Genomic DNA, 72,089 nt, shown 5'->3' on the forward strand with positions numbered 1-72,089 from the left:
TACAACAAAATTGCATTCTTAATAATGTATGGAGGAAAGCTTCTTTCCAGTGAAAGATGCATGATGTGAAAAGGCTGCTGTTTGAAACTCGTGGTTAACAGTGTGAATTGAAACCAAACTACCTGGTTAGGTTTAGAAAAAAAATGATATTGTGGGTTAAAATAATGAATGTATTATTTAGGTATGTAATTTAAGTTATGTACGTAAGTTAAAGCCTTGGTGCGTAACTTTTTGATATTAATGAACGTCCGTTACATTCAAGCCGTTGCCAAATCGAGTGAAGATAATGACCTCTTCTGAAAAGTCCATCATGTTTTTCTTTAATCCTCCGTGTCCTACTAGCAACTGTATGGAGGAGGGGGGTGGGGGTGGTGGTGCGCGATCACGGAAGGCTTGTATCATGTGGATGCGGCGACAGAACTGTTGTCATTACTTGGAATTCCTCATGGGGGGGAGACAGAAACTACGCACTATAGCTTTAAGTACGTTACATAAACAAGTCAATGTGGACTTTTGGTTTTACCCCCCCCCCCACCCACACACACACACACACACACACACACACACACACACATTTTGTTGCAATAGTTATTTTATTTGCCCCATTTGACAAGACACTGACGACGTTTTCGCTGATACAAGCTGATTTTGTGTTTCATAATGTCACCATCTTAGCTTTAGAACTATCATGTCACCTAACAATTACGTAAGTGTTGCCAGACATGATATGAAAACAATGTCTCAGAGGACTTCACAGAAAAGGAGCAAAGTAAAATTACAACGAGCCTATGAACCTTTTTGTGGTCACATGGGAGTTACAGTAAAACTCCCAACCTCACCTCAACCAGAAAGTGCACAGTATTGTTTTCTGGTGAATAACGCTGAAACATTTTGGCTTCTCTGCAGCATGGCACATCAACAGTCACTGAAGAAAACTGCATTTAAAAACCATTGTAAAAAGCACTAAAAAGTGACAATGCTTTATTAGAAGTGTTTTTAAACCAGGTGTTCATTGTTACAGGATGAAGGACTAATAGCCGGTACACACCAACCAGACGAATACGATCTCATATTGTACTAAAATAGTTCACTGAAACGTGTTTCTGAGAACATTTTAAGCGAGAAATAGGCCGTGCAGTTGCTGAATCTGTCTTCATTTTAGCTCGACAAAGGTCAGTTTAAAAGATTTTCGTCAGATTTTGAGAGACTCTAGTCACACTCATCCTGCTTGCCATTTCCGGGTGAGTCCCGACTGCCCTGCCTCCGACTGAACATGTCAGGTCGGCCAAAATGAACGCCCCCCAGACTGACGACGGCACGGGACACACCGAACAGATTCGAGTCACTGACCTCGCCAGACTGTCCAACGGCCGATTTTCGGCCCTGTGTGTCCCGGCCTTAAGACATACTTATGGGTTTTTGCATATGCGTAGCTAGTGATTTTCCCAACATCCAATGAGGAGCAGAGCCTGTAACTTAAACTTTTTAACTGGAAGCATCTGGGCCTGCTTGAGCCAGACATGAGCATGTGTACAAATTATGCAATACAATCTATATTTACTATGATTTTAGAAGAGTCACTTTTGATTTTGGTATCACTCTCATGACAGTGTTTCCCTGGGGGGTTTGGTGCGTCGGGGTATCATGGATGACAGGCGGCCTCCCGGGGTTTTGCTGTTGGACCTAGCCATGCCTCGGGGTTGGGGGTTGTGTTTACCTCATAACAAAAAGCAACATGGTTTTGATGCTCTGCCAGTGTGCTGCTGTGTAAACTGTAAACAACACACGCACACGCACACACACACACACACACACACCGCTGCAGTGTCTGCAGCCACTTCACTTCCTGTTCCCTCTCTCTGTAACTCTTTCTCTGAGTATAATTTACACACACACACACACACGTTACTCGGTTAGGTTTAGAAAAAGATCATGGTGTGGGTTTAAATAAGTAAGTTTGTTATGTAATTTAAGTTATGTACGTAAGTACATAACCCCACCCCACCCCATTTTGTTGTGATGGTTATTTTATTTGCTCGCTGAGATGAGCTGATTTTGTGTTCCATAATGTCAACCTGTTAGCTTTAGAACTATCATGTCAGCTAACTCATAGGAACCGGGAGAGACTAATTATGTTTCATCCCGTTTAAATTGAGCCAACAATTACACATATGTTTGTCAATTTAAAAGATAATTTTGCAGCTGAAGCTGTCGTAGGTTTGTCGTTGTACCACTTGAACCACACTGAACGACAACTCTCGTCTTGCACAATATAAGCACAAAAAGTAAGAAAATTTGTGTTTGGTAGATTATTTCTCTGTGGTAACAATGCTTTTTGGCAATAAATCTTATACCGTTGGAAAGCCTGTTTAGCATTTATGGGATGAGCAAAATTTGTCAAATCTTCTCTGCCATTGCCAAACAGGTTATTTTGCTGTTGCTATTGACACTTGTTTTGAGGCTTGTCATCATTTGAGGCAATCTCAATGCAGAGAGATATAGAGATGAGATTCTGCAACCAGTGGCAATCCCATATCTCCACAGTCTGGGACCGAACTCTATCCTCCAAGATGACAATGCTCGCCCCCCACAGGGCGGGGTTTATCAGAGACTACCTCCAGAATGTGGGAGTGGAGAGGATGGGATGGCCTGCCAGCAGTTCTGACCTCAACCCCATTAAACACTTGTGGGATCAGCTTGGGCGTGCTGTTCGTGCCAGAGTGACCAACACAACCACGTTGGCTGACTTGCGACAAATGCTGGTTGAAGAATGGGATGCCATCCGTCACAGTGTGTGACCAGGCTGGTGACCAGCATGAGGAGGAGGTGCCAGGCTGTCGTGGCTGTGTATGCTTCTTCCACACGCTACTGAGGCTCCTGTTTGTGAAATGAATACATTGTTAAATTGCCAATATGTCTTGTTTCCATCATCCAATCCACCAAACGAGTCAATGGCAGAATAAGCTGTTTGGCATTGGCAGAGAAGATTTGGCAAATTTTTCACGGACGCAACCCACATACTCAGCGCTGCTGCTCATCCCACAAATGCATGTTCCAAATGGGGCACCATTTGAAAGGGAACTAAACAGGCTTTCCAACGGTATAAGATTTATTGCCTAAAAAAAGCATTGTTACCACAGAGAAATAATCCACAAAACACAAATTTCCTTACTTTTTGTGCTAAGTTTACATGTAGTGTACGTCATCTTGCTTGGTTTTCAGCTTGCTCGCTAGCTAGCTTAGCTATGCTCCACGACACATGTAACGTTATCTTACCTGATAGTTATATCCAGTGTCTTTTTTGTCAGACTAGGCGAAAGAACGAGCAAGATCAGTGAGTAACTCTACATCCCGGTACCAAACACAGAAGCACCGTAGCTTCAGCGAGATGTCTCTTATGCGACCAATTCCGTATTTTTTAAAGTCTAATACTTCAACAGTTATACCACAAACTGTGACTTTCTTGACGTTTAAAATTATCTTTTGAACTGACGAACATCATATGTGTAATTCATGAAATTCAAACGGGGATCAAAAATGATTTGTCTTTCCCCGTTCACTACCTACATATTTTATTTCGAAATAAGGTCCCATGGTGGTCCAACAGAAGGGGAAGGACTTGACCTCTCTATTGTGGTACCTTTCAGGCACTTAACCTCTGGTTGCCCCAGTCTGTACTGGGCAGCTTCCAGATTGGAATGGTTTAACCCTTGTGTTGTCCTCCCGCCCACTATGCAACTTTTTGATTTTCTCGGTCAAAAAAATGAACAAAAACTTTTTCTGTCACTTTTTTCGACGTTTTTGTCAGTCTTTTTTGTTACTTTTTTCCAAGTTTTTTTTCCCCTTTTCCCGATGTTTTTGTCACTTTTTCTCTGCACTTTTTTGACATTTTTGTTGTTGTTTTCCCTGACGTTTTTTAAGCTTTTTCTGTCATTTTTGTCACTTTTTCAACGTTCTTTTATTATTATTTTTTTCAAATGCTGTAAAATTGCATAAAACACCCAAATTCAAAGAAAGTAGTGCACTGATCATTTATTTTACTTGTAACAAGCGTCATATGGAACCATCCACGTACATTTTGGTTGATAGAAACCCAAATTTCTGATGAAAATGGGTCAAAATCGACCCGAGGACAACAGGAGGGTTAAAAGAGATTTCCTGCCTTCTAGTTGGCCATTGGCTTCAGTTCATTTCATTACGGCAGGACAGTCAACTTGCAGAAACTTCATTGATACTGCCTGGTATGGTGTTATCCATATCTAAGGATTCAGATGGATCATCTATCTCTCCAATACCTATATTTGAAAGCCTGGAGATGGATTTAAAGTCTCAGGGAAACAATGAGTTGTACTGTAACATGTAACAATTTGTAGGATTAAACATGCAAAACCACAAGCTGCTCTTTTTTATCCTAAAATGGCCAAGTAACGGTTGGCAGGACCTCTCAGGTTTTAAAATCCTTAGCCAAGACGTTTCACCAGACTCAATCAGCTTTACTCATCTCTTTATAAGCCGCTGTGGGTAAGGTTCTCACATACAGCAGGAATCAAATTGACTACTTTGTTTACCTCATTCAGTCAAGGGTTCAGCGTTTCTTGGACCAACTTCAAATTGTTATCTAGTTGTTACTTCAGGCGGGTTCCTCGTTGTCGTCCTTCCCTCCAGAATCTGTGACCTCAGTCAGCCGCCGTGACCAGGAGCTGACCAGCAGCCCGGCTGTGACCTCGGAGCACACACTCGGGGCACTGAACCCAGACTAATGTGGCCCAGGAACCACTGAACCACTGAACAACACACGGACACACTCATGCACGTGCATGCGCGCACACACACACACACACACACACACACACACACACACACACACACACACACACACACAGGCACCCCACAATTGTGCTTCCTCAAAACCATCATGAATGATGACGCTCTCTCTCAACCCCCCCCACACCTCCTCAGCCCTTACTCTGCCATGGAGGCTGATTCCGCCCTCTGGATGAACCTTTACCCAGGACCCCGAGCTCAGAGGGGGCTGGATTAGAGCGTGGAGGCAGAAAGGCTGTGTGTGTGTAAGTGGAGAGGGGGGTTACAATAGATAGATAGATAGATAGATAGATAGATGAAATATGGTTGAGATTGATGATTCACATTCATATGTTTGTAGATATTTCAAAAGTCTGCATAAAATCCGCTTGAAATTTTTCTTTACTAATTACGACCACTAGTAAAAGAAGTGGGACCTTTGGTTTTCATGTATGACAAACATTTCTTTGAAGAACTTGAGTGTCCAGTTCAAGTTGTGGAAGTAAAGACCCCCTACCCCACAACCCACGCTCGCGCCCACGCACGCACACACACGCACGCACGCACACACACACACACACACACACACACACACACCAATCCATTCCTACCCCATCGTGCACCTGTTCACAGCTCTGTCCCGGCCTGCCCTCCTTCCCCTGCAGCATTCCTCCAAACACACATTAACAGACTCTGACGTCTTTGATATCCCCAAACAAAACCCTGTAAAAGAAAAAGCCTTCACTATTTTGGGTTTCCAGCAGGGTAATTCAGCACTGTTCCTAACAACCGACATCCTCACATTTGATTTATGTGCCTGTGCACCAATCCTGCCGCACCAGCAGAAGTTCACAATCTCTTCCTGGTGATGAATACGAAGATTGATACTCGGCGATGAGCGTGAAGTCTGTACATCCCCAACATCAAAAACTGGCTCTGTGTCCCCACCCCCCCACCCCTCCCTGCCAAGGCTGTGTGCAAGTATTAGCTCCTCAGACAGGCTGCAGCGCCAAGGCCTTGTCTAACCCCTTAATTGTCTGCCTGGAGGTGTCGGGACTTGTTCTGGAGATGTAACGCGGTTTACAAAAGGAACCCTCCACAGTCCCATCTTGCACAGCAAAGCTGCACTCACATGAACAGTTTGTTTAAAGGTCTTCAGGAGAAATAAACACTGCAGCATTTTATCATGCGCAAATATGTGAAAACAATGCAGTACAGTATTGTGAGATGCTCTCCTTTATTAGTTTCATGGGTTCCTAAAAAAATGCAGATATAGGTTACTAAATAAATTACTAAATACCTCCCCTGACATGAAGGCTTTGCAGTAAACAATGCTTTAATACTGGAAAGGCTATCAAGGTTTCAGGTCGGCAATCTTTTTATTTATTTTTTTTCACAATTTTTGACAGAAGAAAAATAAAACCAGGTGATACTCATCAAGTAGACACATCAAACAAACCGAAGTCAAGACAATATCAAATTCTATCATGCTCTTAGGTTAACTGCAAGTCAAGTGGGAGAGACTTGTGTGGTTCATGTCTAAAGATTCTGGCACCAAAGGCAAAGTTGAACTTGCTTCGTGATAAATCCAATCATCCAGTGTGGCTTGTTTTTGTTGCAAATTTCCCCCAGAATTGTTAATAGTAAGCTCAAAGCACCGATGTGTCTAGGCACAGCCTCGCAGAGCCTCGTGCATGGCCGTAGACTCATTCTTGTTTTTAGGTGTCCGTCGAATGACATTTTTACAATGTTGTGTCTGTTGTGTGCTTTCTTAGTTGTTAATCCTACAATAAGTAACTGTACAGTAAAGAGTCTTCTTAGTGATCTAAAATAACAGAAAAATTCATTTCTTTAATTATGTGAGCAAACATGCATTCTTACATAACAGAATCTTAATGTGGCTCTGAAACACTTGTAAACAGTTCATCTACATGTCTAACTTGAGAAACATTTCTCTGTGTGTAACGTACGTTAAAAGGCGAGTTGTATGGTTAATTGCGGCCGTAGTGTCGGCTGACGGGGGGACGGGAAGGGGGGCGTCTAATTTTCTAACAGGTGCTCCATTGTTTGGGGGACGCGGCAGAAAGTCATATTTTTGCCAAAGCAAGATGGCTCTACCAAAGGTGTTACAGTTTGTTTTTGTTGTGTCCCAGGGGCCAGTGAGAGCGAGTTCACCTCTCCTTGATCTCCCCCCCTCTCTCTCTGTTTTACGTCCTACCCTCCTCACCCTCTCGGCCCAGTGTGGGCCAGGGGCGTGGGCGTCCGGGGCTCAGAGGTCCGGGCAGTAACAAAAGCTGGGACTGTGCTGTCCTGAGTCCCCAGTCCCACACAATGACCATGTCCATGTCGATTAGCGTGGCGTGGCGGCCGAGCCCGGTCCGGCCGGGGCTAATAGCTTATTACGCGTATAAAGTGACAGTGTGATCTGGAGAAGTGCCAGGAAACGGGCCCAATTAGAGGCGAAAAGAGAGGAGGAGGGGGTGTGTGTGTGTGTGTGTACGTGTGTGGAGGGCATGGAGGGTGGGCGGGGGAGTGAGGGGGTGAGGACGAGGGCAGCAACATGCATTCCTCTGAGCTTTGGTCTAATTCGCCCATGACGAGTTCCCTGGGGACTGACACCCTCCTTCGCCGAAAATATTTGAGTATCCTCTTGCTCTGTTGTTCCAAAACATCCGAAACAAACCCCAAACACACTCGCATGCTACGTTACCGCCGCACAGTTATGGGTAAACAGCGCTGTTTACTTGTTGATACAGTTGGAGGGAAACGGTACGATGAGAATATGGAATATTCTCAGCTACACCGATACAGCTCGGTATCAGCAGCACATGCAGAATGGCAGCGTTAGTAAATGGCATTTAAGTTTAAGCCGACATGATCGGCTGATGCGCTTACCCAGAGCAGATTACACTGAGTGATAAAGCAAAATAAGATTAAAGAGCCATGCTGCTGTATTTCAGTCTATCGGCCACATTTCTTAAGTGATTTTCCAGGCAGCCACTGGTTTGTTGGAGTAAAAGCGCCGACGCATATACCGTATGACATATTTTGTCAAGTCACATATGCACATCAGATTATGGGCAGCTCGCCTCTGATTCTCCCAACGTTGTGACTGCTCTAATGAATTATTCGACAAGTCCTCCAAACCGTACGACGATGTAGGTTGTTTATTCCTACCCTCTGATACGACGCACAGGAGCGTTTCGTAAAGTAGCGCCCCAGAGAGGAGGCAGGAAATACGACCCAGAGGAGCGTTTTCCGTACGCGTATCTAAACCAGAGAACGTAACCGTCGCAGGTTTAAAAACGCTGTTAACGTTGTGAAACGGCTGCAGTTTGGTCATGTTTTGGCACCAAAACTACTACTACTAAGTTTTGAAAAAGATTGTGGTTTGGGTTCAAATTAGACGTTACGTTACTCAACTTCCATTTTTTTACGGGAATCAAACCTTGGTCTCCTGGGTGAAAGTCCTGTGTTGTTAGGTGCTATTATACTACATCACCTTACTTCCTGCTTTGCTCCCATAATAACTATGGGAGCCGCCACTATAAACGTAAATATGAGTCGTAATAGCTGCTTAAGGAAATTACTTCTGGGAGCATTTTTCGGCAGAGGATAGTCTGTAATTATTGTAAAGCAAACTTAAAAGTCCCCATAGCTCTCAGGCCTTCTTAGACCCAACAAACAGTGGACTAAGGGGCATATAAATCATCATCAGTGACAAAAATTACTAGAGGTGTTTCTTCAAATATTGCACTGGCAAAATCGTATTTTCACTTCATTGACTTTTGTAAAATTGTGTTGTGTTTTAAAGTCAGTGGAGCTACAGATCTAAATATTGCAAACCAACGAATGTGCCAGCATAGCAGCGCAGCAGTGGCACGTGTGAGGATTAAAACTGAAGTGGATTTAGGCATAGCGTGGGTTGACAAACATGGAACATACTAATGGACAATGGAGAATGGGTGGGCTGCAGAAGTCTTGATGTTTTTTTTCCTCCATGAAAACTTGCCCTCGTTGCTCAGGGGTTAAGGCGTCGAACATGAACAGCAACGTCCCCGGTTTGCGTTCAGCTGCGGACCGTTTTTGCATGTCATTCCCCATCTCTCTCTCTTTTCATTTCCCAACATCTCTACGTTGTTGTCTATCCATAAAAACGGCTTTAAATGTCCAAAACACAATTGTAACCAACGACTTTTCATTTCCGGGATTGTTCAGGTGCCGCCGGATGTCCATTACCTTCCTCTTTCTTTGTGTTGACGTTCTAAACTCTGGTGGATTAGTGAGGACTATGGTTAACTGCTCCTCAGATCTCTGCAGGGTAAATCCAGACAGCTAGCTAGACTATCTGTTGCACGACTGAAACAACTTTAAACGTACACACGTTCCACCAAAACTTTCCTGAGGCTATTTTGCAGAGGCACCGTTGCTCTGCTCTGACAATTGTGATTGGTTTAAAGAAATGCCAATGTGCAAATGCACGTTTTTTCTCCCATCCCGGAATGCTGTGTGGACTAGCCAGACCTTCCTCCACAGCGCTGTAGAGGAAGGTCTGGCGATGCGAGACTAACTTAAGGTGACCACTGCCTACGTTGTCCATACACCCAAATGACAATCCTTACAGACACTTTTCAAGTTAACAAGACTGTTTACTGTGTACTCAGACAAAAGATTTTGGGATGGAGTGTCACTTTAAGATCCTATGGTGGCCGGACACATGACTCATTTATTGAATGACTCCACCCTCACACACTCAGACATGTTATTAAACTCTAAAGCAGCCTTTGACAGATTCTTAAGTTTAGTTTTCGTTGTCCTTACCTTCATTCTTTTAGGTAAAAGAAAACTAAGTTGATTCTAGCCTTAAGTACTGTTCTTACTCACTTGGTGGAGTTGAGGGTTGATCAAGGGTGGCTCAAAGTACAGACAACAATAGGCCTACTGTACGTACCGTTAGTACTACCTGCCAGCCAAAGTTTCTGCGCAACTTTACAACGCTCCACCAAGTCATCACACGGTTTAACAGTGGAGAGACAAGACTTCCCCAGTGGTGGATAAACCAGAAGCTAGCTGTTGTAACAAAGTGTTACCAGGATTTCTTCCCAATGGGATGTGGAGTCTGTCAGTTCGATGTTTAAGCTCCGGGAGGAAGAACAACAGAAGGGGTTAATGTAATCCATTTCATTGGTGGGAGGACTCTAATAACTGGTCTCTCCCTGCGTCTCCATTGGCCCGCGGAGTTTCCATTGTGCCGGCCGGTGCAGGTGTGGGACATGCTTTGTTGATCATAATCCCCCAGGCAAGGGGAGAGGCTTTGAGTGTGTTTGACGTACCCCACCGGCAGGCCCTTTGCTCCCCGGCCGCCGAGCAGCCACCGTCTCCAGCGGCCGCTCATGGGATCCGACAGGCGGAAAAATAATGAACAACACCTCAACCCGGAGCTGACCTGGCTCCAATTCACCAGCTCCACACGAGGGGTAAAGCAACCACTTAATTGAGCCTTCCAGGATCAAATCATACTAATGCCAGCCCACGATCCACCCCTCCACCACCACAACCTCCATCCCGGACACAACCCATCAAGATGTTTTCCTACACACACACACACCCCCACTCTCATCTTCCACTTCTTTGCTGTTTCCCCTTTGTTTTAACAGTGTATGCACATCTAACAGAGGCTGGTAAACTGAAAAACACAGGTACATGAACTCTTTACACCTAATACATTTTGGAAACATATATTCTACATACAATACTTTTGCTTTTAACATGTGAAATACTTTTTGGGAATTTTTTTTATTTGTTTTTTAAACATAACATTCACTGACATTTGAAAAAAATCTAATAGAAAAAGTAAAGAATTAATAGAAAAATATATATAAAATAAATAAAAAAATATATAGAGTAAAATACAATATGATTGTGATACACACACACACACATACATATATATATATATAGCCTGTAGTACATAGTCAGGTATACATATGTACATTTAATTAATAGAAATACATAAATAACTAATAAATTAAATAAAGCAAAACAAGTTTTTACCTAAATGTTGGCATTTGCAGTAGAGCAGGTTCATTTAGAAACATATGAACTTTTTTCATGAATTTTATAATCTGATATGTTACAACAAGCCTTTGCAGCCTATTAGACACCCAGATATTGTGTGACACATGTCCATCTTTGCATCAAAGTGTCTTTCAGTACCGTCATTTGTTCCATTATACCAACTCTTTTCAGTGTCTGTGTCCAGTGGGTTACCTTTGGTGGTTTCGGCTCGTGAACCTGAGCCAGGCCATACAACAAAGATAGTAATCATATCACATCCATACAGTGATAGCAGCACACAGCTGTTAAAACATAATACAATATATGACACACTGTTATCGGATCACTACTCGGTATCGGCCAATACCCAAATTCACATATCGGTATCGGGAAGCAAAAAATGGTATGGAACCATCTCTACTTATTACATAAGTAAGCTGAAGCAGTGTTTCCCAAAGTGGGGTCCGGGGACCCCAAGGGGGCCATGAGTTGGTTCCAAGGGGTCCCTTGCAAAAAGGTGGATTAATCCATTTTTACTATAATTCCATCCAAGTGACACAATGACAGAATGTATGACTAGTTTAGTCATGGGTTTTAATACACTTTCTGTAATAAGACATCTAAAAGCAAAAGTTATATCAGAGGGGGGACCCTGGGACAAAATCTTATCAAATGGAGGTCCGTGCATGGTCTAGTTTGTGTCCTTGACGTACAACGGTTTGGAAACCACTGGGCTGAAGGAACTTAATGCTACCTCCACCACTGTTCAAAACTTACTGTTGAAGTACATGTAGTACAATGTATGTATTTTATCTCATGTATTTTCATTGCTTTTGGACATTGAGCTAATGTACAAAGTTGCTTCAAAATGTAAGGTCTTGATAAGGTATTTAAAACTTGAATAAATAATTCATAATGTATTACAATATGACAGTATAGAAAGAGAAATGGGGGTGATGACATGCAACAAAGGTTCTGCACTGGAATCCAGTCGAAAATGTTGCAGTTACATGGTAATGTTTTATTTATTTTGAGTCTGCATAGACACATTTTTAATTCTAGTTTTAATTCTCGTTTTCAAATGAATTTGAAAAAGATGCTAACAGGAGCTCATCTAAGAATTCTATTGTTTTTGTAACTGCCAAAGAGTTGCAGCAAAGTAGATTTAAAAAAAAAAATAAAGAAATAAAGAAAAATCTGAGGCTAAATCACAAATGAAGGCTGCAGCAGTCAGGTGAGACACCTGGGAGTCAGTCAGGGTCACTTGTCCTCCGACAGGATGTGACAAAACAAAGTTAACAGTGAACCTTAAACTGTTTCTGGAACAGCATTGAACTGTTTGTCTCTTTTGTTAGATATTTTACATGCCATTCCAAAAAAACATCGCAGACTGGCTTTTGAGGCGATCATGAGTGTGCTGTGTGCAAATGAAAGCCAACAAGCTATAGGGTTTGAGGGAAGTGAAGTTCAAACAGTTACGTCTTGCCCCAAGAAAGACGTGATACTCACTAGTATCTCTTTATGTATAAGGCTCTTATTGGAAAACTGCCATCTTACCTTACACAACTTCTCTGTTACTCAGAGGGACTTTATCAGACTGGCTCTGCTGACTGGCTTTGACTTCATGTTCCACGAGTTCGCTCCGATCTTGGAAAAACTGCTTTTAGCTTTAGTGCACCCGACTCCTGGAACAAATTACAACACTTTCTGAAAATCAACTCAATTGTGCCTCTTGGACAATTTAGAAATCTGGTTTTAAACCTGCAAACTTCTACTTGTAACTGATTTGCATTATTGTATTTTCTTTTGCATCCCTATTATCCTAATTTATCTATCAAATCATTTTCCAATTCAGAATGTTCTATTGTCTTTCTATATTTCTTATGATTGAACTTTCTGTGTTGTTGTTCTGTTTTTGTCTTCGTAATCTGACTCAATGGCATTAAAACATGAGGGTCGTTCCTTTCTTTTTGGTAGTTCAAAATGCGAATTTTACTACAAGACTTTAAGATGCTATTTTAGGAGCGTTTGTTCAGTATATTCTGCATAAACTGGATGCAATAACCTGTAAACGACAAAACCTTTCAAACGTTCTAGTTTGTCCTGGTTTGACTGATGCCCGTGTCCTGAAATGAGCCGCTCCTCCACTGTCCTTAGTTAACATCATAGAGGTCAGAGATCCATGATGAAGTTGATCCCCAGCCCTTCATGTAAAAACATGCTGACAAGACCCAACAGTTGCTTTCTGTGCTCCCTTTTACAGTGTTTCTCATTAGCGAGGCGTCTTCTGTTCCCTGTCCTTTATCAAAGGAACAATTTGGGTTAGGGGTCCTGTGGGGTCTTTTCAGGACATGAACCTACGCCATACAGTCAGCCCCTCGAAATGGCACCCACGGTGCCATGTTCAACCTGATTCCCAGACGGAACAACAATGGCGCTTTTCAAATATCACCCGATATAGAACCGTGCGGGTGCCAAATTGGGACGGGGTGCCTGATGTTCCAGGCGCAAAAAGAAGGTGATCAAACAGAGCCTGGGTCAGTGGATCCCCTCTAATTGAGAAGTTCACACTTGGAAGGGGGTTCCCATTCACCGGACAGCACTGGCGCCGTCTGCCAAAGTGGAAAAGTTTCGGAGCGCATGTGCAATGCATAGAGCCGAGTTGGACCCCTAAATTCAGATCTGGGTTCATCAGATTGAGTCGAGGTGGCACTGCAGAGCAGACTAGTGCCTCACAGACAAGGAAAACTCATATTTAGGGACAGAAAACTGGCCATTTTCTGAGCAGTGGATCGGGGTGCTTCTACACATTAGATCACAACAGTTTTTGGCTCTGAAGTTGGGTTTATGAAGAGACCTTAATTAGTAAGTTAAAGTATGATGAGGCCACACAAGTGAATGACTTTGGTTTTATCATTATCATATCACAATTATGTTTTTACCCTCTAGTTCAAGGATCTTCAAAAGGGGGTCCGCGACCCCTAGGGGGTCCTTCAGAGTCAGTGCTTGGGGGGGCCTCCAAATTATTGTTAATTTTTGAAAGTTTAAAAAAAAAAATGAAAAAGTCTTAACATATAAACATATTAGCAAACATAAATCCCCACTGATGACAGGCTTACTATCCTAGGTAAGGTAGTCACTAAGGCCATCCACAGATACAGTCAATGATTCAGTGAGCCACATGTACTGTATGTTTTCACATTAAAACATGATTTATGAAATCATTCCAACAATAATTAGGCTACTTTAATAGCTTAGTATTCTATGCCAAAAAAAAGGTATGTATAAAGGCTTTAGGCCACCCTATAAGGCCCAGTTTAATATGCAACTTCATTGTATACAATATACAGTATGTAGTAGGGGGTCCCTGCTCCATCTCTCTTTCAGTTAAGGGGTCCTTGAACATTGAAGACCCCTACTTTAGTAAATAAAAGTGACAAGTGATACAAGACATGAACAAAGCTGCTTTCCACATTTAACAATTAACAACTTTTTGGTTTTGCAGTTATTTCCATAATGATGCACAACTAAAATTCACTGAGGGCCCAAACTCAGTACTATAACATCAATTTCACGCCACAACACTGTTAAGTACCATAAACTGTGAAATCTAAATAAACGGTCAAATCGTTGTTCCTGATCTGCAGGATGGGTGGCAAAATATTTGCGTTGGGAATTTCTTGATGCGTCGTTTCTTGGCAGGAACAAAGCAAAAATGGCCTCCTCTCAATTTGGGGCAAACGCTGGCGGAGAATGGAGACAAAAGAGACGCTTAAACCCTGTCGCTCTAAGGGGGATATCTTCACCTCTCTTCAGAGAGTCCCTAATTGATACATGGGGATTGGCGTGAAGGACCAGGGGACAATAGCTCTATTGTTTCCCTGGTTTCTGAATCAAGACATCTGTCAACTGCGGTGGCTTTGCAGGGAGCTCATCTCGCCTCCAAACTTCAACTTTTCCCTCTTGAGTTTTGCCGACGTCTCTCCCAGTATAGCCAAAGTGTCCGCCTGTGGCACTGGAGGACATGTTGGAGGACATCAGCTTGTGATATTTGTTCAGAATATAATTCGATACATTATCCGCGGAAGGGATTAATTGTCTCAAAGGAGCATGCAGGACGGAGTGTGATTTAAAAGCATAACATCTACTATTTGAGGGTATAATCTGTATTTTTTAATAAAACTTAGAATTTCGAATTTTTTTTATCTCATTGTAATGCTGCACAAAAAATCCTGATCAGTAAATACAAGATGAATAAATCAAATTATTTCACAACTTTGGGGAACAAAGACATCTTAATTGTAGAAGAAAAAAAATGGAAATTTCCATGAAAATAAAGCTCAATTCAATCACGTAAATATGAATTTATTATTCCATTCCTTATTCTCAGAATGTGTAATTGTATGCTTTAAAAAAAATAAAAAAATCACATTTCTGCAGGTTATGCTGACCACCTGTGCACTTAATAAAATGCAATTAATTGGGATGAATTGATTGATAGTGTACCAACTGAACACTGGTTTCCCAGATTTGTGCTAAAACAATTTCTAAGGAAATTACCGACCTTTTTAATAAATCATTACAGTGAACACTTTTCGGCTTTCTAACATTTTTTTTTTCAGTGATATACATTTTTTTTTTTTCGACCGGTGGAAGTGGAGACAACGTTCCCACTTCCTGGCAGCAGAAAACAAAGTTGTCTTGTAAATGACTATGTTTTTGCAGCATCAAGATTGTCTCCTGAGAGTCCCATCATTCCTCAAACACGAATCACTGATCCGTCAGGAAGAGAAGCAGACTTACCGGAACAAAAGATTAATGAAAGATCAACGCTGTTTAAGTTGGACGTGAGCTCGGTCTTATCTCATCGTCATAAAAAGTACAATCGGTGTTTGACAGTGTGAGAAACACAAACCCTAATGAAGAATGTGTCAGACTGGATTAGGAAGCAGGAAGGACCTCTGAGATTTAAATTCAGCAGCCTGGCTTCACGATAAAACCACTCACACTTGATTTCTCTAGCACGAAAGAGGATTAGGGCCACGTGTGAAAAATGTATTTTACTTCAGAGTTTAAAGTCAGACTTCTGAGAATAAAGTCAGATTTCTGTATTTAAAATCAGAATTTTGAAAAAATGAAGAGTTCTGACTTCAAACTTCTGACTTCAAACTTCAGATTTTCTTTTTTGTCTTTTTAAGTCTGAATTCTTTAAACTCAGAAGTCAAAACACATTTCTTTTCACATCTTATCCTCTTATCCCCGGCGTCACTAAGTTTACAAAAGTAAAACTGGCAGTAAAGAAGGCCGGCAGGAACACATAACTATCTCACGCATGTTTTGTTGTTTTTAATACAGACGGTAGGAGGCTGCATTGAGCTGAAATGGAGTAGAAGTAATGAAATAGGAGATTAAAGTAAATGTATGGGTATGCATTCAAATGATAATGAAGCCCTGAATACGCTGATGCCTTATTTGAAAATGATGCATGACAATACAATAGAGACCACATGACATTTATTAATAGTCACAGTTAAAACTGCCTGGAAGCTGAACGTAAAGATAACAAATAGAACATAATAGATACAAAAGCCATTCAATGATTGTCACACTGAATCCTGAGAGAAACCATGATATAGCATATAGTTTTTAATATATATATTTATGACATCTGGGTTTTAGTGATACTGTTTTCGGCGCATTTTGTAAGCTAATGTCATTCACTTCTGCTTTAATCAAACTATGTTCGGACAACAGTAGAAAAACAATGCCTGCTAGCATAAATAGCATAAATAGTCACAAACTATTTGTTTTTATAATTTACAAAAATACACATTTATAAAGTCCACGTCTGTACAGGAGCCTTAGTGCTGTGGTTTCAGTCAACATGGAGGATATAAAAAAAAATAAGGCAAGCCCCGTCTCGGATCATATTTCTATTCAATCAATCGAAACTAAATAGACGGATAAACCCTTCATAGCAGGGCACTTTCATCTCATAGGATTGTTGATTTGAGGTAATGGCGGTCTCACGAAGGCAACTTTGGCAGATTTGAGTTGATTAGGAATACGAAAATAAACAGTTTCAACACATGTAATCAACTGGAAGAATTTGGCCGCTCCAAAGAAATACGGGCTGGATTTGGCAAAACTGGCAAAAAAAAAAAAAAAAATCAAACGTATACATTTACATTTTTAAACACGAAACAGTGGCTTTGACTACAACAATAGAGAAACTTTCTGTTGAAACTGACCCCCCCCAAAAAAATGTAAAATAGATGTTTTAAAATATAACAAAAGGCATAAGTGTTTAGTGGTTGTCTTACTTTGCAAGTATATTTTAGCATTAAGAACAAAGTAGGAGCTTTGATATAATATAAAAAAAAAAAAAAAAAAAAAAGAGTAAAAACATAAGTGCTCATATTTTGCTGGACTTTCCGGCTGGCGTTTCCACCGTCTTGAGTGCATGTCAAGTTAAATCAAGTTCACCTAAAATACTCTAGTTCTCTAATCTCTCTGTGAACCGATGAGTGGAAGCGAGTGCTGGGTTCATGAAGCCTCTACCCAGCATGCACTCTGACCTCTCTGCTGAAACGCATGGGCGTTTACAGCATGTGTGTGTGTGTGTGTGTGTGTGTGTGTTTCAGAGCAGGATTCACTGAGCAGCCAGTCCCTTAAAACCAGTGGGGAGTGGTGTCTGAATGGCCTCCTATAGCTCGGTCCCTTCTCTGGGATAGATCAGGCTGTTGACACTGAAGCTGTTGTAGAAGTGACTGTTGAACTGTCCGCTCTGCCCGCCGCCAAACGTGTTGTAGTACACTCCCCGGTTGAAATGCAAGCCGTCGGCGTGCTCCGACGGGCCCGTGTCCTGCCCGCCGTGGTTCAGGTGGTACGGGCTCAGGGCCGTTATGTTCCTATTGGACAGCTCGTTGACCAGTCCCAGGGACCCCTGGCGGCCGGGGGCCCCCGAGCTGAGCGTCGACATGCTGCTGTAAAAGTTATTAAAACAAGGAGCGGCTGAGGCCAGTCCGGGCGGCGAAGACGACGACGGCGAACCCTTGTGGCCCTCGCTCATGGTGTCCATCTCCGGCGAGGGCGGCCCCAGCAGCGGAGGGCTGTCTGAAGGCTTCAGCGGGGCCCCCGCCGCGGGCCGGCCGTCCTCCACTTTGGTGGCTGCCGCCGCCGCCGCCGCCGCCGCCGCCGCCGGCGCCCCGCCGCTGCTCGGATCTGAACGTCTTTTCCTTTTCCGGCGGAAGTTTCCGTTGTCAAACATCTTCTCGCAGTTTGGGTCCAACGTCCAGTAGTTTCCTTTTCCTGGAATTGAAGATGAGACACGTTATATCCTCTCTGCATCTCACCTATTTATCACACTGTGAAGCTCTTTACTGTGCAATGCCTTCCCACTGTATGTGTATTTTTATCCGTTTTATGCGTTTGTGTTGTATTGTATTGTGACTGTAACGTATAAAGTATTAATAGCATTGCATTGTGACTGTTTATAAGGTACGTGGCTGCGAAGACACCTTAATTTCCCCCGCTGGGGATTAATAAAGTCATCTATCTATCTATCTATCTATCTATCTATCTATCTATCTATCTATCTATCTATCTATCTATCAATCAATCAATATATCAATCAATCATAGGCCTGTAACAATTAAATAAGTGTCTATATTGCAATTTCTTTTCTACATAATTGCCATTTCTTTATTATTATTTACTTATTTTGTTAGTAAGGGATTAATTTAGGAACCTTGCTGTGATGTATGTATGTATGTATGTATGTATGTATGTAATGGTAATTGGAAAACTAATTGCCCCTCTGGGACAAATAAAAGGTCTTGATATCAGCAGCATGGGGGTTGGCCCGAGCAAAATGTCCCACATAGTGGAAAAATTAAGTTCATCTTATCTTTGTTTAATTAATTGCCGACATTAGCGATAGGGTCCTGAGATGTGTTGAGGGTTATTGTCCATTTTACGTGAATTTAAGAAAACAAAATCTATGTTTTTATGATAATAAAGAGGCGCGGTTTACTTCACCGGCTGTGTATTTGTGTTATTACATTATCTGGGTCACGTAACAATGATGTAACCACAACATGTAGCCTGGCGTTCATTCAAAAACTGTATACAAAACTTCACTTGTTGTTTGAAAAAGTTGTGGAGAAAGTAAAATATCATTAACATATTTTTTTTTATTTGACTGAAAGAGACAATTATATTGTTAATCGCAATTATTTCTAAGACATTTGGGATTGTAACATTTCTAGACACATAACATGCCATTAGAAGTGAATGATCAGTTTGGGCTGATGGCAGGACTAATTTGTCTAATTTACTGTATATGATTTAAATAAAATACAACATTTATTTTTTATAATGTCTTACCCCTTTTCGGCATTTTGCTGTTAGGATATGACTCGCTCAACACAAGACAATTCCAGCTATCCTTCATAGCAAACTTCTAACATATATTTATTTATGATTTGTAATTATTTCTTATATCATCTCATAATTCCGTTTGTTTCCTGGAAGCCAGTTTTGAACATTTTCGGAAATGCTGGACTCTTTAAACAATAATAATCAATCATAATCAATCAACACCTTCCCTGAGCTCACTGTCATCCCAGTCTAGACTCAAGAACTGGTTCAAAACCACATTCCAGTCATGTTCAAGTACAACACACACACTATTTTGTGTAACAAATAATACTGTAATATTCCAAGGAAAGCTAAATAAATGTACACTACTTACTATGGAGCCTTTAATTGTCTTTATTTGGAATTCCTATAAATCTTTTAGAAGTTCTATGACAACTAATGTAGCATGACTTTGTTTTTTCATAGTTCAGCCACTAGTGTCATATTTAATAAATTGTAAATATATAATATATATGTTATATAAAATAAATTAGAAGCATCAGTTAAAATTCTTGAGAGATATTTATTTGGAGTTGAGTTGTGCTATAAGACTTATTGGACCACAAATACAGTAATTGATTAGGCTCTATATCACACGTGTCAAACTCAAGGCCCGCGGACCAAATCCGGCCCCTCGCAAGTTTTGATCCGGCCGGCATATCAGTTTAGATTCACAACAGATTTTGGCCCGCCTAGTTGTGCGCAGAAACCAAAAAGACGGAAAACTCTTTTCGAACTGTAATTATGTGACACTCAAAGCTGAATTTGGCAGATTTGCCGACTTTGAGACTCAGGAATTCCCACAGAAGCAGAGAGTTCTCATATTTAGGCTGTGAAACAGGTTGCTGTAAATATATATAAATAATTTGCAAAACTCTATGATGGCTAAGGAACTTTTTTTTAAGCTGTAAGTGACACAGCTATATGACACATGCAATAATACAGTCAAATATGTTTGACTTTGATTAAATAAAAGCATGTCAATAAACTCTACATGTCTGGCCCCTGATGTGATTCTTATTTCCAAGTGTGGCCCTTAGTGAAATTGAGTTTGACACCCCTGCTCTATATGATTTTTTATTTTTTTATTTTTTTACCACATTTATAGGATTCAACTAACAATGTCAGTTTAATTCGTTCTCACCTAGTTTTCCCATTTAATTTCCCCACCCTGAGACCTGTCTGTAATCCTAAATGCAACATATTTAGTTTAGAATCAAACATTTTCCCCCTTGGTGCGTTCACTGTACCTGGGTCGTCCTCGTCCCTCGGCACTTTCTTGAAGCAGTCGTTCAGAGACAGGTTGTGCCGGATCGAGTTCTGCCAGCCGGCCTTGCTCTTCTTATAAAACGGGAAGTTGTCGGCGACGTACTGATAGATCTGGCTCAGGGTCAGCTTCTTCTCGTGCGCGTTCTGGATGGCCATGGCTATGAGCGCCGAGTAGGAGTAGGGCGGCCGCACCAGCTTCAGCAGCTCCTCCTGGCTGGCGATGGACAGCCAGCCCAGGTCGGGCCCGCCGAAGCCAGGTGAGTTGGTGAGGAACTGCCGCTGCGAGCCGTAGGAGGGCGGGATGAACGACGCCGGGTTGTTGCCGTGCAGGTAAGACGCGGACGAGTTGACGCCCGGCCCGTTGAGCCACAGGTACGGGTTCGGAGACGACGCGTAATCTCCGAGGCCGTAGCCGGCGGGTCTCTGTGCGCCCTGCAGGCTCTGCTGGTGGTACATGCTGCTCAGGTTGTCGCAGTAGACGGCGGCCATGTCCGGGGCCTCCTGGGCGCCTTTGGGTGGGAGAGAGCCGACGGTAGGGGAGGTGTGTTGCTGCTGCTGGTGATTGTGATGGTGCTGGTGCTGGGACTGAGGGTCGATGGAGTTCATCACTCACCCGCGGGAAATCCCTAAGGAATGGCTGAAGTGGTTCAGGACAGGTGGCCTGTCCCGGCGGTGCGCAGGCAGGCAGGCAGGCAGGCAGGCAGGCAGACAGACAGACAGGCAGCAACAAGTGTCAGGGAGGATGGAGGAGTTTGGGGAGTTTTAATAGAATAAAGCCTTGACAGCAGCCACATCCAGGCTCCAGATCATTTCCAACAGCCAATGGACACACACTGAGTAACAGGAGGTGTGGTCATGCTTCTACCCAGCTCATTCAGCGGCACAGAGTGGGGCATTGGTTCCAGAAATGTCCCCCCCCCTCCCTCCTCCCTGTCAAATCCTCCATGGAGAGACACACAGCAGAGAGTCCTGCTGGCTTCTCTCAGGGTGCTATCATTAAACCTCCGTCAACAACCAACCAACCTGACTCACACTGCAATATCAACCCTTACACAAGGGGTTTGGTTTCAACATTGGTGTGTGTGTGTGTGTGTGTGTGTGTGTGTGTGTGTGTGTGTGTGTGTGTGTGTCACACACATTGCAACCGGGGGTCATACAATTTAGAGCGTCAATCACTTAATTTCCTGCATACTGGTGATTTTTTATGCTACAATTTGAGCCTTTTCTGCATCTTTTTATGGTGCAATGCCTTTAATTATTGAATCTTTCAAAACTTTGTGTATATATATATATATATATATATATATATATATATATATATATATATATATATACACATACATAGGGCTGCTCTCTCTTAGTCGATTAGTCAACTAATCGGTCTTAGTAAACTTAGATTTCTTTAGTCTATTAGTCATGTTTGATGCTTTTTTTCATGCTGAATGACTTATTTCCAAGAAACGTACGAGCACATCTCTGGTAAACACAAGAATTAAAGTGGTACTTTTGCATGACTCTTTGCGGAGAAACTCAGATTTACAGATCTGTCGATTAAATCAACTAATCGATACAATCGAATGAGTGTTAATCAACTAAGAATTTCTTTAATCGAGCACAGCCCTACACATACATACACACACGTTTTGAGCCCCATATCTCCTGCATCCCCCCTGAAATCTACGCTTATGCTTTTAAATCATCAGTTTTTTTTGCTCCTCTGACTATAGTAATCTGCACTTTTTACAACTTTGCCATGTATTACCCTCTGTCATCCAAAGCAAAAATAAAATGGTAGAAAATGCTTTATGTATTTGGGTAACATTAAATATTTAACATCATATTGTACAGTTTACTGTGGCTCTTGTTTACAGTGGGCTAAATCAGGGATGAAAAGCAATACTTACTAAAATATCTCTCAGAAATTAGACCAAGTAAACTGTTGTTTATTGAATAAATAAACAACTGAATTGAATTTAGGGAATAATAAAAACCCTCAAACACACATTGGATTACAACATTTAGTGATTTAGCATATTACTGATCAAAATACATTATCATGATCCTTCTAACAATGACTTTGTATCAATAATGTAGATTACAACTTTCATAAAAAGGCAAAATAGCTGCTATGTTTTTTTCCATAATGGTTCCCAGCCTGAGTTCAAGCAGGAAACTAACAACCAGGGGCTTAACGAGGAATTAGGTGCCACAGTATTAAAAAAAAGGATGATGACACTACTATCATCCACATTATGTTAACTGTTCAATTACTAAACACATAACTCAATTGGTTGATGGATTTTATTTTATTTGACAAATAAAAAAACACATGTAACACTGCACAGCAGCCATACATAGATTAAAAATCACAGAGGATAAAAAACTAAATAAAGTCCTCAGGCTTATTTCCATTTTGGTTAGGTGATTTTAACTAACCAATCTCTACCAAACAAACAGTCTGTCATTCCAAATTTGAATAGAGAAGAAAATGTTTGATTTAATTTGCATTGGGTTCAGTGTTTTCGCAGCGAAGAACCAACAAAACAATAAAGAAGCACTGGGCAGTCAGTGGGCTCAAACTGAGGACACTATATTGTCACTTTTTTTCATCTTCATTCTATTCTATAGTCTAGTCAAAAATGTGAAAAAAAAACTAGCTTTAGGAAGGCAAAAAAAATATATCATATTGTAATACTTAAAGGTATAATATGTAACATTTCTGCTTTAAAATGTCTAAAAATGACCATACCTATGTTATATATTTTTATGAGTTGTGTTCTTACACTATCCCAAATGTTTCCACCAAATGTCAAACCCAGTAAAATCTGTTATTTTATTTTCAGACACGGCACGTTTCCTTTAGTCGCCCGTCAATGGCGTCATATAACCTTTCACCCTCCAGTTACTCTAACTTCCGTCAGAACACTGGCACCAAGATGATACGTTCAGGAGTAATTGTAAATCATACAATGTCACAGAAAAAAAATACTTGTAACCGTAATACTGCTTTTTTTTTGCCATACAGCATCATTTTGTGATTAATTACATCCCACTTTTTAATCACCGTAATACAACAGAGAGACCTTAACTATTTTGAAAGTTCAATATCGATACCGGCTTGACGTTACTACAATGTGCTAACGTTGATGCTAATGCTTTGTGGGTAACATTATGAGGTTACAACATCGTTCAACACGCTAATAAAGTTATTTTTATATGACTGTTTCGACCACAGCTAACAGGACTGAGCTAACCCACTTCACTAGTAACGTTAACGTTAGCTGTATAGATAGACGATTAATCTAATGCTAATTTAGCCAAAGTAGCACACCCCGGTCTGTCTGCCTCACTCCCCCGGCGCAGAGAGACTCAGTCGGGATGACAGCTGACAACAGCCCCAGGACATATAGCTACCGTTAGCCCCCAGTCGACTATCAGCCAGCTACTTTCATTACAGCAACCCCCCGGCCGGAACTTATCTCCAGTGCCTGGTGCTTACGACGCTAACGGCAGTTTAATTAAACGTCGGGAAACAGACTATATCAGACCCAGCACCGAGTCACAACAGCGGCAACATCCATAGCGGTAGCTATAGCTACATCTCCGTAGCGCTACCGGTGTAGCTATGTGCCGAAAATCTCCTCCCTGCCGAATTTCTCCCCCCTTCGCGTTTAGCTGTCTTTACGGTTAGCTAAATTAACCCGACAAAAGGTGGGTTAAGCATCAAAACGAAAAGTTAAGATTACTGAAAAGTGAAGGGGAGATAATTCCGGGCAGCTGGGAGATGTTCTGCTGCTGCACAACAGGCATCGAACGTCCTGGCTCGCTATCGCGGAGATTTCCCCGACAATCCCCACGCACACCCGTCTCTCAGCCTCGTTTAGTAGCTAGCTAGCGTTACAACAAACCCCGTCCACCCCGGTGTTGAAACCATCCAAAAGGTGACATTGATATGTGAAATATTTTGTGTTTTAGCTGCTGGCTACGGTTAGCTTGCTGGCTCACTAGTTAACTGGTCAGCTACAAATAAAAATCTAATCAAGAAAAACGTAATTATGTTGGGGAAACTGCAGCTATTTAATTACAATAACATGAATAAACGTTACTAAACGTAACGTGAATACACTTGAATGGGTAAACTCGTCCGTGAACTGATGCATTCTAACCAGCAGCGAAGGTGTTTAACACAAAAAACTCCCATAATTCCACGCAACTTCCCAACGTCATCAAAAGTCCAGTTTTACCGTCCATTGTTTTGGTTGAGAGACCCATAGCGGCAGAAAGTTACATATTGTACGTTTAAAAGGTGCAGTAGGTAAGCCTTATAAAACTAACTTTCTGCCATATTTGCTGAAACTGATAAATCCAGCTCCTCTGGCACCACCTACAGCCTGTAGTAAGTTCATTTACACTAATCAGGGCTGGGGGGGGGTCTAACTGCATGTCAATCATTTCTCATGCACACACATTCATTCTCCTTTGTGGGGGGAGGGGCTTAGGAGACTATTTGGGCTTCAACAGAAAGGGGGGAGGGACTGAGTAGTTGTCAATGTTAAAATGTTTTGGCTAAGTCCTGGATCATCACAATCCTACCTACAGCACCTTTAACAATTTATTTGTCACAGAGTGTGTAAAAAAAGTTATCATTCATAATACTGTATATTCTCACATTGTCATACTGCAATGTGGCAACCTTACAGTGATCAATGACTTTCGATTTCTATTTTCATGCACATTTAATTGATCACCATATGAAGTATGTAAGCCTTTCGTCAGCTATACATTACAGTTTTTTATCCAATTGCTAAAACACAATTTTGCAAACTAGGCTGGCTTTATCAAAAATACTTCACACAATTCACAAAACCACACCCCCAAACTGCAAAATACCTCACATATCCTTCATATAGCATTATCAAAATCAAACGTTTGCACCAAATGGCACACACTTCATTCATATTACCATATTTTTGCTTAACCAACTACACACTGTTGGGCATAATGAAAAGCACTTTCATTGTTAGTGTGCTTTGCCCATAATACTAAAATAGTTCAAATTGTAGAAAATTCTTCAGATTGTTCACATGCACAGAAATATTTGCAGATACACGCACATGCTGTTGAATTTTTTTTATTTTTCACCAAACAAGTCAGTGCAGCATATGCACAGCAGATATATTTACAGTGGACTGAACAAAAATATGCTCCCAAAAAACAGTAGACGGAAAAAGAAATCGGCAGAAAGAGGCATCATAGTGCTTACTTCCTGATTGAAGTGGTGACAATGAACCGTTGAGGTGTTTGACATACAGTATATTGGCCAATTAGCTCACGTAGCGTCATTTGGAATGGCAGTGTTTTGAAATGGCAAACATGTGACTCAGATTGTTGTGGCTTATGCAGAGAACCGTGTTCAGTGCATTTAAAAAAGTGCCATTTTGAATTGCAAAATGTGTGTAAAGCAGAAAATGTGTTTAGACTTTTGGAGACTTGAGAAGAGGTTTTGCTCTCTGTGTGTCAGTTTAAATAATTGTGCTATGCATGTCATTTTAGTGTGTTAGCAATTGGAAAAAAAACTGCAATGGGTGTGTGGGTCTCACAGGGGTGAACTCAGGCAACAAGGGAAGGACCCAAACGCAGACAAAAGCAGGCCCACAGGATCAGTTCAGGGATATTATGGGAATGTTGCAAAAACTTCCCTCTGAAACCCTTCTGAAGCGAGTCACCCAATGACACATTTTTTTTCCAAAACAAATCTAATTGTAGTCTGTAGCAAATTGTGACTGTTACGTCCCCTTCGTGTCTAGGGGCGGAGGACACTTAACAATTAAATAAACCCGGGACGGAAACCAAGGGAAAGGCGGAACGGTTCAAGATAAATCAAATAATTTATTGTTAAACTAACAAAAACAACTGAAAGTGATCTCCAAAAAGGTAAACTCAGAAGTGAAGAACCTGCAAGATTCCCAGTCTTATAGTCTGTGACTAAAAACTCAAGTGACATTATGGCAGATTGTCTTTACATGTGAGACGGTGTCCCACTCTAGAGTCTTCTAGTGTATGGTAGGCACGAGAGGCACGAGTCAGACAGATAGGTGACAGGGCTCCAGGAAACAGATAACACACAGGGACCAGATGCTAGAACGCAAAGAAATTTAGGCACATGACAACGTTGACAAAGTGGGGGCAAGCGTGTGAAAAAGGGCCGGTTATAAACTGCAGGGCTGATGAGGAGAGTGGGAACAGGTGAGAGAGTAGGTGGGAAGGTCAGGTAACTGCAGGGCTGATGAGGAGAGTGGGGACAGGTGAGAGAGTAGGTGGGAAGGTCAGGTAACTGCAGGGCTGATGAGGAGAGTGGGGACAGGTGTGTAGGAGGGAGGGGATGTCAGGTGACCAGGACCTGGCTAAAGAGTCTGGGGACATCTAGTGGACGGTTGGAGGATGGCCGGTCTGGGGAGTGAGAGGAGAGGACATGGCCTGGAGGGAGAAAGCAGAGAGCCAGGCAAAAAGTAACCAACCAGCAGAGGAATGGAACTAAGTACATTTACTCAAGTACTGTACTTAAGTACAAACCTTGACGTATAACGCTGTTGAATATCGCGATAACGATATGACTCGCAATACATAAACAGATATTTAAGTTTACAGCTCTGCATTTCTGCTGCTTTCAGTATTCTGCTAAAATACAACAAATTGCTTGTTGAATTAAAACGAATGAAAGGAAGTAATTACCAACATCCTTTTATTGAACAAATTGAATATCGCATTGAATATAAAGGCACCACTAAAAAAAGAATGGCAGTTATAAAGCGCAGTGTCCTTGGCCATATGTCGCAGCGTTTCGCTATGGTTATTGGGCCAGTCCATATCGCGATGACGATAAGAAAACGATATATTGTGCAGCCCTCGTCTTTTCTTTCCATGCCACTTTCTACTTCTACTCTGCTACATTTCAGAGAGAAATATTGTACTTTTTGCTCCACTACATTCATCTGTTACAGCTTTAGTTACTTTACACATTAAGATTTTTGCACACAAAACACATGTAGTTTATAAAATACGTTGTTTTATTATAAATTAAACTACCCATCAATATAACGGCCTACAAGTCCAGCTGGAATGATTAGACCATTAAACACACAACTGGTTGGATCCTTTCCAGTTTCTAAAATGTGAGGATTTTTCTGCATTGAGGACTTTTACTTTGAATACTTTAAGTACATTTTCCTAATGATACTTTCACACTTGTATTTAAGTAACATTTTCAATGCAGGGCTTTTACTTGTAATGGTATTTTTCATTGTGATATTAGTACCAAACCAACGATAACTGATGAATCCTAATAGGCCATAAAACATATCCAACTAACAATAATGCATTTGATGTTATCCATCAAGGCTACAACACAAAATGCTAATTACAATCACAGTTACAACAGAGTACAAGAGAAGGCATTCCCTGCAGAACATGCAGTGTGAATGCTAACAGCTGGAATTCATTTCAGAGCATTGCTGTCAATAAAGAAATGTGAAATGAATTGGCTCAAAAAATTTGAAGCCTTTGAAGTGAAAAACATCTTAACCTAATTAGAAACTGCTGCGGGTTTAATCAATGGACCTCGGGTAACCGGAAACAGCTGAGGGTTTGAAGTCGGCATGGGTCGGGAGTCAAACTGCATGTACTGTATATATTATGGTATGCTAATTCCAATTATTAACAGTTAAAAAGGAGTCATTGTTGGGCAAAACTGGTAATAACCCACAGAGAGGTGTTTTTAAAGTTCTCATGTTCCCCTTGAGATTCAGTTCTCAAACTCAGTTGGATTTACCTGATTAAAAGAAGATTATATTGATCATTTAAATGACCACTGATGACTACTAATCTACAAAACAGACGTTTTTACCTTCTGTTGAGACCATAGGCGTAATTTACAGTACCAAAACTAATCAAAACTGGCCAGTGCAGTGAAAATGAAGTGTTTGATATGCTCGAAATTTCTCAAGATCTCAACCCCGCCTCCCCCCTCCCCCCCCAAATGTTGAACCCCAAGTTATGCCCTTGGTTGAGACAATGACTCGGGATCAGGGTTGCAAACATTTCAGCATATGGAGACCAAAAATGCTGAATAAGGACACTGTTTCTCTTACTGCAGCCTACTTTAGTGTAAGTCCATCTTTTCTATCTGTCTCTGGCTCAGATATCAAATGACTTGTGGAGGCACACTGCCACCTTGAGCTGCCTTTTTTTTCCACAAATCCCAGCGTGCAGGCTATTCTCAAAATATCCAGGGGTTTTTATGTAGGATGTAACATTCACCACAAGGTGGAGGCAGCTCACTGCTCAGTGTGGAGTCTGAAGTGACTGTGCAGACCGTGAGGCATCCACAGGAGAGAGCTAAACACTGCTGTAAAATGTCTTTGGCTGAAGGAGCCAAAGATCCATCAAACTCTTGGATGCTTTTGCCTCGGAAATCTAATATGAAAGTGTGGTTTTAATCAGACAGCTCCTGGAGATTCAGGAAGTCTTTGAAGAAGTTAAAGTATGCCTTCTGATAACATTAACCCACAGACTCCAGAGTAAGACTCGTAACGGCGCAAGTAACTCGCCGTATTGTGTTTAAACAAAGGCAAACAGTAGGCCTAGTCTAAATGTTTCTTTGGCCAGAGCTGTGTGCATTTTGTAAAAAAACCACCGGTGTTGCATTTCTTCTTGGAGAGGAACTTTCTAATAAAGCGGAGTCAGACCCCCTCTGAGCCCCACTGTGATTACTTTGGTTTGTATTGACACATTATCTGCCAACACTTCCCTATTTTTCAGCATCTGATAGACTGAGGGTTTTTCCTCTAATGCAGCTTTTCCACTGAGATCCAGGCCGCAGAGTAATTGTCCGCGCAGCACCAGGAGTCGCTCTGTCTGACTGTAATTCTATAATATCGGGGTTGGCCATGACAATAATCCCCGGGGCTCATCGCGCGTCGCCAAAACGGTTTCAAAAAACTCAAATGTATGTGTGGGAATCTGTGCGTGCGGAAAAGGGAAGACTCTCTGGCTCTGAAGCTCCTGTCAGCAGACTCTTTTGAAGCAGAAAAGTTGTGTGAAGACACAGCAGCTTGAGTTTGTGAATTGCGACTTTTGCCGTCTGAGTTAAAAGAACCCCAAAAGGATGGGAAGAAGAAAATAATACAGTTTTACAACTGGCATGAAATACAAAAGAAATACAAATACTTGTTCCCAGTGCTTTTGACAGATACAAAGTTCTGTGCCACCTTAATTGAAAAGCTATTTTGGTCTCGCTTTTTGTGGATGTGTTACATGAGATCGGATAAAAAGACAACTCATATTCTTAAAACCTTATAGAACGCTGAAGAGCATAACAGGAGGCAGGATGTGAAAAAGAAGAAGCAGACTGTGTGTTCTGCTCTGCCCAGCTGGCGCTTCATCACAACACAGAGTCAAAATCAGGCCTTTTCACAGGGGCGTATCACGAAATTCTGGGCCCTGTAGAAAGGCATTTTCTGTGGGCATCCACACCTATTCATTCTACCATCTTTTTGGGCCCTCCTCACATGAGGGCCCTGGGTACTAAGTCCCGTTTTTTCCCCCAGTCCGACGCCCTTGCCTGTTCAAAGCTCACAGATGTAAGCTGAATACAACTGCACGGAGACAATCTTCCATTCCTTTACTGCTTTTTACTGTGTGTGTGTGTGTGCGCGCATGTGTGCGACTGAAGGTGTGTCAGACGTTGTTGGATTAACATACAGATGCTTGTTTTTTTGTGTTTGCAAGAACATTTTCTGTGTGAACAGACAATAAAGTTTTATCTTATCTTTTTCACTGGCAAATTTGTACACATCGTTTAAGGCTGGCGTGTTGATATCATGTACCGTGTCTGGATTATTGAGAAATCATGCAAGCAGGGCGCTCACTTGTTCCAACTTTGGATATCCCATCCAAACAACACATTTTTTAGATCGCATGCGTTTTCTCGTCCTGTAAAAGGTATTTTTAAAAATGCATGACGAGGTAGCACATTCTAAGACAAGAACACGATCATAAACAATTTAAGAGGTAGTATTCCTATGGTATTTTTCATATGAGAACATGTAATTACAGACAAAAAAAGAGGCAAAAACAGGAAAAGGACATATATACCAGGCACTTAGATATCACAGCATCAGTTTATGTTGTTTTGTTGTGTACGTCCGTCAGCACGTAAAGATGACTGATGTAATACTGTATATTCCTGCTGTCTACAGACTTTCAAAAAAAAAAAACTGCAGTTGCACAAATAAACAGTGACAGTTGACAAGTGTGATGACATGTGATGTCCAGACTGAGGCAGGAAGGATGCGGAAACACCTCAAAGTATTTTTTGTTTGGTGAAACCTACTGAAAGAAATCCCAAACAAGTGGTAAATAAGAAGCAGTGCGTCGGCACAATATGTTGACACTATATGATCATATACTGGCAGGAAGCTTGAAATGTAAAAACAGGAGAGAAAAACAGTCCCTGACTCAAAGGTCTCTCATGCAGACAACTACTTTTAGCCTGAATTGTTTTTGTATTTTTGCCACCCATAATGCTTGTCATGGACTTTATAAAGGGGATTTCCAGGACTGAGTTAAAGAGAATTTCTCCCTTTCATTATATATGCAGCAAAAGTACCATTTCAGATTTTTACAGCCTTTTCGCTTCGTATTTGTGCACGTCTTTGTCCGAGGGGATGAGGATGGATGTCTTTTTTGCAAAGTAAGAGTAAGAGTTTTTCAGGTGAGTAATATGATCAGACGTCTTGGGGCCAAAACGAGTCTTTCTTGCTGCTGCTCTGCCTGTGATTTCATCACCATACGGAGGAATGAAATGAGCCATGCCGACAGAGTACGGACGGGTGTAGTGGTGTATGTAGGGATTTCCTGCGCTGACAAATGAGTTTGTCCTAAAAATAGCTTTGATTGTTTATTTTCAAAGGCGTTAAAATGACCCTCTCAGAACTAAAGTAAGTGTGCTGTCCTTATTCTGCAACTAAATCAATTTAGGGTGCTCCAGTCCCTTTTTCTCCCTTTTGCTGTCCTTGGGCTAAGAAGCACCTGATTCAGCTGCTGGAAGATGCATGGAGAACAAAATGTGTTTGGGAGGATGGTTACGCTTGAGGCATTTGACTTTTGGGGATTTGGCATTTCCAGAAGGGCATTTCTATTCTCCTACCAACCGTCAATCAACGCTGGTCTTTCCCTGAACTTAGACCTAGCCCACACATACATGGGTATTAAAAACTTGGCTTTTTTCTATGCGTTTTGGCCTTTGGTCCGCACACAAACAGCATTTTAGGTCACTGTAAACGGAGCTTTTGAAAAACTCAGGCCAGGGTGAAGACTTTTGGACTTCTACTTCTACTTGGCGGGTAGTCTCCATGGATGTATTATATTAACTGGATACGGGATTCCAAAATGGCTCCTATTCCGTTTATGGAGTTGCTCGCCTGGTGAGCTTCAGGGTTTACTTCGACATTTGTAGCCCACTGAATACGCGCAGTAGCGTTTCTCCCCGCTGGCCTCGCCCGCCAGTTCCTGCTCAGCCGAGTGGGGTCACAAGTTTTCTCGGCTAGAGAGAAGAGTCACAGCCAACCTTGTTTGCAGTTCGAGGGAACCTGGCAGCAGTTTCACAGACGTCTCCGTCACTATGGTGGCCTACTGGGAAATCCTTTTTGTTGTTTCAATACAGCGAATGGCCACTGGACAAAATCAGTGGAAAGGTTAAACGCTCTTCCTGGCGGCGTGGTAGTCTTTCAGCAACATCTTCTTCTTTGCGCAACTGCGGTAATATTGTTGCCTATTGCCTAGCTAAAGCTAATGTTGTCTAATACAATGACAACATTTTTTATTGTACTTTCATCAAGGTTATATCGTTTTTGCTAAAACAATTTGACCCTTGATTCAAATTGAAGGTAATGTTGGAGCTTGTTGTAATCATTATTTTAAAGTGCTCATATTATGCTTTTTGGCGTTTCCCCTTTCCTTTATTGTGTTATATATCTTTATTTGTGCACGTTATATGGTTATAGGTTTAAAAAGTGAAAGGAACCGGTACAGGTACTGTATGTCACAAAAATGAATTGCCCCAAAGAAGTCATAAGTAGTCTAATATTATAATTAATGGCATAACATTTAAAACAATCATATTTTTTCAATGATGGGGGGGAAAACTAAACAGAAACATTAGCAGCACTCTTGGAAACTTGAAGTTAATACTATACAAAGATTGAATGATGAGCGTGTTGGTAGTGATTTCTTCTTCTCTGAAAGGTCATACTGTATATAATCAAAGTCCTAATGTACATAAACAGTTAAACTTGTTGGGCTTTACTGCTTTACCGCTACTGGTTAGGGGGGAGGCTAAGCTGCAAATCTGTGGACGCAGAGACCTATTTATTCCTGTTTCTGAGACAGTCTGGCCCATTCAGCTGACGCACAAACTCCACCATTTACATCCAGTCTATTTCTGGGACATATTTACGCCCACGTGTCAGGCTCTTTGAATCTACCTGTGTTTGGCCGAGCGGGATCATTTACACAGGAAGCCTTAGGAAATAAACATTTGCACTCATTATATGTTGCATTCCTCTTCGGAGCAAACCAACGCGTGCTCAGTCAGACATACGTGTGAGCAGAGCGGGAGCACATAAGAACATGTATGCACACACACACACACACACACACACACACACACACACACACACACACACACACACACACACACACACACACACACAGAAGGCATTCATAGCATAATAACATAGTGCTGCTTTTGAGAGGCCAGCCACAGTTCTGCGGACAGAGGGGGTGCATACAGGAGATGTTATTGCTCTATATGTTTATAATGCTGCCATGGAAAAATAAGAGGCTCGGCCACAGGCATTTCCTCAGCTCCTCTCTCCCCAGTCACCTCGTCAAGCCTGCATGGGAGGGAGGCGCTCAGCGTTTAGATAGAGGGTCGGGCACATGTCATACTTCATCATTTTCATAAACAGGCACCCTAATTTCTCTTTCTCTTTTTCCACGTATTCCATAACAAACCCCTTTCACCACCCGGCTCTTGTTTCTCCCAACCCGGCTGTTTGTTACATCTATTGTCTCGATTCACGCAGCGCTGACTCCTAAAATGGTCTTGTTCACTTGAAATATTCATTTAATGTAATGTCAGATACATGGGGATTCAAACATAATTATTTGAATGAGAATATTTGGTGCATCTATTGTTTGGTTTGACCCCTATGCTGCTCACTACTGGTTGCTTATATTGCTGGCCACCAAGGAGTTTAAGGTTATTTTATTGCTGTTTTGAAGTTGCTCTGAGTCTGTTTTAGACTGAAGTGTTGAACCAGCTTTATGGCATCAGATTTTAATGTCGCGAGCGTGAGAAAACATGCTAACGAGCAAATTATATTATTACACACGTGAAGATATTAACTGCCACCCGCAAGATATAAGTCCTCGCGCTCCAACCAAGAGTCCTGCTATGTGCTGTAGTGCCCTGCTACACCCTGTAACGCCATGCAGTGCCCTGCTACACCCTGAAATACTATTTCTAGTCACTGTTCCATTATCTTCATTGTGACTATAATTGCCACTGTTCATCACACCCCCAACCGGCACCATCAGACACCACCCACCAAGAGCCTGGGTCTGTCCCAGGTTTCTCCCTAAAAGGGTCGCACTGTCGCACTAAATGCTTGCTCTTGGGGAAATTACTGGAATTGTTGGGTCTTTGTAAATTATAGAGTGTGGTCTAGACCTACTCTATCTGTAAACTGTCTCTTAACTCTTGTTATGATTTGATACTATAAATGAACTTTCGATGATTAAGGGTTCTTTCAGCTCATCTTTTGGCCCAGCTTTTCTTTTCTCTTTTTCGATCACATCTCTATTAAACATGAGCTTCAAGGACAAAGGAAGCGAAGGAAATACAACTTATTTTAGTGTTACACTAAGTCACTCTAAATGATAGTGTCAGCCTATAATGTGAATGTAAATAACTATAGCTGAAATCCCGTTGCATTTAATTACTTTCAGATATAGGCATGCTCTGCTCTTCTCTGCTCCTCTGAAACCAGCTCTCTGTTTGTGATCCAGAGGATAATTAGGCCTCGGAGCATGGCGGTGAATGTTTGGTCTCACTCCGCTCGTCTTTAAAGAGAATGCTCTTTTTGGATGCTGCAGTACGAGCGTATATATCCCTTATAAAAAGGCACAACTGTAGCTGCTCGTGCCTCTGATGTGCCATCCAACTTTAAAATACAGCTTTGCGAGCTCAGTCTTCTTCAAAGACTTCTTCTCTTTTTTCTTCTTTTCTTTTTCTCTTTGGCTTTTTTCGCCCCCTTCTGCCAGCTCCGGCTTGGCTCTGCCTGCTGCCTCGACATGATGAGTGGATCAGAGTGAAGAAGTTGGGTGAAAAAGCCTGAAAGGAATCGCAGCTAATTCTGCATGATTCTATCTCATATACTAAAAAGAAGTTATGGTAAAGCAGCATGAAAAAATATCAAGAACCTGCCATGAAAAAATGGGACATTGAGCCACTGGTGTTTTGGGTGTTGATTACTGTTCTGTTTAGAATGTGCTGCAAGTAATCAGTGTTAAAAAAAAAAAACACTCCTTTCATTCTCTTTAACTTCGAGGCCTAATGGCTTTTTCAGTAACGACTTTGTGCCTTTAACGGCACAAACATCATTAACCCAGCCCATTGTTATTCTAATCTCTCTCTGTCAATGGCCTCGGAGGCTGAACCCTCGTCTCGTTGAAACAGTTTCCTCATTGTGTGCCCGGAGGGAGGGAGGGGACGGGGGGGACGGGGGGACGGGGGGGGGGGGGGTGACGGTGGAGGTGGTGCGGTGGCTGCTTCAACATGCTGCCACCTGAGCGGGGCATCGGCGTCCAGAGAACCTTACATTTAGGGTGGTCCAACCCGCCATCTCCAAACCACGTCCTCTTGGCTCTCCTCTTTATGTGGTCCCAAATCCACCTCCCCATCCCACCTCCCACCATCCCTTCCCTCCTCTCTCACAGAAAGCCCCTCACACGACGAACAAAGTTTTCACTGGACCTCATTTGTTGACTTATCTGGCACGGCGGCAGTTCTGCTTCAGAAAAGAAGTAATCATTAAACAGTGTTCATTGGGCTTGTTTTGCAGCAGGGAGGTGGCGGACTGTTGTCCTCGTCCCCCCCCCCCAGACACACAGGAAGAGCCTCTGCCTCTGACTTGAGCAGGTGCAAAGACAAGGCTCAATGACATCTTTGTACCAAATGGAAGACATTTGGGAGGGGGGTTTAACAGCACTCCTGGCCGTGGCCTGCACCACCTCCCCTCCTCCGTCTGCCTTTAGAGGAACTTGAACGTAAGAAATTAGCGGTGACAGGCCACGCAGGGGGAAGCCATCTATCCTGAAGTGTCCCAAACCAAAGTTAGTTGGTTTTTGGCTTCCACGGCTGCCTGTCACGCTGTTTTTTGTTTTTATTTTAAATAATTTTTTTATCTCAGGCTGCTCTGTTTTTTCCTACTGGCTGTAGTAATTCATGTTGCCTCTCAGCCAAGTTCACAATAGAAACTAACAATAGCAAGTCCTGTTTCTTAACAGCAACTATTCTATTGGCCTGAGATCTATTGATGTTAAAACATCTTTGAAATAATTCATCTTACTATTAATCAGGGAAGACATGTCAACCTTGGCGTAAAAAAGCAATAATCTCCAACATTTTACATACATGATTTGGTAATTGAGAGAGCACATTAGTTGCTCAATTCGTTAACCATTTCTTATTAATTACCGGAACTCGTAAATGAGATCACATTACACCTGTTCTTTCCTCTCTTCATTTTCAACATTAAGATTCTGTTTTTTGTTTTTAAATCTCTTTATGGTCAAGCCCCAGCTTATATCGCTGAACTACTGAAGCCGCACGCTCCTCTGAAGTCATTAAGGTCTGCTGACCAGCTACTCTTTGTTGTCGCTAGAATGCGGCTCAAAAATAGGGGAGATCAAGCGTTCTCAGTCGTGGCCCCAAGGCTGTGGAATGAATTGCCTCTGCATGTCAGATTGGCCCCCAGCCTTCAGATTTTTAAAATCACGACTTAAAACTCACTTTTATTAATTGGCCTTTAAACCTGCTTGAGAGTTTTATTCTGCATTTTCATTTTCTAGTTTGTTTCTAGTTTTAAATGTCAATGTTATAATCTGTCCGAAATCATGTCAATGTCCACACAAAAAACAGTTGGATCGGATTGGATTAATCAAGTTCTGGCTGTAACTCCCATCGCCTACCTAAGAATCACAGGTGCTGGTGGAACCTGTGGTCAGATGCTGGAACTGGCAAGGAAGTGATTTCCAGTGTTGGCGGGCAGCTTTTTAGTACAATATCCCAGATTCAAGTCTACTGGGATGCTTTCCAAGTTTCTATTCCCTCCTCTACCCATAAGTTGCTATCAAATGTAACAATTCTGCCGCCTGCTTGTCTATGATGTGATTCCCTCTCTCTTGTCAGAAATGTTGTGTTTTTACAATGTATTGTCCAGTATACCTGTCTTACTTTTTCTGCTTCTGAATACGATGGAAGAGCGACAGGGAAAATGTGAGGCTGAGCAAATAATAACACAGGCCTATAAATAAACATATATATATATAAAAAAAAAAACTTCATGCGAATCACAAAGGCCTTACTGGACTGGACTAACCTTACAGGCCTTGAAGAAAAAGCAGGTTTAGCTACACTGAAATTAGCTGTTGTTCTCCCTGTTTCATTAAAGCAAATCTCCATGCATTTCCCAGAAGCCCCGATATGAAATCGAAAAAATTTGCTATTTGCGTGATCAGTCACAATGGAGTCGGAACCGGCACGACAGTTCCAGGGCAGGAATGCGTTTCTATCTTGGAAATTCAAACAGCATTTCACATTAAAGAACGAACAGGGAACATGAAATATGACAGCCAGCCAACCTCCTCTCAGCATCCAAATTACTCCACCTCTGTCCTGAAGTAAGTTATTTTTTTAATTAGCCAAGGGTAGTCGTCAGCTGTAGTTTTACTGGTTGCCTTGCTATTTTAACATTGACGTGCGACTTTACATTCTCCTATGTGCTAATTTACTAGCTCCAGAGCTGTTGAAAGACTGACTAGACCCGTTTGACATGCTAGCTAACGTTAGCTAAAATTAGCTTGTGGTAGATTTGCGGTTAGATTTTTGTAGTATGCAGTTCGGGACTACAAATCTATCTGCTTGTTTAGGTACACATTCATCCAGTTGGAGCAGAAGAACACACCATAATAGGCCTGTTTAGTAAACTGTATTCCTACACTTATAAAACGCAATTCAATGTGGAAGTAATCCAAGTATTCAGAATATGTTACTCAGATTGAGTAACGTAACGGAATACGTTACAAATTACATTTGTGGGCATGTAGTCTGTATTCTGTAACGGAATACGTTTTGAAAGTATCCTTCCCAACACTGACTTTAACTTATCATTGGACTTACAATAACAAGCATAGCTGTCCTCAGTTTAGGTCATTGTGTCGTCTCATCTCCTTATTTTCCTGCATCCACCGTGTGTGTTTGTGTGTGTGTGCGAGCGTCATATTTAGACTGCATATTTAGTCATGCACATATCTTTTTTTGTTAGTCAAGTTTTAGTCGACTAAAAGTCTTGTCATTTTAGTCTAGTTTTAGTCAAAAGAAAACTCAATATATCTTAGTCAGGTTTTAGTCAAAACATTTTAGTCTTCTTTTAAATAAATTATTTCTGAGATTATTTCTGATAACCATTTCAGTCAAATAGTGTTTCACACATCTCAAATATTGGTTAAATGTCATAATTACCTGACAAAATACACATGATTTGATTGCAACTTTGTTAACGCGTCTGGTTTTATATCGAGCCGCTTCCTCATGCAAATACAATCGGATGTACACAGACACATCGACATCGCAAAATCCTGGAGGGACTGATTTGTTGGCATTTCTAGGCACTAAGGCATAGCTTAAACTAAATTATTTCATTATATATGCTAGCTATATTCTGACCAACTTAACTTTCTGCAATCATTAGCTGTGATAAATTAAATAACTATGTAGATCTTGCCTAAATGTAGGCCTATACTGTATAGGCCTAGGTTACACTGTATGCAAGGCAAACTACACAGTGAAATGACACTCACAGTGCAGTAACAATAATTAGTGTAATTAAATAGCATTCTTTGGACAAATTATCTTATAGAGAGCGGAATTAGATATAGTATGTTATTACTTTATCACACATTTACATGAGCAGACAGATAGCATTTAAATCATTGCTTACAGAAGAACTCATCAGGAGCAAAGTCTGGCCTAAGTACATTCCCCCATGCAGCTTTGATGTGTCTAAAAGCTAACATTATAGTAACTGTTGTTGAACAGAGTAGAAATGGAAGAGGAGATTATGTCTGTCACTTTTTACTTGTTAATATCTTGGCTTCTTGACTGGTTGTTGACATAAGTTTAGTTCTAACACAGCAACAAAAGATGTGAATGCAAAGACTTTGCAAAGTTACAAATACCCTGGGAGCTAAGCACCCTGTCTTTAAATCCTAGTGACATCCCTGGATGACAATGAAGAGTGATGTTATCTTAGTTTTTATTTTATGCAAAACATTTTAGTTTTGTCTCTTTTCGTCAATAATAATGCATGTTAAAGGAGAATTCCGTTCGATTTCAACCCGTAGCTCTGTTGTTTGTAAATCAGGACTACTGTCAGTAGCGAGAAAAACGAAAACAAACGGTGCCGCCTACACCGAGTTATCCTCCTGCTAGATTTTGCACCCAACAGTCTTAAACAAGGCTTGAACAGGGCAAATTTTAAACGTCTTTTTAGCCTCTAAACGTGTTCAAAATGCCATTACTAGTGCTTAGCCATGTGCATTTATTCCTTACGAGGGAACACAGCGAATTTGACGGCAGTAGATGTGACAGAAAGGCATAAAAGTTGTGTTAATCCTTACCTCTGTTTATGTACTGCTTTCCGGTCAAGTCCTCAACAATCGAGTGCCGATTTCATACAATCCAATAATCCAAAATGTATTTTTTCCACAAAAAAACGATTTGCCGAGGTCCTGTCCATAGTAATGAGCATGTATCAACAGGCTGTAACCTGACAACGCAGTGTAGCAGAGCTGACCTGCAGTTCAAGAGTTCAGGAGCTCATTTGCATAGGTAACCTAGCAACGGCGGAGCCTGCCTGTCGGCAGAAGCAGGGAGGAGCTCACAGAGCTGACAGACTCAGCTTGGAGTTAGATCAGGACTAATATCAGAAAATGCTTCGAGTTAAGTTAAAAAGAAAATCTGTTTATTTTTTTTACACAAATCAATACAATTGGGGCTATGTTACAAAGCAGTTGCCTTCTTCTCTGTCCATGACGGGGTAAGGGTTTTTTTCTTCTGTGGACTTGAAATAACTATTTTGAAACTGGCTGGATGACTAGCTGGACGCCTTCTTGGGAGTTGACTGTGGCACTGCAGCTAATTCTGTCTCTATGTCACTGGATGGTGTCCCCTAAATAAGTAAGAAGGAGAAAGAGCATTGTAGTCAGACTCAATGACCAAAACAGTAACATTGAGGATGCATCTATCATAATCAGTGTTGGCTGTAACGCAGTAATATAAATCATTACTAATTACATGTCGGTAATATCATACCGACATGATATGTCTCGGTGACTCAGTAACGGGAGTTACATTTAGTGTTTTTTTTTTTCAAGAATTCACCAACACCGTGAAACATTTCTTCACAGAAAAAAAAGTGAGAATTACAATAGCCTTGGAAAGTATAAATCATAAAGACGTTACCTCCAATTTGTCTGCAGCTGGTCTTTTCGCTTTAGGAATGGCATTTTCCTTCAGATACCGGGACCTGACGCTCTTTTCGGTGAAGTCAATGTTCGCTACAAACACGGTAATCTCTCTCATGTAGCTAACGTTATCAAGGGAGCTGAAGTGCAACCAGCCATAACGTTAAAATCTCTCGGTTGCGGAGGTTGTAGACGGTGAAAGCTCAAGCTCAAATATCTCTTCATTTGGTTGCCGTAATTTTGGAAAGGCACAAACTCGAAGCATTTTCTGATATTAGTCCTGATCTAACTCCAAGCTCCGTCTGTCAGCTCTGTGAGCTCCTCCCTGCTTCTGCCAGGTTACCTATGCAAATGAGCTGCTGAACTCTTGAACTGCAGGTCAGCTCCGCTTCACTGCGGTGTCAGGTTACAGCCTGTTGATACATGCTCATTACTATGGACAGGACCTCGGCAAATCGTTTTTTTGTGGAAAAAATACATTTTGGATTATTGGATTATATGAGATTGGCACTCGATTGTTGAGGACTTGACCGGAAAGCAGTACATAAACAGAGGTAAGGATTAACACAACTTTTATGCCTTTCTGTCACATCTACTGCCGTCAAATTTGCTGTGTTCCCTCGTAAGGAATAACTGCACATGGCTAAGCACTAGTAATGGCATTTCGAACACGTTTAGAGGCTAAAAAGACGTTTAAAACTTGCCCTGTTTAAGCCTTGTTTAAGACTGTTGGGTGCAAAATCTAGCAGGAGGATAACTCGGTGTAGGCGGCACCGTTTGTTTTCGTTTTTCTCGCTACTGACAGTAGTCCTGATTTACAAACAACAGAGCTACGGGTTGAAAACGACCGGAATTCTCCTTTAATTTAGTCTCGTCATCGTCTCGTCTTAGTCATGGAAAAACAGGTTGTCGACGAACATACTTAGTCTCGTCTCGTCTGACAAAATTAGCACTACACAGAACATGACATGTTAACTAAAAAAGGTTCTCCAAAGTTAAAAAGAAAATCTGTTTATTTCTTTTACACAAATCAATACAATATGACAACTTAAATTTTCACTTGATTTAAAAGAATCATACAAATTGTTTTATATGCCAAATTAGTCATTTTATACATTTCAGACATTAAACAGACAACCATGGGGTCAACCTACCCAACGAGCACTAATATCAAACATAATAGCCATGGATTCACCTATAACTTAATTTTTCTCCACAAAAGCTGTGTGTGTGTCCGTTTTTGTATGTTTGTATATGTGTGTGTGTGTGTGTGTGTGTGTGTGTGTGTGTGTGTGTGTTGGTAGCAATACACCAACAAAGACAATAGTTTATTAACAATGTTTAAATCATAATCACTGCCAGGGGAATTGACAAATCAAAACAATAAAACAATAGCAGGATCTTTCCTTCCATCTTGCTGTCTCATTACTGCCAATTGTAATGTCTCCTTGGTTCTCTCCTTGGTTATCTCCTTTCTTCTTTGTTGTCATCTTTATGGAAGAAAGTTTTCAGAGCATCCAGAAATGAAATCCCTACACCTAGAAGTCTATCTGCAGTCTTAGCTGCTGTGGCAACCTGCAAAAGAAAAAAAAAAGAAAAAGTGGCAGTCTGAAGGTCAAGGATGTGTAAAACATTTAGTAATTTTAATTGAGGTTATACTAGAATACAACTAATAATTAAAGTGAGTCTCTAGCCCACTCCCCCCCGATTAAAGCCATATTAAAAAGGTCTGTGTCAAACCAGAATGTAGCCAGATGTATGAGAATTGAATCAATTATAGGACCATGTTGATAGTAGCACCACTACTGGAAGCTAGCTGTTTGGCTAGCAACAAAAAAATGTACAGTCATAGCCTAGCTAAAACAGTAGGGTCCCTTTTTTAGACTTAATGTGATCACCCCCTTAAAGAAAGTTTGCTACTGGTTGATTGCATGAATTAGTTACATAAATGAATGGAAGATGGAGGAGCAAGTGCAAGATAGAATGTCAATAATAGAAAAAAACTCTTGAATTTAAATGCAACATGTATGGAAGTGCATCGAAAAAGGGTAAAATAATGATACTAAACAAAATAATGAATGTCTCAAAACTAGATTTTGACACAGGCTCCCTCACTAACAGTGCTCCATTTATTATGTAATGAAGCAGGACTTATGTGAACGCCCTTATCCTTTCAATTGGCACTGTATTTAAGCTGCATAAGGCCTATCCTCATATTTCCAAACACAGTGACAGTTAATATCACAAACCAATTGTTGCATAGTGAACCTGGGCTTTCAGTCCCCCAGGTGGCCCACTTTGCCCACTAGCTGCTGACAACTAATTTCAATGTTTTACGCTTAACAATGGATAGTAAAAAATGTACATACTGTATAGCAGCATAACAAAACCTAATGTTTCCAATACAAAATCTAGCTGTAGTCAGTGTGGCTTTTGAGACTTTCTGTAAAATTATGTATAGCTAGAACACAGTAAATGTGTGACAGATGCACTAAGTGGGTTGATTTAACAACCTTTTATTGAACCTGCTGGTGGCATTATAATGGATAGCAGGCAGATTATTCTCACACTGGGAAACTCCCACCAAAACTATCTAAACTCTTAAAAAGCACTACAGGTTAGAGGAAAAATATGTATTTTTGATTTTAGGGTGAACTGTCCCTTTAAGCAGTCCTGCAAACAGAAGTATAAATGCCACAGGATACCCACCTGTGTTGACTCTGCAATGCCGTAGCGTAGATATGTGACAAAGTGCTCGCAGTTGCAAGAGATGAGATGGTACGGCATCTCCAGACCCACCATGCTACAGGCCTCCTTCACGATGATGTCACGCTCACGAGGCTGGTACTTGTTATCTAGGAGGTTGTTGATCTTGAATTTATCCTTGCCGACCACCTCCCAGATCTTCTCACGCTTCACCTGTCCGTGGGGGCTTTTCCAGGCAATATCATCATCTATGTGCGTTTTATGGAAGAGACAGACAGGAAAGAAGTTAAAATAAAAAGAAAAAAAGACATAGAGAAAGGGATATAGAGGGGCAAACAATATGTTGCCATTCATCAAGTCTTTGTCTTTACTATTATTTTTCATTTACATGCACGTAAAAACGACATAATTACCAACAAACTATAATTAAGGAGAGTGACACACAAAAGGTTATAGATGGTCTTCCAAGATGAATGTAGTAAATGCAACATTTCACTCACCTGGAGGAGTGAAATTAACAACTTCCTCTCCACCGATGTAGATGGCCCAGTGCTGATACATCCCACGGGAGATCTCGATCAGGTCTCCGGGCTCTGCATCAAACTAAAATCATAAGGAAAACAATTAAAATGTATAAATCATAAAAATAATCAACTTCACGTGTAGCCAGTACTGCAGGTACCCCCTGGAGTTTTTGACCATGTGTACGAGCATGTAGGTGATTGACAGTTATACCCATTATTTCACAAAAATTTGCTTCTATAGGAAGCAGTGTTGTCAAACAATTAAGATATTTAATTGTGATTAATCGCATTAATGTCATAGTTAACTTCTTCTTCTTTTTGTCCCATTAATGTTTCTCATTTTAAAGCTCTTATCAACATGATACGATACTTTTAAAACTATATATTTAAAAAAGAGCACCTTGTTCAATTGTATTTGTCTGTTCTGTATGTTCAAAAATATAAAACAATAAAAAGTTGATATAAAAAAAGGAGTAAAGTATGTGGGAGCCATTTATTTTATGCATTGCAATACATGAATACATCAACTAAATATACTATATATTTATTTTTTTTGGTGCACATTCTGCACTCAATCCATTAAGTCTCCTTTTTCGTACGCTAAACAGCTATTTGTATATATTTGTTTATTTCATATTTCTGTTTAATTTGTTTGTTATGTATGCACCAATCACAAACTCCTCGTAAGTGTAACACTAGTAAACATTGTTCTGATGCTGATTCTCTAATCTAAATATACTAATAAGTATTTAAAATGTTGGCAGTGAAAAAGAACATGTTTGAGTTTAAACTAAAGCAGCTTCAAATGTACACTAAATTATCAGTGACGGCAGGACTCAGTAGCAGGAGACTTACCTTTTTAGGATCCATGTCTTCAGTTCTTCATCTATCAGTAATAGCAGCAGCGACCTGCAGCCTATTTATGCTGCTGGAGACCGAACCATAAGTTTGTTTCCATCTCAGAAACTAAAGTGCTCACCTGATAACGGGGGTCAAACACAAGATGCAAACGGACAGATTATAAGCACAACATGTGAGCTGTTCAGTAGGTCAACTCAGGCCAGGTCTTATCAGTCAGAGCCAGCTACTACCAGAGAAGTTTCCCACTTGGTTTAAGATAATGGTGAGGCTGTTTGCACCCCTGGTACAATTAGCAGTGTATGCTATTCGTACCCTGGTGCAATTAGAAATTAATGCTATTCGTACACTGGTGAAATTACAAATGAATGCTATTCGTACCAGTGCACACAGCAATGTGTTCTATTAATACCCAATCTGGTACAAATATCAATGTATGCTGTTTGCACTAAGGCATGGATACCCGACCCGAGGCCGACGGGTCCCGACGGGCCGGGCCAGGTTTGGACAGATATTTAGAAATTATGGTCGGGGTCGGGTCGGGGTCGGGTCGGGCTCGGTCACATCAGCGCGATAAGGCAACAGCTTATTAACGTGGGCTTGTTGCCCCGTGTGCGCTCATCTGTTGACATTTCCGAATGCCTTCCTACAGTTGCTTAATAAAAGCGAGCTTTACCACACAAACAAACGTAGCCTACATGTGTCTTTAGTATGAGGAAAAAAAATTAGATTTTAACTGTGTCGGGATCGGGCCGGACTCGGACACAAATTTCGTAATACCTGTCGGGCTCGGGCCGGGTTCGGTCACAGCTCTGTCGGACACGGGCCGGCCTCGGACAGAAAAAAACGGCCCGATCCGGACTCTAATTTGCACCCCTGTGCATTTACAGTACCTTGGCATATATTTACACACAGTTATCCATACTACTCATGTATTACACCTTTTTGGAATATTATCGCCCTGACATTCTTACCCTAACCATAACCAATCCCACTCCTCTTGCCTAAACCTAACCAACCCAACCAGAGAGTCTTCCCCTACCACCCTGCAAAAAATGTTTGTGTTCACGGGCCCTGACCATAGACAGTATATAAGAAGGCCCTGACTTATGAATTGCATGCAAATTATCCAATCCAAAATGAAAAAACAAGATAACCTCACCAGGGTATCAAACTCCCAACTCCTAAACCAAAGCTCAGTGTTCTAACCACTTACCTGGCAGTTCTTACAGAATGTTGTATAACTGTTTACCACTTGGTGTCTTCAAGCCTTGGTTGCTAGGTAACCATACTGTATACAAAAATAGGTACCATGGTACTAACTAACAAACTAACGGTTTAACTGTAGTATCCATTTTCCGCTAGAAATTCAATTGTTATAAACTTTAGAGACAAAATGTTCCTAATATGCCAGTTTCTGCGGTCATGGAAGATGAACGTCTGCCATGATTTTGGTGCACGCGAGCAACATGTTTTTGTTGTTATGTCACAGGGTGTGAATAGCTCAGCTGTGTGGCCGAGGCTATTCGTACCGGGGGTGCAAATAGACACTCCGTTGAGTTAAAGCATTAACTACCTAACCTTTAAACATAAACTTAAAAGATGGCCTAATGCAAACCATACTTAGAATCATGAGCGAGCTTATACCTACTTCCTGGCACTGCCTTTACGTCATTGTCTTTATGTATATATATGCTACATTTGAGTGTTTTATGTATTTTGCTGTTTTGTAAAGTTTCATCTTGTTTATTGTGGTGTACTCTATTTATAGGCCGGGAGCCAGGTCCACTCCTCAGGACGTTTTTTGCTACCTTTCTTTCACTGTTATACCTTGGGCAATCACAAGTTGATAACGACCACCCCCAACTCGGCCCCGTTCGGTCTCAGGAGCCAAAAAACACCCTTTTTGGGAAAAGCTTTTGGAGGAATGATGTAATTGTGAATATTAAGGTACTTCAGCTACAAAAAATGTCTGTCTACCTGACAAATTGTCATCAAAAGTGATAATTTTCAAGCATTACCATTACATATGGGATTAAGCATTTTTTTGCATATGAATAATATCGTAAACAAGTGTTGAGACTTGACTTATGTACTGCTATACTATATGAAGTGATGTAATGCCAGCCAGCTGGTTGATGTTGATTAGTCTATCTCCCATGTCAAAGATGATGTTGACAGTTGATGACTTGGCATAATACAGGAGGATGAAGAAAATGTCAGTCTTTTGCTCTGACTCTAACTGTTCTGATGTGAGGCATTTTGGTTTGGATATACTGCATGTAAATGATCACCCTCACATCTGTTTCTTCATGTTTTGAACAGATCTCTGGTAGAAGTTCTTTGACATAACTCCAGCATTGCCTGTCATTTTCATAAAGGCTGTTCAAGCTTTCAAGATAGAATGCAATGCTGGAGTTAGAGGTGTTGAAATTAATCAAATAATCAATGCATCAAATCGTGGACATGGACGATGCAGAATCAATAATCGACAGGGCCATAATCGATTATTTGTGTTTACAATTTAATGTTTTGCACATTCAGGAAGTGCTGTAGTTTAATGTATCCAATGTTTTATTTATTATTTATTTATTTATTTATTTATTAATGCATGTTAATTTAGTCTCGTCATCGTCTCGTCTTAGTCATGGAAAAACAGGTCGTTGACGAACATACTTAGTCTCGTCTTGTCTGACAAAATTAGCACTACACAGAACATGACATGTTAACTAAAAAAAGTTCTCCAAAGTTAAAAAGAAAATCTGTTTATTTTTTTTTACACAAATCAATACAATATGACAACTTCAATTTTCACTTGATTTAAAGGGCTGATAGAATGCAAAACCGATTTTACCCTGTCATAGTTGAATAACAACAGTTCGGTGGGTAAATAGGACATACATAGAGGCTCAAAGTCCCACTGACACCCCTTTACAATGAAAATCTCATATTTTGAAACTGCCGCTGAAAACGGGCGAATCCCAACAAAGCTAGAAGTTGACGTCAACCTCCCAAAAACCGGAACCTTTGTCAGCCCATGGGTGTATTAAGAGAACGGTCACGCCCCAACATTTACATAGGCTACACAACTGACCTGAGATCAGGTAGTCTTCCGAATCTAGGTCGCGCAGATCTCTGCTATTCCATTACAAAATTCACTTCTGAAACTTTTTTATGCGAGAAATCAACTATGTAAGGCTCAAATATGGGCCAAAAATTTTACGAAAATGGATGGCAAATTGCAAATTTTGTCCAACTGTGTGTCGGAATTCAGCTGCCGGTGCTGCCTGTGTTGTTGCCTCGCCGCCCGACCTGCCTTCCTTCACACACCCCGGCCTGCTCTGAGGTACTTGGAGCTCCGTCATGACTGGCAGCCCCCAGCACTCCATACCTGCGCAAAGTCACCGGTTTTTGGATAATGGACTACTAAACGCTGGTGCTCTGACAGAGCTCCAGGGCCTGCAGCTCCCCTCTTCCTGCTAGCTAAATGCCCGGTGTGTGTGAGTGAGAGCACGGTCAGCGAGCTTGTTACGCCAGCAATCTGTTACCACAGGTTCCAGTTAATCTTTAAATGTGTGTAATTATAATGTGTTGAGTTATTTAAACGATTGGGGAAATAAACGCCGCTTGTCCGCGAGTCTCCTTGATAGAGCCTGCGGCTGGATGTAGCTCTATCAATGAGAGCTAGCTCCTCCTAGAATTCCTCTGAAATTCACAAATATTCATTAACTTGAAATCGGACACCGTTGTTAGCTTTATAAGACATTTAGGGAGATGTTGTATAAGTGGCGTGACGAAATTCAAACTGTAAATATACAGAAATTACGCCAAAAATGAAGCTAACTATCTGTGATTTGTAGCTAGCTACACATAGCTAGGATTGAAGGGACAGTCATAGCTAACGAAACCTCCACTGTTCACAAAAAATCTTTAACTTGAAATTGGACACCGTTGTTAGCTTTATAAGACCTTTAGGGAGATGTTGTATAAGTGGCGTGATGGAATTCAAACTGTAAATATACGGGAATTACGCCAAAAATGAAGCTATCTGTGATTTGCAGCTAGCCACACATAGCTGGGATTGAAGGGACAGTCATAGATAACTAAAACCCTAATCTTCACAAAAATTCATTAACTTGAAATTGGACACCGTTGTTAGCTTTATAAGACCTTTAGGGAGATGTTGTATAAGTGGCGTGATGGAATTCAAACTGTAAATATACGGGAATTACGCCAAAAAAATGAAGCTATCTGTGATTTGCAGCTAGCCACACATAGCTGGGATTGAAGGGACAGTCATAGATAACGAAACCCCTAATCTTCACAAAAAATTCATTAACTTGAAATTGGACACCGTTGTTAGCTTTATAAGACCTTTAGAGATATGTTGTATAAGTGGCGTGACAAAATTCAAACTGTAAATATAGCTAGTTATGCTGACAGCCAGCCAAGATTAACTGGAACTGTTGTAAGAGATTGCTGGTGTAACAAGCTCGCTGACCGCGCTATCACTGTCACACACGGGCCATTTAACTAGCAGGAAGAGGGGAGCTGCAGGCCCTGGAGCTCTGTCAGAGCACCAGCGTTTGGTCCATTAACCCCAAAACGGTGACTTTGGCGCTGGTATTGAGTGCTGTGGGCTGCAAGCCGTAACGGAGCTCAATCGAGCTCAAAGCAGGCCGGGTGTGTAAAGGAAGGCAGGCCGTGCAGCGAGGCAGCAACACAGGCAGCACCGGCAGCTGAACTCAGACACACAGTCTTACCAAATTTGCAATAAGCCATCAATTTTTCGTAAAACGGCCCATATTTGAGCTTTATATAGTTGATTTCTTGCTTAAAAAAGTCTCAGAAGTGAATTTAATAACGTAATAGCCCGACAAACAATGTATAACTTTTCAAATGAGACCTGCTGTCGAGTCTCCCATGTGTTTCTATGTAGTTTGCTCAAACCAATCAGTGCGTAGCTCATTCTGAATATTCATGAGCATACCATATTTGGAAGAAAAGCTCTTGTTCCAAATAGAGCCATATTCACAGGGTAGTTAAGGGCCTAATAAAATAGCATTCGGGCAATTTTCAGCCCAACCAATGTTACATACCCCATTAGGAGACCTTAAGGAACAGTGTAAAATACCCTATATAATCATTCTATCACCACTTTAAAAGAATCATACACATTGTTTTATATGCCAAATTAGTCATTTTATACATTTCAGACATTAAACAGACAACCATGGGGTCAACCTACCCAACGAGCACTAATATCAAACATAATAGCCATGGATTCATCTATAACTTCATTTTTCTCCACAAAAGCTTGCCTAATCTTATCCAAAGTTGTGTGTGTGTCCGTTTTTGTATGTTTGTATATGTGTGTGTGTGTGTTGGTAGCAATACACCAACAAAGACAATAGTTTATTAACAATGTTTAAATCATAATCACTGCCAGGGGAATTGACAAATCAAAACAATCAAACAATAGCAGGATCTTTCCTTCCATCTTGCTGTCTCATTACTGCCAATTGTAATGTCTCCTTGGTTCTCTCCTTGGTTATCTCCTTTCTTCTTTGTTTTCATCTTTATGGAAGAAAGTTTTCAGAGCATCCAGAAATGAAATCCCTACACCTAGAAGTCTATCTGCAGTCTTAGCTGCTGTGGCAACCTGCAAAAAAAAAAAAAAAAAGAAAAAGTGGCAGTCTGAAGGTCAAGGATGTGTAAAACATTTAGTAATTTTAATTGAGGTTATACTAGAATACAACTAATAATTAATGTGAGTCTCTAGCCCACTCCCCCCCGATTAAAGCCATATTAAAAAGGTCTGTGTCAAACCTGAATGTAGCCAGATGTATGAGAGTCAATAATCTTGAATTTAAATGCAACATGTATGGATAGGAAAAAGGGGGAATCAATGATAGGACCATGTTAGGACCATGTTGATAGCACCACTACTGGAAGCTAGCTGTTTGGCTAGCAATCTCAATGATGTTTTACGCTTAACAATGGATAGTAAAAAAATTACATACTGTATAGCAGCATAACAAAACCTAATGTTTCCAATACAAAATCTAGCTGTAGTCAGTGTGGCTTTTGAGACTTTCTGTAAAATTATGTATAGCTAGAACACAGTAAATGTGTGACAGATGCACTAAGTGGGTTGATTTAACAACCTTTTATTGAACCTGCTGGTGGCATTATAATGGATAGCAGGCAGATTATTCTCACACTGGTAAACTCCCACCAAAACTATCTAAACTCTTAAAAAGCACTACAGGTTAGAGGAAAAATATGTATTTTTGATTTTAGGGTGAACTGTCCCTTTAAGCAGTCCTGCAAACAGAAGTATAAATGCCACAGGATACCCACCTGTGTTGACTCTGCAATGCCGTAAGCGTATATATGTGACAAAGTGCTCGCAGTTGCAAGAGATGAGATGGTACGGCATCTCCAGACCCACCATGCTACAGGCCTCCTTCACGATGATGTCACGCTCACGAGGCTGGTACTTGTTATCTAGGAGGTTGTTGACCTTGAATTTATCCTTGCCGACCACTTCCCAGATGTTCTCACGCTTTACCTGTCCGTGGGGGGCTTTTCCAGGCAATATCATCTTCTATGTGCGTTTTATGGAAGAGACAGACAGGAAAGAAGTTTAAAAAAAAAGAAAAAAGACAGAGAAAGGGATATAGAGGGGCAAACAATATGTTGCCATTCATCAAGTCTTTGTCTACTATTATTTTGCATTTACATGCACGTAAAAACGACATAATTACCAACAAACTATAATTAAGGAGAGTGACACACAAAAGGTTATAGATGGTCTTCCAAGATGAATGTAGTAAATGCAACATTTCACTCACTTGGAAGACTGAAATTAACAACTTCCTCTCCACCGATGTAGATGGCCCAGTGCTGATACATCCCACGGGAGATCTCGATCAGGTCTCCGGGCTCTGCCTCAATCTAAAAATCATAAGAAAACAATTAAAATGTATAAATTATGAAAATTATAAATTTCACGTGTAGCCAGTACTGCAGGTACCCCCTGGAGTTTTTGACCATGTGTACGAGCATGTAGGTGATTGACAGTTATACCCATTATTTCACAAACATTTGCTTCTATAGGAAGCAGTGCTGTCAAACAATTAAGATATTTAATGATTAATCGCATTAATGTCATAGTTAACTTGCAATTAATCACACATTTTTATCTATGCTAAATGTCCCTTGATTTCTTTTTGTCCCATTAATGTTTCTCATTTTAATGCTCTTATCAACATGATACAATACTTTTAAAACTATATATATATATATATATATATATATATATATATATATATACAAAAAGAGCACCTTGTTCAATTGTATTTGTCTGTTCTGTATGTTCAAAAATATAAAACAATAAAAAGTTGATATAAAAAAAAGGAGTAAAGTATGTGGGAGCCATTTATTTTATGCATTGCAATACATGAATACATCAACTAAATATACTATATATTTATTTTTTTGGTGCACATGCTGCACTCAATCCATTAAGTCTCCTTTTTCGTACGCTAAACAGCTATTTGTATATATTTGTTTATTTCATATTTCTGTTTAATTTGTTTGTTATGTATGCACCAATCACAAAGGCCAACTCCTCGTAAGTGTAACACTAGTGAACATTGTTCTGATGCTGATTCTCTAATCTAAATATACTAATAAGTATTTAAAATGTTGGCAGTGAAAAAGAACATGTTTGAGTTTAAACTAAAGCAGCTTCAAATGTACACTAAATTATCAGTGACGGCAGGACTCAGTAGCAGGAGACTTACCTTTTTAGGATCCATGTCTTCAGTTCTTCATCTATCAGTAATAGCAGCAGCGACCTGCAGCCTATTTATGCTGCTGGAGACCGAACCATAAGTTTGTTTCCATCTCAGAAACTAAAGTGCTCACCTGATAACGGGGGTCAAACGCAAGATGCAAACGGACAGATTATAAGCACAACCTGTGAGCTGTACAGTAGGTCAACTCAGGCCAGGTCTTATCAGTCAGAGCCAGCTACTACCAGAGAAGTTTCCCACTTGGTTTAAGATAATGGTGAGGCTGTTTGCACCCCTGGTACAATTAGCAGTGTATGCTATTCGTACCCTGGTGCAATTAGAAGTGCTATTATTACACCCTGGTGCAATTAGAAATTAATGCTATTCGTACCAGTGCACACAGCAATGTGTTCTATTAATACCCAATCTGGTACAAATATCAATGTATGCTGTTTGCACTAAGGCATGGATACCCGACCCAAGGTCGACGGGTCCCGATGGTACCGGGCCGGGCCAGGCCGGTTCGGACAGATATTTAGAAATTATGGTCGGGTCGGGTCGGGTCGGGTCGGGCTCGGTCACATCAGCGATAAGGCAACAGCTTATTAACGTGGCGCTTGTTGCCCCTGCAGCTCATCTGCGCTCATCTGTTGACATTTATTAAAAGCGAGCTTTACCACACAAACAAACGTAGCCTACATGTGTCATTAGTATGAGGAAAAAAAATTAGATTTTAACTGTGTCGGGCTCGGGCCGGACTCGGACACAAATTTCGTAATACCTGTCGGGCTCGGGCCGGGTTCGGTCACAGCTCTGTCGGACACGGGCCGGCCTCGGACAGAAAAAAACGGCCCGATCCGGACTCTAATTTGCACCCCTGTGCATTTACAGTACCTTGGCATATATTTACACACAGTTATCCATACTACTCATGTATTACACCTTTTTGGAATATTATCGCCCTGACATTCTTACCCTAACCATAACCAATCCCACTCCTCTTGCCTAAACCTAACCAACCCAACCAGAGAGTCTTCCCCTACCACCCTGCAAAAAATGTTTGTGTTCACGGGCCCTGACCATAGACAGTATATAAGAAGGCCCTGACTTGCGCAATTGCATGCAAATTATCCAATCCAAAATGAAAAAACAAGATAACCTCACCAGGGTATCAAACTCCCAACTCCTAAACCAAAGCTCAGTGTTCTAACCACTTACCTGGCAGTTCTTACAGAATGTTGTATAACTGTTTACCACTTGGTGTCTTCAAGCCTTGGTTGCTAGGTAACCATACTGTATACAAAAATAGGTACCATGGTACTAACTAACAAACTAACGGTTTAACTGTAGTATCCATTTTCCGCTAGAAATTCAATTGTTATAAACTTTAGAGACAAAATGTTCCTAATATGCCAGTTTCTGCGGTCATGGAAGATGAACGTCTGCCATGATTTTGGTGCACGCGAGCAACATGTTTTTGTTGTTATGTCACAGGGTGTGAATAGCTCAGCTGTGTGGCCGAGGCTATTCGCACGGGGTGCAAATAGACACTCCGTTGAGTTAAAGCATTAACTACCTAACCTTTAAACATAAACTTAAAAGATGGCCTAATGCAAACCATACTTAGAATCATGAGCGAGCTTATACCTACTTCCTGGCACTGCCTTTACGTCATTGTCTTTATGTATATATATGCTACATTTGAGTGTTTTATGTATTTTGCTGTTTTGTAAAGTTTCATCTTGTTTATTGTGGTGTACTCTATTTATAGGCCGGGAGCCAGGTCCACTCCTCAGGACGTTTTTTGCTACCTTTCTTTCACTGTTATACCTTGGGCAATCACAAGTTGATAACGACCACCCCCAACTCGGCCCCGTTCGGTCTCAGGAGCCAAAAAACACCCTTTTTGGGAAAAGCTTTTGGAGGAATGATGTAATTGTGAATATTAAGGTACTTCAGCTACAAAAAATGTCTGTCTACCTGACAAATTGTCATCAAAAGTGATAATTTTCAAGCATTACCATTACATATGGGATTAAGCATTTTTTTGCATATGAATAATATCGTAAACAAGTGTTGAGACTTGACTTATGTACTGCTATACTATATGAAGTGATGTAATGCCAGCCAGCTGGTTGATGTTGATTAGTCTATCTCCCATGTCAAAGATGATGTTGACAGTTGATGACTTGGCATAATACAGGAGGATGAAGAAAATGTCAGTCTTTTGCTCTGACTCTAACTGTTCTGATGTGAGGCATTTTGGTTTGGATATACTGCATGTAAATGATCACCCTCACATCTGTTTCTTCATGTTTTGAACAGATCTCTGGTAGAAGTTCTTTGACATAACTCCAGCATTGCCTGTCATTTTCATAAAGGCTGTTCAAGCTTTCAAGATAGAATGCAATGCTGGAGTTAGAGGTGTTGAAATTAATCAAATAATCAATGCATCAAATCGTGGACATGGACGATGCAGAATCAATAATCGACAGGGCCATAATCGATTATTTGTGTTTACAATTTAATGTTTTGCACATTCAGGAAGTGCTGTAGTTTAATGTATCCAATGTTTTATTTATTATTTATTTATTTATTTATTTATTTATTTATTAATGCATGTTAATTTAGTCTCGTCATCGTCTCGTCTTAGTCATGGAAAAACAGGTCGTTGACGAACATACTTAGTCTCGTCTTGTCTGACAAAATTAGCACTACACAGAACATGACATGTTAACTAAAAAAAGTTCTCCAAAGTTAAAAAGAAAATCTGTTTATTTTTTTTTACACAAATCAATACAATATGACAACTTCAATTTTCACTTGATTTAAAGGGCTGATAGAATGCAAAACCGATTTTACCCTGTCATAGTTGAATAACAACAGTTCGGTGGGTAAATAGGACATACATAGAGGCTCAAAGTCCCACTGACACCCCTTTACAATGAAAATCTCATATTTTGAAACTGCCGCTGAAAACGGGCGAATCCCAACAAAGCTAGAAGTTGACGTCAACCTCCCAAAAACCGGAACCTTTGTCAGCCCATGGGTGTATTAAGAGAACGGTCACGCCCCAACATTTACATAGGCTACACAACTGACCTGAGATCAGGTAGTCTTCCGAATCTAGGTCGCGCAGATCTCTGCTATTCCATTACAAAATTCACTTCTGAAACTTTTTTATGCGAGAAATCAACTATGTAAGGCTCAAATATGGGCCAAAAATTTTACGAAAATGGATGGCAAATTGCAAATTTTGTCCAACTGTGTGTCGGAATTCAGCTGCCGGTGCTGCCTGTGTTGTTGCCTCGCCGCCCGACCTGCCTTCCTTCACACACCCCGGCCTGCTCTGAGGTACTTGGAGCTCCGTCATGACTGGCAGCCCCCAGCACTCCATACCTGCGCAAAGTCACCGGTTTTTGGATAATGGACTACTAAACGCTGGTGCTCTGACAGAGCTCCAGGGCCTGCAACTCCCCTCTTCCTGCTAGCTAAATGCCGGTGTGTGTGAGTGAGAGCACGGTCAGCGAGCTTGTTACGCCAGCAATCTGTTACCACAGGTTCCAGTTAATCTTTAAATGTGTGTAATTATAATGTGTTGAGTTATTTAAAGCGATTGGGGAAATAAACGCCGCTTGTCCGCGAGTCTCCTTGATAGAGCCTGCGGCTGGATGTAGCTCTATCAATGAGAGCTAGCTCCTCCTAGAATTCCTCTGAAATTCACAAATATTCATTAACTTGAAATCGGACACCGTTGTTAGCTTTATAAGACATTTAGGGAGATGTTGTATAAGTGGCGTGACGAAATTCAAACTGTAAATATACAGAAATTACGCCAAAAATGAAGCTAACTATCTGTGATTTGTAGCTAGCTACACATAGCTAGGATTGAAGGGACAGTCATAGCTAACGAAACCTCCACTGTTCACAAAAAATCTTTAACTTGAAATTGGACACCGTTGTTAGCTTTATAAGACCTTTAGGGAGATGTTGTATAAGTGGCGTGATGGAATTCAAACTGTAAATATACGGGAATTACGCCAAAAATGAAGCTATCTGTGATTTGCAGCTAGCCACACATAGCTGGGATTGAAGGGACAGTCATAGATAACGAAACCCCTAATCTTCACAAAAATTCATTAACTTGAAATTGGACACCGTTGTTAGCTTTATAAGACCTTTAGGGAGATGTTGTATAAGTGGCGTGATGGAATTCAAACTGTAAATATACGGGAATTACGCCAAAAATGAAGCTATCTGTGATTTGCAGCTAGCCACACATAGCTGGGATTGAAGGGACAGTCATAGATAACGAAACCCCTAATCTTCACAAAAATTCATTAACTTGAAATTGGACACCGTTGTTAGCTTTATAAGACCTTTAGAGATATGTTGTATAAGTGGCGTGACAAAATTCAAACTGTAAATATAGCTAGTTATGCTGACAGCCAGCCAAGATTAACTGGAACTGTTGTAAGAGATTGCTGGTGTAACAAGCTCGCTGACCGCGCTATCACTGTCACACACGGGCCATTTAACTAGCAGGAAGAGGGGAGCTGCAGGCCCTGGAGCTCTGTCAGAGCACCAGCGTTTGGTCCATTAACCCCAAAACGGTGACTTTGCGCGGGTATTGAGTGCTGTGGGCTGCAAGCCGTAACGGAGCTCAATCGAGCTCAAAGCAGGCCGGGGTGTGTAAAGGAAGGCAGGCCGTGCAGCGAGGCAGCAACACAGGCAGCACCGGCAGCTGAACTCAGACACACAGTCTTACCAAATTTGCAATAAGCCATCAATTTTCGTAAAACGGCCCATATTTGAGCTTTATATAGTTGATTTCTTGCTTAAAAAAGTCTCAGAAGTGAATTTAATAACGTAATAGCCCGACAAACAATGTATAACTTTTCAAATGAGACCTGCTGTCGAGTCTCCCATGTGTTTCTATGTAGTTTGCTCAAACCAATCAGTGCGTAGCTCATTCTGAATATTCATGAGCATACCATATTTGGAAGAAAAGCTCTTGTTCCAAATAGAGCCATATTCACAGGGTAGTTAAGGGCCTAATAAAATAGCATTCGGGCAATTTTCAGCCCAACCAATGTTACATACCCCATTAGGAGACCTTAAGGAACAGTGTAAAATACCCTATATAATCATTCTATCACCACTTTAAAAGAATCATACACATTGTTTTATATGCCAAATTAGTCATTTTATACATTTCAGACATTAAACAGACAACCATGGGGTCAACCTACCCAACGAGCACTAATATCAAACATAATAGCCATGGATTCATCTATAACTTCATTTTTCTCCACAAAAGCTTGCCTAATCTTATCCAAAGTTGTGTGTGTGTCCGTTTTTGTATGTTTGTATATGTGTGTGTGTGTGTTGGTAGCAATACACCAACAAAGACAATAGTTTATTAACAATGTTTAAATCATAATCACTGCCGAGGGGAATTGACAAATCAAAACAATCAAACAATAGCAGGATCTTTCCTTCCATCTTGCTGTCTCATTACTGCCAATTGTAATGTCTCCTTGGTTCTCTCCTTGGTTATCTCCTTTCTTCTTTGTTTTCATCTTTATGGAAGAAAGTTTTCAGAGCATCCAGAAATGAAATCCCTACACCTAGAAGTCTATCTGCAGTCTTAGCTGCTGTGGCAACCTGCAAAAGAAAAAAAAAAGAAAAAGTGGCAGTCTGAAGGTCAAGGATGTGTAAAACATTTAGTAATTTTAATTGAGGTTATACTAGAATACAACTAATAATTAATGTGAGTCTCTAGCCCACTCCCCCCCGATTAAAGCCATATTAAAAAGGTCTGTGTCAAACCTGAATGTAGCCAGATGTATGAGAGTTGAATCAATTATAGGACCATGTTGATAGTAGCACCACTACTGGAAGCTAGCTGTTTGGCTAGCAATCTCAATGATGTTTTACGCTTAACAATGGATAGTAAAAAAATTACATACTGTATAGCAGCATAACAAAACCTAATGTTTCCAATACAAAATCTAGCTGTAGTCAGTGTGGCTTTTGAGACTTTCTGTAAAATTATGTATAGCTAGAACACAGTAAATGTGTGACAGATGCACTAAGTGGGTTGATTTAACAACCTTTTATTGAACCTGCTGGTGGCATTATAATGGATAGCAGGCAGATTATTCTCACACTGGTAAACTCCCACCAAAACTATCTAAACTCTTAAAAAGCACTACAGGTTAGAGGAAAAATATGTATTTTTGATTTTAGGGTGAACTGTCCCTTTAAGCAGTCCTGCAAACAGAAGTATAAATGCCACAGGATACCCACCTGTGTTGACTCTGCAATGCCGTAGCGTACATATGTGACAAAGTGCTCGCAGTTGCAAGAGATGAGATGGTACGGCATCTCCAGACCCACCATGCTACAGGCCTCCTTCACGATGATGTCACGCTCACGAGGCTGGTACTTGTTATCTAGGAGGTTGTTGACCTTGAATTTATCCTTGCCGACCACTTCCCAGATGTTCTCACGCTTTACCTGTCCGTGGGGGCTTTTCCAGGCAATATCATCTTCTATGTGCGTTTTATGGAAGAGACAGACAGGAAAGAAGTTTAAAAAAAAAGAAAAAAGACAGAGAAAGGGATATAGAGGGGCAAACAATATGTTGCCATTCATCAAGTCTTTGTCTACTATTATTTTGCATTTACATGCACGTAAAAACGACATAATTACCAACAAACTATAATTAAGGAGAGTGACACACAAAAGGTTATAGATGGTCTTCCAAGATGAATGTAGTAAATGCAACATTTCACTCACTTGGAAGACTGAAATTAACAACTTCCTCTCCACCGATGTAGATGGCCCAGTGCTGATACATCCCACGGGAGATCTCGATCAGGTCTCCGGGCTCTGCCTCAATCTAAAAATCATAAGAAAAACAATTAAAATGTATAAATTATGAAAATTATAAATTTCACGTGTAGCCAGTACTGCAGGTACCCCCTGGAGTTTTTGACCATGTGTACGAGCATGTAGGTGATTGACAGTTATACCCATTATTTCACAAACATTTGCTTCTATAGGAAGCAGTGCTGTCAAACAATTAAGATATTTAATCGTGATTAATCGCATTAATGTCATAGTTAACTTGCAATTAATCACACATTTTTATCTATGCTAAATGTCCCTTGATTTCTTTTTGTCCCATTAATGTTTCTCATTTTAATGCTCTTATCAACATGATACAATACTTTTAAAACTATATATATATATATATATATATATATATATATATATATATATTCAAAAAGAGCACCTTGTTCAATTGTATTTGTCTGTTCTGTATGTTCAAAAATATAAAACAATAAAAAGTTGATATAAAAAAAAGGAGTAAAGTATGTGGGAGCCATTTATTTTATGCATTGCAATACATGAATACATCAACTAAATATACTATATATTTATTTTTTTGGTGCACATGCTGCACTCAATCCATTAAGTCTCCTTTTTCGTACGCTAAACAGCTATTTGTATATATTTGTTTATTTCATATTTCTGTTTAATTTGTTTGTTATGTATGCACCAATCACAAAGGCCAACTCCTCGTAAGTGTAACGCTAGTGAACATTGTTCTGATGCTGATTCTCTAATCTAAATATACTAATAAGTATTTAAAATGTTGGCAGTGAAAAAGAACATGTTTGAGTTTAAACTAAAGCAGCTTCAAATGTACACTAAATTATCAGTGACGGCAGGACTCAGTAGCAGGAGACTTACCTTTTTAGGATCCATGTCTTCAGTTCTTCATCTATCAGTAATAGCAGCAGCGACCTGCAGCCTATTTATGCTGCTGGAGACCGAACCATAAGTTTGTTTCCAGCTCAGAAACTAAAGTGCTCACCTGATAACGGGGGTCAAACGCAAGATGCAAACGGACAGATTATAAGCACAACCTGTGAGCTGTACAGTAGGTCAACTCAGGCCAGGTCTTATCAGTCAGAGCCAGCTACTACCAGAGAAGTTTCCCACTTGGTTTAAGATAATGGTGAGGCTGTTTGCACCCCTGGTACAATTAGCAGTGTATGCTATTCGTACCCTGGTGCAATTAGAAGTGCTATTCGTACCCTGGTGCAATTAGAAATTAATGCTATTCGTACCAGTGCACACAGCAATGTGTTCTATTAATACCCAATCTGGTACAAATATCAATGTATGCTGTTTGCACTAAGGCATGGATACCCGACCCAAGGTCGACGGGTCCCGATGGTACCCGCCGGGCCAGGCCGGGTTCGGACAGATATTTAGAAATTATGGTCGGGGTCGGGTCGGGGTCGGGTCGGGCTCGGTCACATCAGCGCGATAAGGCAACAGCTTATTAACGTGCGCTTGTTGCCCCGTGTGCGCTCATCTGTTGACATTTATTAAAAGCGAGCTTTACCACACAAACAAACGTAGCCTACATGTGTCATTAGTATGAGGAAAAAAAATTAGATTTTAACTGTGTCGGGCTCGGGCCGGACTCGGACACAAATTTCGTAATACCTGTCGGGCTCGGGCCGGGTTCGGTCACAGCTCTGTCGGACACGGGCCGGCCTCGGACAGAAAAAAACGGCCCGATCCGGACTCTAATTTGCACCCCTGTGCATTTACAGTACCTTGGCATATATTTACACACAGTTATCCATACTACTCATGTATTACACCTTTTTGGAATATTATCGCCCTGACATTCTTACCCTAACCATAACCAATCCCACTCCTCTTGCCTAAACCTAACCAACCCAACCAGAGAGTCTTCCCCTACCACCCTGCAAAAAATGTTTGCGTTCACGGGCCCTGACCATAGACAGTATATAAGAAGGCCCTGACTTGCGCAATTGCATGCAAATTATCCAATCCAAAATGAAAAAACAAGATAACCTCACCAGGGTATCAAACTCCCAACTCCTAAACCAAAGCTCAGTGTTCTAACCACTTACCTGGCAGTTCTTACAGAATGTTGTATAACTGTTTACCACTTGGTGTCTTCAAGCCTTGGTTGCTAGGTAACCATACTGTATACAAAAATAGGTACCATGGTACTAACTAACAAACTAATGGTTGTATGCTTTGACTGATGAAAATCAGGTTGACGTCATTACCCAACGTTGGATTGACATCAACCTACAACGTTAGATAGACATTGGATTGTTGTTGGAAATGAAAATCGTGTTAACGTCAAAACCCAACGTTGGATTGACATCATCCTCTAACGTTGGACAGAGGTTAGATTTTAGTTGGAAATGAAAATCGTGTTAACGTTAAATTCCCCCCCCCAAAAAATTAAGAGTTAGTTTGGATTTTGTTGGCATGATAAACTTTTACAGAGCTTTGTTTTTATTGTAAATAAAAAGTCTACATATTGAGAAACTGGAATAATGTCCTAAGGTTAGACAGATGTCAGAATCAAAAGTTGGACAGACCCACATTTTAAGTCACAAGCAGAGACAAAAGTAGTAATAGGATGGCGTCTTTGCGCGTGCATGTGTGACGTCATCACACGCACGCGCAAACCCGCCATGTAATCTGGTCATATGAGCGTGCATGTAACGTCGCGGGTGCCCGTTGGTACTCGCTGTCGCCATCTAGTGGCCGAATGTGGTATTGCATCTAATCGTTGCTGGTACTCGCGGGCGCCATCTAGTGTCCGAATATGGTAGTGCATCTAATCGTCGAAGTTGCGCGCGCATACCGCGAACGTAATGACGTAGCTGTCGAACGTCGTCACACCGCGGACGCCATCTAGTGGCCGAATGTGGTATTGCATCTAATCGTCGAAACTGCGCACGCATCTAGCGGATGTGATGACGTGGCGGTCGAACGTCGGCACACCGCGAGCGCCATCTAGCGGCCGAATATGGGAGCGCATCCCGTCGTCGAAACTGCGCACGCATCTAGCGGATGTGATGGCGTATGTATAGCTGGCGTCATGGTTTATGTGGGGGTGAGGCATTATTTACATTTTGTAAAAAGGTGTTAAAACGTCTGATAGACCAATGGTTAGCTGTTAAGAAGGGTTTGCTATTGGTGGGTTGTAAAAACGCCCTACAGGGTGTGGTTTGTGGTGTTTAAAAATCCCTTGTTTCAAGGCTGACTGCTCACTTTTTATCCACCATTTTTAGCTGTTCTGGTAGCTAGCTTGTTTCCACGTTTTTCCACAACAAAAGGCCAGCTGGAGTTTCACTTTTTAATTCTTCTAGGTGCAAGCAAAGAGGAATTGTTTTTCAGCCATGTCTTTCCACGCATTTGGACAACAATCTGGATCATCTTTTGTTGAAGAAGGTGAGACATCTAGAATAGGACCCACTACATTTGGTTTGAGCCTAGCCCACCGTGAAGAGTTATGGGGATGCGAAGAGCCTAATACTGGAACAACAGGCAGTTTGAGTCAGGCTCCCAGAAAGAAGCGATTCCGTTCGGAGATCTTTCCTACAAGCATGACTGAGTCATGTACATCTGATCTGGAATATGTTGGTGTCAACGGATACAGTTATTCAATTCGTTACAATGCTGGATACGTGACATTAGCTGTTTACACTAGTGTTGCTGTGGAACTATCTAGCAATGCCAAAACAGCCTGTACAATCTCTGTGAAAGACTGGGGCCTTTTTCGTGATGTCGTCTGTCCGGATCTTGACAATCCGGGCTTACCTGAGCTGGTGTATGTGTCTCAATGGGATAGTCGCAATGGCTCCAGTATCTATCGTGTGGAAGCAGACCGTTTCACTAGACCTACAGAGGATTTTATTTTCCTTAGCTTGTGCAGTGAAAGGGAGAAGTTAGTTGCTGCCCGTGGTCATGAAGAATGGAAGTTAAAACCGTATCCTGTATCTAACGATGAATACAACAAATGGTTTAAAAATGTGTTCTTTATACAATGGTGTGACTGGGAGATTTTGAAGAAACAGTTTGATACCATCGACTATGTCATCAGAAGAGACAAAATAAGGAGTTCTTATGAGAACATAAGAAAAAGATTGATATTTGGGAACACTGACCAACAGTCTCTACCCCTGCCACGGAACCTCTATAGACCTAAAATCATCAGACACAAAGACTAGCAAAATGGTGGGTCTATTTTTAAGGTGCTAATTATTTGCCCAAAATAGTTAAAATGATTTTATTTTTATTTATTTTTTTTGCTACTGTGATTGTAATGTGTTATTTTTTTTTTCTTCCCAGAGGATCTGGAGTGGTTTCATTCGACCCCCACAGGTACGCCTCCTAACACCCCTGGGCTATTTGCACCCCTAAAGGCATCCGGATCTCCTCAATCCCTTTCATCATCGTCATCATCGCCACCTCTATCGCCGGAACACTTCCTACCATCCCCACCTACACCTCCCCTGCCACCATCTCTATTGTTTGGGGCACTTCCCCCTCAGACATGTGCATATCAAACAGCCCCCTCAACATATGCTACATTACAACAGGGAGGTGTTGCTGATTGTTCGGACACAGAGGCGCCTGATCAGACGGATGGGGTGGTGTCATCTTTGTTTATAGATAGCGTTAAAACAGCGTCTCTACATCTTCTTAACATTGTTCTTTACAAGTATTTGGAAGAGCTTTGTTCGGGCTGTCAGATCAATCATCATCCAAGCCAGAATCAGCATGCCTGTTTAGAGGGCTACCAGAACACTTCTACACTGTCCACTTTGAACAGCTTATGAAAAGACTCCTTACTGATAAATTCATTGGTGTAGTGCAACGTTTTCTGTCCTTGAAACATCTCACCGCTGATGAGGGTAGAATCAGGGGAGTATCCGAAACAGTTTTGTACGAGTTGAAAAGCGGCTGAAGATGTTACGACTAAAATCAGTGCTATGTATGACTCTATGATAGGGGACGGCGTTGTCAAAATAGCGAAATTAGAGATTGGGGACTATTGGCGCGATTTATATGCAAGAAAAAAAACTAACAGTGTGAAAATATGGGGAATTGTTTAGGTGTAATGTATAACCATATCAGTGAGCGATATCACGTATCGCATTTATCTGGTATTTTAGATAATGCCATTGCTAATAATGTGAACGACGTTGAAAAATACCAATGTAAGAGTGCTGATGTAGATCGTACAGTTGTGAGTAGGTTAGAAAAACTGATGGTGATTGTAAGAAGACAACATAATACCCCTCCTTGGGAGGATCTGCTGCAGATGTTATTATCAATGTTAATGACACGTGAGAGTATAGTGGACACATTTTGTGACGTCATAGCCAACATTACACGCAATTTTAAGATGCTGAAAGTTTATCACCTACTTACTATGTATACAATGCTTGTAGATACAGTGAGTTTGTATGTGCAAGAAAAACAGTATACTGATGTCTTGCAGGATTTGCAAAAACTAAATATATTCATAATCAGTAAAAGCAATGTATCCGTATTAGCCAATATGCTATCTATGATAGAACGGGTTTCACTGTCTTCATAACTGTCCTATATATGACTGTGTGAGTGTGTTTTGTAAAAAAATAAAAAGAATTACATAACTCTAATGTGTTCACTTGTGTTTTAAATGAATCATGGAGAAGGTTATGCACAAAATATACTATGATCCGTCCCACCCAGGAGGGTTGGGAGGAGTGCAGCGACTTCGTGATTCCGTCAAAGAATGTACTGGCTTGTCTCCAACTATCCCCACGGTTAAAAAGTTTCTGCTGAGGCAGGATGCGTATACACTGCACGCTCCTGCATTGAAACACTTCCCAAGAAACAGAGTGATTGTTAATGGTATCGACAAGCAATTCCAAGCTGATTTGGTCGATATGTCTGAATATTCATCGGAAAAGCGATAATGTGCACTATTTATTGACATGTATTGATGTGTTTTCTAAATATGCCTGGGTAATATGTCTTAAAAACAAATCGGGTCCTATTGTGACAAGTGCCTTTAAGGAAATATTGGAACAAGGACGCATACCCCAGAAGCTCCAGACAGACGCTGGAAAAGAATTTTATAATAAGGTTTTTCAAAAATTGATGACACAGTATAAAATTCACCATTTTTCCACATCGAATGAAATAAAATCAAGTGTGGTTGAAGCGTTTCAATAGGACTTTCAAAACCAGAATGTGGAGATATTTAACGGCTGTTAACTCACGCCGTTATATTGAGGTAGTACAAGATATGGTTGCTGCTTACAACGCTGCATACCATAGGTCAATAAAAATGGCTCCGTCCTCCGTATGTAAAGACAATGAGAAAACTGTCTTTAACACTCTGTACAAACTGAAACCACATGGAGCGGTGCTGTTTAAATTTCAGATGGGGACACCGTTAGGATATCAAAGCACAGAGGCATTTTTCGTAAAGGTTACCAACAGACCTTTACAGATGAGTTTTTACAATATCAAAGCGTATAGGTAGAACTCCTCCTGTTTATATACTGAAAGACAATAGCGGGGAGCCTGTGACAGGTACCTTTTACGAAGCAGAGTTACAGGCTGTAATTGTAGACAAAAACAAAGTGTTTAAAATTGAGAAAGTGCTGGCTCGAAAGGAAATAGGCCGTAAAAAGCTTGTACTTGTGAAATGGCTAGGATGGCCTGAGAAATTCAATTCATGGATCTCTGAAAAAGACATAGTTGATGCAAAATAAAGAGAGGGGTCAGTCTTGTAATATTAATCATTGTGGTTTGTTAGTGAAAGGTGTTGGAGCCATGAATAAGAACGGATTTTTTTTGTCACGCTGCCTAGTAATGCCTCACAATTAGTTTATCCAAATAATAAGATTTGGCAATTCAGAACAAAACTGGCTAAACCGATCATATTACAAACACCGTATGAAGTTGGTCTTATTGAAATTCAATACCCCAGGATCTGGAATAGTTTCACCGAGAACGATGCCAAGATTGATTTCATCGACACGAAAACGAAAATGTACAACAAGACAAGGCTAACAGTTGGTTCTTATAATACAATCGCCAGCATTGTTAATGAATATAATATGAAATGTGCTGCTAACACAGCCCTAGCCCACATAACTATGAGCCACAACCCTATCACTAATAAGATTCTTTTCACGGGAGGAGACGGATGGAATATTGTGTTTAGGGGCGTCTGGCGAAATTCTTGGGTTCATACCAGACTCTGTGTTCGAAATACACATTGGCCCCCATTTAAAATGTTCAGCTCCACACCCGGCCGACATCCATGGGGGTCGTTATAATATATTTATTTATAGTGACATTGTGGACTACCAGCTAGTCGGTGATAGTCATGTACCCCTGCTCCGTTGTATAAATATCTCTGATGAGAGCAAACGTATGCCCACTCTGAGTTACGACAGTCCTCACTACACATCGTTGTCACGCTCAACTATTACTGATATTCAGATAGAACTACGAGGCGATCAGAACCAACACATCCCTTTCTCATACGGAAAAGTAATTGTCAAACTACATTTTAGACCTGTGAAACATCATTAAAATGATGAGGAAAGCGTACACAGCCGATGATGGAAGATATATGCACTATTACATGAATCAAGCTGGTGGAGAGTTGCGGGTTTCATAGGTGCCAGCACACAATATGGGCATGGATTAGGGGGATATTCAGAAATTTATTTGAATGGCTGTTCCACTTTTAAAAAGGGGTTTAATATAGCCAAACCCCATCTGAAAACAGCAGCAAGTGGTTTTATTGGCGATGTTGTGACTAATGTCAGGAACGCCGTGGCATCCAGACAACAGGGCAATGGGCTCATGGTGTACAGACGCAAAGCATTAAAAAGAAGCCCGCCAGGATGTGGGCGTATCCGGACTGTGAACAAAAAGCATAAAAACACCACCAAAAAAACGAAGAATTCTCAAAAAAAAGCATCTGTCAGTAGGCGCAGAGCTCGAAACGACGCTCTCTGTCACTGACAAAATACATATTTAAATTTTACAGAATCAATCATGGCGTTTATTCATAATCAGTCCGAAGAGTGTGTGAAGACCGAATTGGACCTGTTTACAGTACCGTACACACAAACATCTATCGAAAAATCTACATTTGTAGAAATCCCACCAATGTCAGCTCTAACGGACGGAGGTCCTATTGAATTTTTCATTTCGGCTAGCGGGGAGGATTATCTCGACCTTAACGATTCATACTTGTATACGTGTAAGGATTACAAACCCTGATGGCACATTGTTGGCTAACGCAGCCGATGTAGGTTTTATAAACTATCCTGGATGCAGTCTTTTTTTCACAAGTAGATATAATGTTGGGTGATAGACTGATCACACAGTCTTCAAATACGTATCCTTATCGATCCGTTATAGAATGTCTTCTGAATTATGGAAAGGACACATTGGCTACGCAATTTAGCACAGGGCTATTTTGTAAGGACACAGCGGGCAAAATGGATGAGACCTCTATCACAGGCGATAATTTGGGGTTGACACAAAGGGGTGAATACACATCCGAAAGCCGTATTGTTGAATTAATAGCACCAGTACACGCAGATTTGTTTTTTCAAGAAAAATTGTTGCTAAATGGTGTGGACATGTCTCTGAAATTCATACGTTCAAAAGATGACTTTGCACTAATGACCCTGGAAATGTCCAATTCGCTGTGAAAATAATGTCTGCTAGTCTATTTGTCAAGAAAATATCAGTGGCACCAACTGTTAGACTAGCTCATAGTAGGGCCCTACAGCATACTAATGCAAAATATGCTATTGACAGAGTAGCTCTAAAAACCTTCTCAATACCTACAGGCACACGTGTTTGCAACCAAGAAAACCTATTCATAGGACAGATTCCTAAATTTGTAGTCATAGCTTTCGTAGATAATGAAGCATACACTGGGTCGTATGCCCATAACCCCTTTAATTTTGGAAACTATAATACAGAATTTATTAGCCTTTATGCCGATGGACAGCCTCACCCAGCCCGTCCTTTTCAGCCCCTTTTTTTCAAAGAGGGCAATATGTACGGGAATATTATCAACTGGTTGAATCAACAGGACGCCATTTAAAAGACAGGTCACTAGCCATAACACGAGAGGATTTTGGGGCTGGTTATACTCTATTTTGTTTTAATTTGGAACCTGACGGTGGGGGCTCAGGAAATGTTTCACTGATTAAGAACAGTAACGTTCGCTTGGAGTTCGGTTCAGAAATCCACTTCCTAGGACTGTGACCCTTATCTGCTATTCAGTTTTTGACTCTGTAATCGAAATATCTAACAGGCGGCAAGTCCTATTGGACCACTACTAAAGATGAATACAATAGAACTCACCAGCGTCCTTAGAAAAAGAATGAATAGAGACACAAATTTCTTAGGAGTAATACCATGCGATCATCTCCCAAAAACAGTTGTTTGTAAATTACCCGCCATGCTCGTTGTAAATACACAGCCCAGTAATATGCCGGGTGAACACTGGCTAGGTATTTACATTACAGAGAACAAGCATGGTTTGTTCTTTGATAGCTTTGGACATCCACCTACCTTTTTTTTTCCGCAGGAAATTGGCAATTTCCTCTTAAAGAACTGTGTGGAGATGTACCATTCAGCAATCCAAGTGCAAAATAATTATTCTACAACATGTGGCCAGCACTTCGTCTTCTTTTTATGTCATATTCAGAAAAAGATTCCTTATACAAAAGTATTGAGCATGTATGGCACTAATCTTGTATGCAACGATACAATGGTCAGCCATTTTGTTAGCAGTATACACCCGTTGTGTGTCACGATCAGAAATTTAAATGTGTACAATGTTCATGTTCCACCTATAGGTAGAAATTGTGTAATGATGTTTCTTTTCAAAAATAAAGAATGTGGAATATACTATTCTTATAATGCCTTAATTTTTTTTTTTTTTTTTTATTTTTTTTTTTTAAAACAAATTATACAGAAAAAAAATGCATTCAACAGATAAAATTAATGTAAAACATTCATTTAATGTCACCTGTTTACATACAACACAGCATTTTCACGTGTAGTCGAATAAAGCCAAACACATGAATAGAAAATTTATGTAAAACACATTCATTTTATGTCACATGTTTACATACAACACTGACTTTTCATATAGTTGAATAAAGAAAACACACCTCAAATAGAAAACACACCCTCAATAGAATAAAAACAAAAACAAAATGAATGAAAACACATCAAATAGAAAACACCCCTCTCAATAGAATAAAAACAAAATAAAAATAGGTTTTTAAAAAAAAAATATAAAATATAAAGTAGTTTAATAATAGAAATAGGTTTTTAAAAAAAAGGTTTTTAAAATATAAAGTAGTTAATAATAGAAATAGGTTTTAAAAAGTAAAATATAAAAGTGTAATAATAGGTAAAATATAATAGTTAATAATAGAAATAGGTTTAAAAAAAAAAAAAAGTAAAATAATAGAAATAGGTTTTAAAAAAAAAGTAAAATATAAAGTGTAATAATAGAAATAGGTTAAAAAAAAAAAAGTAAAATAGAAAATAATAAAAATATTTTTTAATAAAAATAAAAAAAAAAAATAAAGTAGTGTAATAGAAAATATAAAAGATTAAAAAAACTAGACCAGCGAGTCTTAGCAATGGGTGGTGTAATACTAAATGTTCTAGGAGTACTAGTTGCTCGTAAAAGCAGATGGTGTACCATGTGTAAATACAGGGGCCATTCTTATTGCTCTAGGAGTGCGAGGGGTTCGTGGAACAATCATAGGCGTTTGTGTATTAGTTTCAGATGATGCAACAGTTTTAAAAGCCTCAATAGAACAGCGTACCCTCGTGTTTGGGATTACGGAGAGTGGCACATTTAAGCTAGCTAACGTTTTTAAAAATATGTTCCACCCTTTTGGTCTAGAGTGTTCTGGAACATTATTATGGGTTGTGACACTTTTCAGCAGATCATACAGATGACTTCCAGGCACATTCTTATTTTCAACAACTATTTCCCCTTGATTTGTCCAAGATAACTGGTCATTGTGTCGGGATAATGAAGCCAATATGTATTCTGCATTTCTTTTATTTCTTATAGGCATATGTTTCAACACTTCTGTCTTTAACATATTTTCTTCTTCATCTTTTGAATCATCCTTTGAATCAACTTCAGGTATTGATAATGTAATCACACTTTTTCGCGTTCACCCTGTTTTATCATGACTAAGTACCGCTGTAGAATACTGGAATATCTTTTAGCTTTTTCATATACATCAATGTCAGGCTGTTTCAATATATCACTCATGGCTCGGTCCAATTCACTTTGTACAGACTGTGCAGAGATACATTTGAGGAGTCCGTTGTTTGAGGAGGTTGTAATGCCACTAATTGATTTTGTGGAACCAAAAACATTTTCTGCGTGTGTTCCATCTCAATTCCTGTTGATAAGACTTGCTATGAATGGGATAGCGGCACCCAGGAGAGGGAGTAGAAACCCACCTGTTTGATTGATTGTCTTTTTTTTTTTTTTTAAATGTTTAACTTTTTATCAGCTATTAGTCTAATAACTTTCTTCTTCTTCTTTAACAGTTTGTACTGATTATTAGACAGTGGTATGTGGCCTCTTAGGACGTTCAAAGCTATTTCACAAAGCGCATTGATAAAGTCTGGACTAGCGTTGCTCACAATGACACCTCTCGCTCTGGGTGACGCCTTATGTAGCATGTCTAACAATGTAAAATTCCTCTCCATTCGGCTTGACATTATTACACTTTTTTTCTAGGAACATATACAACCTGCTGTGGGGATATCAGAGCTGTTCTGAGTCTTAAAATATCGGGGGTTGTGGATTTATAATCTATCAATAGATAGCCAAAGGTGTAACTAGTGGCGTCTTTAAAAGCCTCTAAAAAATATTTAGAATTTCCGGGGAACATTTGCCGTGCCAGCAAGCTTATTTGATGTTGATCTCTAGCATTTTTGAAAATAATCATATAGTTGGTGTTCAAACTGATTATGCGACTAGCTTTACCTTGAATAAACAGATTCTGCACTAAATATATACAACTAAGGCGTCGGTGATGGACATACTGTGTGAAAACTTTTGAACTTCCAAATTATCACAGGCTTGATTCATTAAATCGTCTATAATGAGCAAATTATTCTTAGTAGTAGGCAAGAGTGCCTCGTCGCAGAAACGATTCGGGAGACCTTGTACAAAATTTATATTCACCGTTTTAAGCAATTGATCGTATATTGGTTGCCAGCATGAATAGATGTATACTATGTTATCAATTTTTGTGAAATAACAGAGGACATGTTTTCAATAATGTCTTTGACAAAATATGTTTTTCCACAATTCGAAGGACCACTGATAACGAGGCTAAAAAGGGTGTTGAAGCCTACCATCAAATCCTGAAACATCCCTAGTAGCCATAAGGGACGGTTGTATAGTCTTGGAGCACACGTCGTTTGTTGTAAACAACCTGTACTTTCCTTGTCAAGGTGTCGTTTTTGAGATGGAACTGTTTTTTGTCGCGCTTTATTGTGAATGCTGTTGTGGTCAGACGGCTAGGATGCTGCTGGTTGGTCACAAAGGATTGAACAAGACCAATTAACGATTCATGTGTAACCACTTTGGCATTTGAGGCATTAAGGGTCACACCCTTGCATTTAACTTGTGTATTTCCTTGAGCAGTCCTATAAGCATAGCATTTAGGACCCCCGGAAACAAACTCCGTTATATAATCTTCGTTAGGAGCCCCACAGACTTGGCGCTATTTAGTTCATCCGTTAAATCGCCAAGATAAGGCCCTAGAGGGGGATCCACTCGCCGTCTCTGCTTGTGAACAAAATGCTGTCAGTATCCACATATAAAATA

General features: G+C 40.6%; 3 protein-coding genes and 1 pseudogene across 4 annotated transcripts in view; all 4 read right to left on the reverse strand.

The window, feature by feature from the left end:
• Positions 1-17,293: 17,293 nt before the first annotated feature.
• Positions 17,294-21,156, reverse strand: foxi2 (forkhead box I2). Its single transcript, XM_028566681.1, has 2 exons — positions 20,532-21,156; positions 17,294-18,171 (listed from the first exon to the last, which is right to left on the reverse strand). The coding sequence occupies exons 1-2, from the start codon at positions 21,154-21,156 to the stop codon at positions 17,567-17,569; spliced, it is 1,230 nt and encodes a 409-aa protein (XP_028422482.1). The 3' UTR covers positions 17,294-17,566.
• Positions 21,157-41,849: 20,693 nt separating this feature from the next.
• Positions 41,850-44,590, reverse strand: LOC114547447 (HRAS-like suppressor 3). Its single transcript, XM_028566829.1, has 4 exons — positions 44,505-44,590; positions 43,626-43,728; positions 43,129-43,373; positions 41,850-41,994 (listed from the first exon to the last, which is right to left on the reverse strand). The coding sequence occupies exons 1-4, from the start codon at positions 44,517-44,519 to the stop codon at positions 41,884-41,886; spliced, it is 474 nt and encodes a 157-aa protein (XP_028422630.1). The 5' UTR covers positions 44,520-44,590; the 3' UTR covers positions 41,850-41,883.
• A 5,328-nt stretch (positions 44,591-49,918) lies between these two features.
• On the reverse strand, positions 49,919-52,404 carry LOC114547449 (HRAS-like suppressor 3; annotated as a pseudogene).
• Positions 52,405-57,768: 5,364 nt separating this feature from the next.
• Positions 57,769-72,089, reverse strand: part of LOC114547448 (HRAS-like suppressor 3) — a 73,185-nt gene continuing 58,864 nt past the window's right edge. The window contains exons 1-4 of one of the 2 annotated variants that reach the window (XM_028566830.1): positions 60,074-60,159; positions 59,114-59,216; positions 58,622-58,866; positions 57,769-57,976 (exon numbers count right to left, since the gene is read on the reverse strand). In XM_028566830.1, coding sequence (XP_028422631.1) covers positions 57,866-57,976; positions 58,622-58,866; positions 59,114-59,216; positions 60,074-60,088 — 474 coding nt within the window. In that variant the 5' untranslated portion in view covers positions 60,089-60,159 and the 3' untranslated portion in view covers positions 57,769-57,865. Of the gene's footprint in view, positions 57,977-58,621; positions 58,867-59,113; positions 59,217-60,073; positions 60,160-72,089 lie in introns of those variants that run through there. The other variant, XM_028566831.1, reaches the window with a different exon arrangement.

The sequence above is a fragment of the Perca flavescens genome, chromosome 20 (assembly GCF_004354835.1).
Source record: "Perca flavescens isolate YP-PL-M2 chromosome 20, PFLA_1.0, whole genome shotgun sequence".
Lineage (NCBI taxonomy): Eukaryota > Metazoa > Chordata > Actinopteri > Perciformes > Percidae > Perca > Perca flavescens.

What these genes read in the sequence shown, in the direction of transcription:
- foxi2 (XM_028566681.1), bottom strand. Translation starts at nt 21,156, where the DNA reads ATGAACTCCATCGACCCTCAGTCCCAGCACCAGCACCATCACAATCAC. An exon ending in GAGGGACGAGGACGACCCAG is followed by an intron (nt 18,172 to 20,531) that starts GTACAGTGAACG and finishes CTTCAATTCCAG; the next exon opens with GAAAAGGAAACTACTGGACG.
- LOC114547447 (XM_028566829.1), bottom strand. An exon ending in TGTTAATTTCACTCCTCCAG is followed by an intron (nt 43,374 to 43,625) that starts GTGAGTGAAATG and finishes AAACGCACATAG; the next exon opens with ATGATGATATTGCCTGGAAA. An exon ending in GCATTGCAGAGTCAACACAG is followed by an intron (nt 41,995 to 43,128) that starts GTGGGTATCCTG and finishes TTTCTTTTGCAG; the next exon opens with GTTGCCACAGCAGCTAAGAC.